General features: G+C 41.3%; 1 protein-coding gene across 2 annotated transcripts; it reads right to left on the bottom strand.

Moving 5' to 3' along the window:
• Nucleotides 1–55,167: 55,167 nt before the first annotated feature.
• SLITRK4 (SLIT and NTRK like family member 4) lies at nt 55,168–67,858 on the bottom strand. 2 transcript variants are annotated; one of them, XM_074882802.1, is made up of 2 exons: nt 67,765–67,858; nt 55,168–65,377 (listed from the first exon to the last, which is right to left on the bottom strand). In XM_074882802.1, exon 2 carries the CDS (start codon nt 65,325–65,327, stop codon nt 62,814–62,816), a length of 2,514 nt encoding a protein of 837 aa, XP_074738903.1. In that variant the 5' UTR covers nt 65,328–65,377; nt 67,765–67,858; the 3' UTR covers nt 55,168–62,813. The 2 variants fall into 2 exon arrangements, with proteins under 2 accessions (XP_074738903.1, XP_074738902.1); XM_074882801.1 differs by lacking the exon at nt 67,765–67,858 and adding an exon at nt 65,713–65,730.
• Nucleotides 67,859–72,089: the final 4,231 nt, after the last annotated feature.

Below are 72,089 nucleotides of genomic sequence, written 5' to 3'. Positions count from 1 at the left end.
GGCAACTGTCTCTTGACCAAAGCTTTTTCCCTCTCTCAATAAAATCCAGACATTATATTCAAGGATTTTTCTGTATTATTGACTCAGTGTCTGGTGATAAAGTTCCAGCAGGCTGTGTTAAAATCAGTGTAATTTGGCTCAGAGTTCAGCTCAATACATGCAATGTATAACAAGTAGTCTGTGTTTTAGAGTTGTTAAAAAAATCTGAAGAAGGACACAGAACCATAAGAATAGGAATGATGTGACCTCAGGAGGTCACCGATTTCCTTTACTAATCTCAGACAGATTCAGCTTTATCTAAATATTGTTTGACAGCCATTTGTCTAACCTGTTTTTAAAATAGCCCGGTGATGCAGAATCCCCAGCTTCTCTCGACAGTTGTGTTTTAGCACTTAACTCTCTTGCCATTCAGCATGTACTTAATGTGTAGGTTAAATCTCCCTTGTGGCGACTTAAATCCATTACTTATTGTCCTGGAGAATACATTAGTGCTTTCCTCTCTTTGCCAACCTTTTGATGACATCAGCTGTCATCCGAAGTCCATACTCGTTTCTCCCTTTGGTCTTCTCACAGCTAAATAAAGCCAGTACTTTCCAGCTTTCTTCACAGGTTTTGTTGGAAAGGTCTCAGTGTTTCTTGCTCTTTTCTGGACTTTCTTCAGTTGATCCAGCTATAATGTTGTGCCCAAATCTGATGTAGTACTCCAACTGAGTCACACCAATGTTACAGAGTCTTCAGGTATCTTACGTACAGCATGCCTACACATACCTCCCAGTATATTGTGGCCCTGTGGACATGTGTTCTGTTTTTTGTCCATTAATTCTCCAATCATCATCTGTAGAACCATTTATTTCTCTGTCCTGTAGCTGTGTGTCACTTTGTATTTAATGCCCATGAATTACTTATTATTTTGCTGATTTCATCACATCACTTCAAATTTTGTTCCTGTCCTGTAAAGTGCTTGCCCTCTCTCCCAGCTTGTTATCATCTTCAAATTAAAAGTGCTTTGCATTCTGTCATCTAAATCATCAATAATGAATCTAACAGCTAGACTGCAGGATGGATTGAGGATGGCAGAGTTCCGTTAATGGCAAACTTGAACAAGTTCTTCATGGGATTCAGTTTGCCTCTAAAATGATTCACCTGTTCCACTTTTACTTTATTATTTATTTGTGGAGTAGCAGCGTTCAGTGTTCTGAGAACTGGCGTGTCCTGAGAAGTCTTGTGTCACACTGCAGACAAGAAGAAGGAAACATTTTGAGCTGACTAGTCTGTAAAGATTGTTATTCCTAATGAATGTGGAACAGACCTCAGAGATCTGGCAGGGTCAATACCGAGTGAAGAAACAGGTGGTACTGAACATGAGTGATTGGGTTTCTCAGATCTGTTAATAAGATAAAAACATATGAATCATGTGTGAACCAATTCTGTTGTGGTTTAACCAATCCACAGTTCCACTGCCTACTTACACGTGCTACTCAGACATTATTATGTCTTCTCAAAACCTTTAAAATGTATTTGTAATTCTTTCACATTTTCTCTTAAGCAATTTGGTACTGCAACCATAAGCACAGATGTAACCCTACATGATTTCTTGGATAACTGAAAGGATTTCTTTGTCTAGTAAATAATGTACATAATTTCACCAAAATGCAGTTTAAGAAAAGTTCGTAACACTTTGTGCTGAATAATATGAAGGAGGGGCAGGGGGTTTATGTGTGTGCATGGAATTTTAAACAGTTCTTTTCATGTTGACCAAATCTTTGTCCTAAAAGAATTTCATTTTCAGTTTGCCAAAAATTTAAAAATATACATTTTGGGAGATTTGAATATTTCTGGCCAAATCAAATTTCTCACGTTTTCCTCTTATTAAAATGTTCCTGTAAGTGTATAACAAAAATGAAAAAAATTTAATCAGATTTTATTTGCTATAAGGAAAGATAATACTTGGTTTTTTTACTATTTTATTAGTCTTTGTACCAAAATATTGAAATACTACAAGTATTTTATATTCTTATGGAAATTATCCAAACCAGGACATTTACATCCTTCTGAATAATCTAGACCATCATAATATCAATGAAGAACACTGAAAATATTTATGAATATGTGTTTCTGGAAAGTTGTACAACTGTAATGTTTCAGATAAAGCTTTATTCAAACTGAAAAAAAGCCATTTAATCATTTCCTCATAAATGTTCAGTACTGAGTACTACTGAAGCTGTATCAGCGATTTGTTGCAAAACAGCATTAAATGTCAAAGCAAACCAATATGAATCTAAGAAATCCTCTTAGGGAGATTTCTGTTTGGGTGGCAAAAAAGATTTTGATAAATTTACTTTATCATTCCAAACAAATTACCTAGTTTTACGTCATTTGCAGTCCAACATAATTAGATGTTGAGTAATGTGTAACTGATTCTATCTGAAGAGCTAACAAAACCCAGCTGTGACTCTGTAGATCAGAATATTGATGATTTCAGGTGGAAAAATAGATTAGAGACACAGATGGCTTAAGCGACCATGCTGACACTACACCTTTCTGAAACTGCAGCATGCTAGGAGTATAACCCTGTGCTTTTGTAACTGCTGAAAGGTGACCAGTGTGTGACACCAGGTTTCTCTTAATTATGGGCAGCTACAAAGGCATCCATAAACCAGACAGCCCGTAGCCTATGTAGATACCTAAAAAAGTCAGAGAAAAGGGTCAGCTCTTTTGTTCCCTGATGTCAGCATTGTGCTCACTCTTTGCTGAGGACGGCACTGTGCAAAATGCTACTATTTATTCCATAGCAACTCTGAGACGTTGAATCCTTAATCTCTGGGTTGAAGATTTTTGTCATAAACTCTCAAAACCCAGAATAAATGTCAGAATAGTTTTATATTTGCATTCTTGTGAAAATGTTTTCTCTGCATACTCATCTTAGATTTTGACATTAAATGTGCCTTGCGCATTCAGAGACACATCCAGACTGAATTCACTTGACAGCTGGATCATAAAAGGAGAAGAATCTTGATGTTTTCCTACATAAACATGCTGATGGACTTTTGCTGATCACTATCAGGTTAATTCAGTGTACCAACCCACCTTTGTGTACTGTGCTGTGCAAGTCCTTTATAAGAAAATGTAACAGGGAAAAGGAAGGATTCTTTTAGACAGCATTTACAGGTTCATGGTCAAATTTTACTGAATGAAGTGCAACCAATCAATAACATGAATATATTAAAGAAAATCTGTGATCATATTTGCTTAAGTATGTATCACTCACTGGTATGATGCATTGTGAATTTGTAAGGCTGTTAAGGAAGAGGTTAAAGATGCGATGGGTTTTTACTTCAGGAAGAGATAAAGGAAACAAATACAGTGGAAATTTAATTAAGCAAACAGGATGATGCATTTTAAAAATGGTTTTGGCAAAGTGCAGAGGAATGGGAAATGAACTGACTTATGTAAGCACAAAATTGATGGACCTACTCTGAGATTATATTAAGAAAGTGTCCTTTGGAGGCATGTTTAGTTCTTCAGGGAATGAAAAAGACAATTAGAAAACATTTGAAGATGTAGAGTGGGGTAGCCCTGGTGATCATTTGGACTCATTGAGAAATCTCAAGAATGAGCTTTGTGTAAAGTACAAAAGATTAGTCATCATCAATAGTTATTTAACTGTAAGATTGGAAGGCTTTAGAAGAGATGAAATGCTTCAAAGAACTAAGTGAAATGTGAGTTGGTTTGGTACAGGCAGCTTTATAGTAAATGTTTAATGAATCCATCATATTAAATGATTAATATTTTCACAAACAGATGATTCTTTAATCTATTTGATGAAATCATAGAGGAATCTAATGTCTGGGACTTGAAGCTAGCAAAATTGAAATAAATTCAAATAAAGAGAACATATCTAAGTGGATATAATTAATTATTGGAATTATTTGCATTTGCATTATTAGCTGACTCATTCACATACTGCCTTCCATCAGCTCTACCTATCATTCTAGAGGGAAGCTACCATTAATAAACTAATCTGAGTGTCCAAAGCTTCTTCATACAACAGGAAAAAATGAAGATGTGCTGGTGTTTATTCTTGGTCCTCCTGTCTTAGAAAGCTAGGACCTACAACATATATTCTGAAAGATCATCTGTGCTTGCACAATAAATCTGACACAATAAACACCTTGAATTGCACACATTTCTCTCGGCTATTCAAATATCTGGTATTGGGTGTTCAGAGCTGCCAGATTCTGGAAATTCTGAACACAAATAAAAAAAAAATTCCCTTCAGAATAACTATCTTTAGTTTTAAGGTAAGTTTCTAGAAAGCAGTTTCTAGAAAGATCCTTTATTTTAATTTCATTATTTTTTTATGTAAACCCGACTCATTGATCTCAGGAACTATGGAGTGCAGAGGATGCTGCCAGCATCATAACAAGGCCCAGTTCACTCAACTGATACTCGCTCTTTCATGTGTTGAGCTGACCGAGAACTTACTAAGTGATGCATTGTTTTGTTGGGATTTTCACCTGGTTTTGTTGTTGTTCAGAATTCAACTTGTTCTGATAACTCTATGGAAATGGGTTTTTTTACTGGGAATGTGAAATCAAACCATCCCAGTGTTGTGTTTCAGCAGTGGACCCTCCCAACTTCTGTAATAATGGATACTGCTTGGAGATCATTTCAAACGGAGCTGAATCAGTCTTGTATTCTGCTGCTCGACTCATCTGTTACAGTCCAAACAAGTCCTTAATTCCTTGTAATTTTCTGTCAGCTTGGTGATACCTGCCCTCTGGGTTAGAACTGCAGGAAATCTATGTTTTCAGGTCAGTTTAAGGTCACCTGTACTGCTGCAGCATCACAAGAGGCTTGAGGATCTGTCACAACCATTGCTCTTCCATTAGAGCAGGCTGTTGAAAAGGATTTAGTGATTACTTGTTTTCTTCAGTGTTCTTTTCCCTTTCCTCTTCCTGACAGATTTCTTGTCCTAGCACTTAATACAATACTCAGTCTTACTTAATGCTGTCCAGTTGAAATGTTCAAAACTCCCAGATTACACAGACTTAGGTATAAAAGTATTTTATACATCTTTGCTATATGAACGAATTGCAAATATGTCCTCTCATAAAGAGGCTTCTGTCAACAGGATGTTCCCAAGGAATGGCACTAGACTTTAGTTTCACTTTTAAGTAAAGGATTTTGTTGAAAGTGTTTAAGTAACCACAATGAACTTTCTCATCTTTTAACTGGTTGTGAATTCAAGCTTTATACATGCGTACTGGTTTTGGCTGGCATAGAGTTCATTTTCTTCATAGTAGCTTGTATGGTGCTATGTTTCAGTGTTGTGACTAAAACAGCCTTGATAACACATCCGTATTTTAGCTGTTACTGAGCAGTGCTTACACGGCATGAAAGACTTTTCTTCTTCTCATACTGTCCTGCCAGAGAGGATGCTGGGGGTGTGCAAGAGGTTGGGAGGGGACAGAGCTGGGACAGCTGACCCCAACTGACCCAAGGGATATCCCAGGCCATAGGACATCATGCTTAGCACATAAAGTTGGGAGAAGGAGGAGGAAGGAGGCATGTTTGGAGTTATGGCATTTGTCTTCCTGAGTAATCATTACACGTGATGGAGCCCTGCTTTCCTGGAGTTGTCTGAACACTTGCCTGCTGATGGGAAGTAATGAATTAGTTCCTTATTTTGCCTTGCATGCACATCCAGCTTTTGCTTTACTGTCTTTATCTCAATGTCTTCTCTCAACCTACGAGTTTTCTCACCTTTGCACTTCCTATTCGCTTCCCCATCCCACTGTGGGGGAGTCAGTGAGCGGCTGTGTGGGCTTAGCTGCCTACTGGGATTAGCCAACAATACCATGTCCTTTGGGGCGCTCTAAAAACCAGTTATTTTCTTTATTTGCTTCTGTTAAAAAGACTGACGAGAGCCAGTAATCTAACCATTTATCTTTCTGTTGTCTGTAGAGTTAGAACACTATAGATGGCATAATACAGTGTCAAAAAAAATCTATAAGCATTTGACCTTACATTATACCATATTAAAAAAAAAATATGAAACATACTTAATTGAATAGTATTTCATTTTCTTGCCTTTCCAACCAATACTCATTAAAAAGCTGGCTCATGAATACAGATTCTTAAAGGTGCATTTCTAGTCTTCAGGGCATTTTAGAACGACAGTGTATCTACTACTGGACCAAAATTATTCTCTGGTGGAGCTCCAGAGATGAATCTTTCCCATTTGTGAGGAACTGTAAAATCATATTCAATATGAAAGTTGAATTTATTTTTCTTTTATCTTTCATTTTGAAGTTGACCAAAATGTCAGATCAACATTCAGAAAAAAAAATCTTGATGTAGGCCTAGTACAAAATCCTTACTCACAAACCTTCTCTTTGAAGACATGCTTTAGAGTTTAGATATGAAGGCTTATCTGCAGGTCAAGTCCAAAGAGCACACAATTTCAACTGAAAATGTGGAATCAAAAATGCTGCTCGGCCTCACTATAAGTAGTTGCATGCCAAGTATTTTACAGCAGTCTGTGTGATGATCAAATTACTTTCAGCTGCTGTTTTTCTTGTGAAAGTGAGTGAAGAGAAGCATCTCCTTTTCATAGTGGTGGGTGATACAGGGGACAATATGCAAATACACCTCACCTAAGACTTGTTTAAAGAGGTTTTTGGTTCTCTTCATACCAGCAGGATGGGGTCATGTGTACACTAATACTTGCTGTGAAGGTGGGTGCGAGGGCAAAACATGTGACAATTCTTGAGAGTAAAACAAGACGCAATATGAATGCAAATGAAGGAAATTATAAAACTTGATCTAATTTGCCTGGTGGCCTTTCATTTTTGAATATGTCATGAGACTATGGAATATGCCCAGCTATTGATCTGTTCATTAGCTGGCCTTAAGCAAGTTGTACATAACATTATTTATTAATGTCCACTTTCTTTTATGTTTTTAGCAATACGGATCTTTGGAAGAAAAACTTGCCCTCAATCTTCATAGCAAAATGATAAATAATCAACAGTATTTTGGGGAATGGAATTATTTTGGGGCAACACGTAATTTAAGCCAATTGCACCTTAAATCTTTAATTTCTTTCTTCCTACAAGGAAGAAAACTTCTGAAATAAACAAGTAGAGAGGCTGTCCAGGAAAAGTGAGAAAGAGTTTGCAAAGAATAACTAGACCCAAATGAAGCCATTGTGCCCTGCTGTGTCATAAACCATAGGAGAAGCACAAAGGATAAAAGAAAAAAAAAAATCTGCTTTATTTAAGCAGAGTTCTTCTGTGAATACTTGAAGGAGTGCAAAAGATTTGATGAGTACTGAAAGATAAAATATCACCTTCAAATCCCAGGAAGAAACAATACCTTTGTTTTCATATAAACCCAAATGTAAACTTGGTTGGTTATGTTTATCTCCACTCTGTCTTAGCATGAAAGCCTAACCTATAGCCACAGTAACCCTGTTGCTTGTCACCAAGTCTGGCTTGTAAAATACACAAAAAGTTGCTTCTACGATACACATGAGGAAACCAGGGTAATTCACATGCAGCTACCTCTAATTTCTTTCCTTCTCTACTATGGAAATGCAGCCATGTAGCTGTGAAATTTAGTAAATTCAGTTTCCTCAGGCAATGATGCTAATGTCAGAAATGCTATCAGGAAGAACTGTCCTTGCCTATCTGCAGAATACATTTCTTAAGTGTACCTACACCAGTTCGTCACTGGTTCTCAGCATCACCATGTCTCCTCTGAATCTCATTATGCTGTTCAGATCAGGTTTTCCCAACTGAAAAATGCTTTGGAATCAAAGGCAATATTGTTCACAGCAACTTTCCATGTTAGCTGAGATTTGGGGTCTTGATTAGAATATTGGTTTGTTGGCTGGTTTGATAGGTTTGTAATTTTTTTTTCTTCCTGCTAAACCAAAGTTGTTCCATTTTAAGCTCCCTCTTTCACCTCTCTAAGTTTTTCTTTTGAAAGACTTTTCAGGTTTGAAACTGATACCAAGTATTTTGCTTCTGTTTTTTTCCTGAAAGGAAATAAAAGCCCAATGAAATAAAACTTGTGTTTGTTTTTTTCTTTACTTAAATACTTCCTTTTAACAAGATACTTGTACTTTTTGAACAGGTCTAAAGCCCACATGTCTATGCTCCTGTTCATGTTAGACTGGAGGATCTAGTGGTCCTGTCTGTCCTTAGTCTTCGTCAATGCAGGAAAAACAACACTCTCTCTCTTTTGCACTGCTGGGAGAGAAGGGTGGGTTTCTTTACCTTGAGGGCTGGCTGCTGGAAAATTAAAAGGCTGTTGTAGCCTAACCTAAATAAAGAGACACAACCATGGGATATTTATTCTCTGGTTTTATTTTCTTGGCATTTCAGTCTTGTCTAGACAGGTAATCTGTAGGAGAAAATAATGGTAGTAGTAAGTATTATTATTAGTTGCATATTATGCTAATATGTATGTTAACAGCAGAGCTGCTAGCACAACAGTGACTTCCACTCAGCACACCCACAGTTAGGTTTGTGTACACATCATGTTCAAACATGTTTCCGAGAGAAGTTTTGAAGGAAAGCAGTTCATCTGTTGTACAGATATTTGCAAGGTCTTTCTCCCAAGCACGGAGGGAAACACAGGAACAAGCATTAAAAAGTTGAGCTGCTTCTTTGGCAATGTTATAATGGGCAATGGATGATAATGCTGGGATGAAAGGAGGAAAGAGGCAGTAGGTGTTATACCAGAAATAACTCAGCCAGAGAAAGCAACCTTCTTGCTTTTGTTTTGGAGGAACCACCACACCAGCTGCTCAAAGTGTCCAGATCGTCTCTGAAGGTCCTTCTCATCAGCCCTTCCTGCATTGCATTCTTCTAGTTTTTGGGATGAAGCCTGCTGTATCAAGGCAGGTATTGCCTGACAACCTCAAGGCTTCCGGCAAGGCTCTGCCTGCGATTCTTCATGTTTCCAAACATTCATACTACAGGTGAAGAGAGGAAAGCTGCAGATGACACTGTTTTGCAGACAAAAATTTGCAGTTAGTAACATGAGTTGGTTTGCAAAGCTGCAAAAGGGTCATACAGCAACATATCAGAGATGTCCACACAGGCTGCTGCACGTCCAACTACCAGCATCACAGCACTGAAAGATGTTTTATTCAAAGTGATCTATTAGAAACTTGGAGCCAGCTATATGGTGAGAACCATGGCTACAGTTATTATATGCAAGTTTACAATCCAATCTCTTCAAAGAGTTTCACTTTAAAATACTTCATCTTGCTTACAAAAACTTTTTATTCTTTAGGCTAGTCTATTTCCACAGTGAGTAAGATAAAATAAACCAAAGACAGTCCTAAACTGCAGGAAGACTATTCGCACAGGAAGGTATTTCCTGGTGCAGGAAATTTCTGTGTTCCATAATTTTGGTAATGTTCTTATGCAAACTGTTTTTCACCTGCTCTTGGTCAGTGCTGTAATTCCTTGGAGCTTTTCCAACTGTGGATGTTGCACAGAACTTCTAAAATTAAGACATCCACAAAGTAAATTGTTGGAAGCCAGTTCACAGAGCAGCATATAGGGTGACATTCCCTGTGTTACGTCTCATTTAATGAATGCCTGCAAATGCAGTCAGAAGGACCTTTTAAATTAAATTTCATAACTGGTCCTAGAACCTGAAATCAACTTACCTCCAGAGAAATCAACAATTCTGTAACCACAGTAGTACAGAGCCTGGGAGTGGGTGAAAATGTGTAGGCGGAAAAAGAACATAATTTTATTCTGCTTTCTTGGTGCTGGTAATGTCATAAACATCCTGCCATTCTGATATTATTGTGTTAATGTTAAAATATTTGGTTGATGCAAATAGGAGTCGAGATGTAATATTCTTTATATGGCATTGCCCAGAGCAAAGTAAGAACACCATGACAACAAGTAGCCTGCAAGCTGTCATGTTATTTGTGTTCCGCTTGGAGAACAGTTTATAAAAAGCTATCAGCTGACAGGCATCCTGAACATCAATAGTAATTGAGAGAGAAAGAATAGAAGAATAGCAAATAGTGAACATGAAAAACAAAAAGTACAATAATACACCCTAGGAACAATAAAAAGTACAATAATACACCCTAGGAACAATACTTTTCCATACACTTTGAGTTTTCTTAAATGACAGTCATTTATTAAAAAAAACAACTTCTCAAATAAAACCCTTGAATGTAGCCACTTTAGCCTTCAGACATCACCATCCCCCCCTCTAAAGAACTTTACTAATCAAAGGTGACAGCACACAAGAAACCCTTCTAACATTCTACTGAACAAAACCATCAAGCAATTATAAAATCAACAAAGATGACTACAGGGATATGAAGAAATTTCTTTTAAAAGTACATATCTGATATAGCAAAATATATCCAAAGAACAACAAAGTATGTGAACAGTAACACAGTATTTAATAATATTGCCCATGGTGCAGCCAGTATCTTTATAGATATACCTATTAAGATTAAGCATCACAGCAGTTATTCATCTATATTTTTTATTCTAAAATCATCTTTCATTGTTTAGGATTTTGGACTAGCTTATTATTGTTCTGCCACATACAGCAGTAGTAAATGACTATGAAGCAATGCACCTTTTAGTAATGGTGAACTTGATCACAGAGGTCACTGCCCTGGGGAAATAGAGTTCTAGGAAACAAACAACAAGCAAGAGAACACGTATTACACAGCTGGCTTAGTTTCAGTAGGACTATTTGTGAGAGTAAAGTGAGTGGGAGTTGATCCTTTAACTCTTATTGTTTCATTTGGAATGTCAAGTATGTGAAATTATAGCCAGGTGTTTTAAAATCTGAATTTTTACACGCAGCACTCCACCAGCTCACTACAATTTCATGTTGTTCCCCAACGAATAGACTTTTCTAGATGTAACAAAAATAATAAAGGTGATACAAAGCTAGCAAGACCTAATGATTGGCATTTCTAGCTGTCCCAGGTTTTTCTGAACCCCTTGACACCTAACATTGGCATATGTCAGGAAATACAGAAATACACTACTTTTTCTGGAGATGCAGAGCAGTATTTTAGCACTTAATCACCTGTGGAAAATAAAATTTGTCAGAAACAACACAGGGCACCATTAACATATGTTGGAGGAGAGGGCTGCTTTTTTTCCATGTCACAGATTCAGCATAACCGGTTTCCTTGAATGACACGTGAGATCTAATAACATTTACAGTATACTGCACCACTTTTTTAATACGAGGGAGCTGAAAACGTAAGCTCCTATTTGGCTTCATTAATGATGTACCTTACTAAAAGTATGAACAGTTCTGCTGACAGGCCATCTGTTTGCTGTCAGCTAAGAATCAATAGCGTGGCCCTCAACTGCATCAACTGCATAGGAACTTCTTGAAGAATTCAGTGAGCAGTCCCTGGAAAGTAAACTGCTTAATTGTGCTTGTCTTAGCTGCCACTGTAAGAAATTAACATCTCCATTTTTCTCTAGGTGTTAAGAGAACAAAAAAAAGCCAACAGAAAAAAGCAACAAAAAAAGCGTTGATACATTATTCATGCCACGGAAAGAGAGAGGCAGTGATGGAAAAAGTAAATAAACAGACCATCAAGTGTAAGTTTCCTGGTTTGGGGCCTAATAATTATACTTCTGAAGTTCATAGCGCTGCTTCTCAGTAGCTTTCCAAAACACAAATTGTAGATCATTTTGGGAAACATTGCTTTGAATGCATGGGGCCATTGTTGTAATTACAATTCACCGAGGAAAAGCAAACTTTTATTACGTTGGTCCATAGTTTTTGTCGTGTGTGAGTTTAGATGAGGGTTAACAGAAGTTAATGACCCAATTTGCTTTGATATCAAGAGATTTCAAAAAATCAAGGTTGAGTATGTTCGAACAGAGGAAGAAACTGAATCTACATTGCATGGTTTTGGGTAAGTGCTCTAAACTTAAGGTTAGCACATAAGAGGATCATGCTCCTGACATGAGGTTTGTACCTCATTTTAGAAAGAAAACAAGGCCTCTTGTTCCAGGATAATGTTCCAGCTGTGGAATCCTGCAGGTGATGATTTCCTGAGACTCACACCAGACAAGAGTAGCAACACTTCCTTGTTATCTAGGTAAGCCAATCTACTGCCTTTAAATGGCTTTGAGGGGAACACGTCTTCATTGTACAGATACTCCCTCCACTTAACACTGGGAATTAGATTCCACTGCAAGACTCAGATAGCTCAAGTCAGGTATGAGAGCAACCACGTCCCAGTTTGGATTCAGCACTGATGAGCTGCACAGTGCCTATAACAGAACAGGGGCCAGAAATGGGGATTTCATCATCCTGGGCGAGAATGCTAAACACCGAGTCATACAGTGCTGAACTTCTTGTCCATGCCACAGCCATGAACTGAAACTGCCACTGTCTGTCTGGCTAACACACAACATGACAGAGGAGAATCCATCTGGGCCAGCAGCATTGGGATCTCTAACATCTGCAAAGGACAGGCTGGCCTTTCTTCCTCCCGTCTCCCAAAAATCTCACCTGAATAAAATCAGTTTCATAGAATTTAATTTACGTGCTACAGAACTATCAACAGCTGAGTCAAACCTGCTGGCATTTGCAATATGAATGTTGATCCAATTATTGAAATTATCAGCTGTTAGCACCGTGCTGTAATAATAAAATAATGATTTACCCACGGCTTTTTGAGAGCACCTTTCATTCCAGGCCATCCTCAAGTGTGCTGTGAACCCATGCACAAGCTATATATAGGAAGCACTTCACCCACCCGTGACAGGCAGCCACCTACAGGATGAATCACTGAGCCTCCTCACAGCTCCCATCATCGGGACCCAGCAGATCAGAACACGGAACAAACAAGGATGGCACAGTGCTGATCCTCAGCTCTCTCATGCTTGTTTTTCTGCACAATTATTCAGGCCCTACTCTACAGAAAAGCAGTTTGTAATTTTTTTTTTTCATTATGTAATTCCCAGTCTAATATTTATTCTTGCAAAAATAACCCCCACAAAATGTCTCCTAATCACACTTCGTCAGCTTCATAAGTCATAAAGCTTCATCAACACAGCTGTAAGACTATGACCTCATCATTAATATATCTCATAGCTATTAATTTTTATATTAGTTTGATAAGAAATGTTTTCTATCACAGACAGAAAAAAAAAAAAAAAAGGAAGGCACCTGTCTGTTACTATTTCCAGAACTGTTCCTTCAACTTCTCCCATCTCACTCCACTTAGCCTTCGAAACGTTAACACTGTTGTGCTGTGCGACTTGTCAGCCCGGAGAAGGTACTTTTCCACCGCAATTACATTTGTGTCTCAAAGAAATAATGTAAACATCCAAGCCATCGTCAGCTGTAAGAGTGAAGAAAAGCCCTGCTTGCGCTGTGCTGACACTAGCTGGGTACTGGAGTGATATTACTAAGTCTGCTGAGCCCCTGCATATCCTAAATACCTCCTGAGTGTTTTCACTCAGCGGGGGCCAGAGACACACAACTTGCCATCCTGCAATAACCATGAAGGAGTCCTTGAAAGCCAGAGGCATCACTGTCAAGAGATTTATAATTTTTAAAACCTGAAACAAGATTATATATTCCATGAGGGAGCTGCGTAAAACCTTGTGGAAGCAGCATAGCCTTAACTATCAAAATCAAATGCTTTACTAAAGAGATCTTTTAAAACTTGCAGAATAAGATTTTTACAAGTTACGGCATTTTTTTCAGCTTTTTAGCACAGAAAGCCTCTCTTACATTTTTAATAGAAAAGGAAACTGAGAACAGGTTGAAAGTATATGCTGAGCTCTGGAAACGTCTGCAATTCAACCCTTCTCTCGGCATATGCTAACTCAAAGAAAGCTCATAATTTTCAAAGTGTTTTCTCAGAGGAAACAGTGTTGCTGTTTGATTCAAAAGACAGTGTTATTCAAAACTTACTTGTTTGGGGATCTTTCCCTCGTTCTGAAATTCAGCCTAATTTTCTCTCACTGAAAATGCTACATTTAGATAAAGAAAAGGAGATGCAGATCAGCTGTTGAACATATTCTACTCTTTTCATCTCGCACTGTCTCATCTCGCAAACTACTCTTATGTCATTATTTGCCTTCAATTAGTAGTTGGAGTGAGTCAAGGAACACACTGAATGCAGTGTCTGCTGGATTAGCAACACTCATTTTTAATGTGGTTTAGAGTTTTAGACTCGGGTTTTATTTGGGCACCTCTCCCAGTTCACAGTACTGAAATTTTTAATGTCAAAACTCTGTCACATTGCTGAACCTCCAGTAAGAGCTTTGTGAATGTTCACATAGAGAATCTGATAGATCTCCTGGTTACAAGATGTAGGATGTAGATGTTTCCTGCCCATCAGTTAAAATTCAGGAACACAAAATTTGCATGTATCCTTCCATGCCTCCATAATGAACTTCAGTCATGAATCTACTTTAACTGGTGATTTTCCTATATGGATTGTTATTTTGAGGAAATGGCACAAGTTAATTCTAACTGAGATTCCTGAACCTGAGGACATGTGTCCTGATAGACTGTTTACCTATGTAATGAGTCCCATGCTCACAGTAACATCTACAAGACAGCTGAGGCACTCAAAAAAAATGACAGATGATGTTCTGTAGGATGCCTCAGCTGGAAAGCATGTCAAAATTGCAGATTTAACATGGTAAGATGTAAGATCACAGGCCATGACTTTATGTCTCACTGTTCTTCTAGCTTTTTTTGTTCTAATTTAATTTCTTCCATGGCTTGCAGTAAAATATTGTAGTTTATTTTAGGTACAATCATTCCTAAGTTGGCAATCACTGCTGTGATCACATAAGACAGCATAAATTCTTATAACAATAGCCATAATGATTTGGAATAAAGTAGAGGTTTTTTACATCTTCATGATTACTAAACATTTTTATGATGCTGTACGGTAATTTAATTTCTTTTTATTTCTATTCTCTTTTGGCAAAATTAAAGACTATGCTTTTTCAAAGTGCTATTAATACACAATGAAATAGGAGATTCCTATTGAGTTTAATGTCCTATCAATAGCCATATTAGGATTTAGTCAAGATTTGTGACTTATACTTATTGTTTCTTCACCGCCTGTATTTTAATAGCTCCTTTGGGGTCCTACTAGAGAAACAGAGAAACCAATGTGTATTCCATATTATAGTATAAATAGAGTATAAATTTTTCATAGTTATATAATGCTAGAATAAGTCATAATTATTTCCTTACAAAAATATATTTCACACTAAACTCCACCTTTAAGTTTTAAAGATCTCAACTGTTATTGTCATAGCAATTATTATTTAATTACAGAGTTTTTCAAATATATGTTGCAGTTTTATGTTCTAAACCAAGGAAAACTAGTAGAGAGGATGCCTTTTGACAATAAACAGCATTTTGACAAAAAATTCAGCATTGACAGCACAAGAATTTTTTCCAAGACAGTAAAGCTACTGGCTCAACTACAGCTTTTCTTTTGAACTTCTGGACATGTAAATACATGGTCTTGGACCCACAAAAGACCCTAGAGTAGCTAAAACTAAAATATTGACCTTCAAACTTGCCACTCGTCATCTCACTCTGGAGTATTATTATTTCTCCAGGCACGAGAGAGTCCCAAAGGTATATCTAACCCACTTGGTTCTAAAGTCATTCTCTCTCAGGTCCTATGATCAAATAATTATTTTGGTATAGAGAGTGGAACAGTTTTGGAAATGATTATCCTGCCTTGATGTACTGGCACACTCAGTCAGGACTACTTTCCTGAATTTTCTATTAGAAGACACAAAGGTAACTGAGTTTCCTGACCTGACAAGAAAAACATTTACTGTGGTTCCTGACTGGATGGATGCATCATCCTCCAGTCCAAATTGCAGGCCCATCCAACATATTTCTTCTCAACTAGATTGGCTTTACTTCCTGGTTGCTCTTAGTCCATGACTTTCCAAGGTTAAGTTATGCAAAGATGAGCTTACATCTTGGCAATGTCTTCCATCTCTCTTTGTCCCCATTTTCAAAATGAGGAGACTCTTTCTTCATTTTATAGGGCATATTGAATGCCAGATAAACATGGTACTGGGATGAGAGGCTCAGGGGTCTCAGAACATCTAGGATCCTCCTCATGAAGCAATGCTCCATGAAAGTTCTGGCAAACCTGGCTATGACTGAGTCTTCCACACCTCAACTCACTATTCCTAATTCATGGGAATGTCTTTGGTTTTTCTGACCCTCTGGAAGTTCTGGAACACTGGCACTCATGTAGTATTGATTCATTTACATCTTAGAAAAATCTGATCAAATTCTATACTGTTTCTCAAAAATTATTAATATCAGAATTATCATTTTTTAAATTATTTTATTCTATGGGAAATTTAGAAAACTCATCTCCATACTGATATAAAAACTTGTTCAAAATATCCTAAATTCCCATGAAACAAAATTGAATTTCAGCCAGCTTTGATCTAAACAGTAAAGTCTTTTCCAGCATCAGAGTCTAATTTCATCTTTTAAGGAGCTATTAAAAAACTGAAGCCTTGTTGTGATAAATCTCAGCCTGTAGAGGGAATTTTAGTGGCAAAATTTTAATCTATCTCATGAAAATGCTCTCAAGGTCATAATAATAGCACTATAAATAGAAACATGTGCGGTTTACCTCAGTTTTTACTTAACCTCAAGGTCCTTATGGGTTCTTGTGCCAAACAGCCTCACAGCAACTAACACTTGATTTTGTGAAATTGCTTTAAACTCAAGACACAATGAAGTAACCTCAAACAACCATGAACTGATGTAAAGCCCAGTATATCTCCACATTCTGCAGTCATCGTCTTCCTAATTACAGTGTCTTGTTTAGTTTTTAATAAAAAAGAATATTGAAGGTGAATTAATAAAAATACATATTTCTGTTTACAGCCTTGATCATTGAGGTTGACTTGGCCAATCATAATAATTCCTTTTTTCCTCCCTACTTAGCCATTTGATCCCATTAGAGTTACTCTGATTATCTATTAATTTAGGATAAAATCCAGAATAGGACTGAGGCACCTAGATTGTGGTGTATGCAGGGAGCATGAGTTAAATGAGACAAAAAATTCTGCTTAGACTGAAAAGGTGAAAACTTCCATAGTGTTATGCTGCTGTGAATATCTAGAAGTGCTGCCTCAGTATTCGCCTTCCATACAAAGCTCCTCAATATTTCTAGGTTGGGGCATGGACAAGAAAAAAAGAAAAAAAATCATTGTGTTTTTCATTTTCAAAACAACTGCCCTAAACTCAGTAGGGAATTCTTTTTTTTTTCTTTTTTTTTTTTTTTTTTGGGGGGGGGAGGGGGGGGGGGTGGCAGTAGGGGGATTCAGGACACCATTTTTACTGTTGGGAAAGTGTAGACCATGGGCTGAAATTGCCCACTGATCATGATTCACTTTAACTGTGCTCCAGCAGGGAATACTCATCTTTCAGAGACCCCTTAGGGAAATAATTACCAACATGTACAAGTTCCAGAAGAAAATGGCATAACATTAGTGTACTTTTGTGTTCCTATCCCTCATGTATCCTTAGGTTGCACTCTATTCCTCTCTCCTAACACTAGGAACTGAGTCAAAAATCAAAACCAAATTATATCAGGCTGATGTAATGATGGAAAGTGCTTGGGAAGTTTCTCAGCCAAAGGAAGTCCAACACCTTCCTCTTGATATGTGTGAAGCGCTCCATGCAAGAATATCACTTTCGCTTGCAGTATTTCCTTTGTGCAGGATATCCATGTGGTTGTTCAGAACAGAATGAAAGAATCAGTGTGAAAGAGATATGGATGAGCAATTGCAACCCAAGGAAAGATCAAAAGTATTTTTAATACAGTATGCATGGGGAGAGGGTTCCATTTGTTTGCTTCTCATGGAGAAGGACATTATATTTACTACATTTTTTACTTTAAGAAGTACAGAAGTGGGCATAGATCCTCCATGGGGCAGATATGTTAAGAATCATTGTGATATTGGGAGCTATAAACTTCTAAGGCTCCAGATGAACAAGGCTTTTCTTAGATGGTGGGTGCTTTCTCAAGCCCTTATTCGTAATGAATTGTTTGGGTGTGTATATTGGCAGTATAAGAATAGGACTGAACTGATATCTTTGGGAAGAGGTATATTTGCATGGACATACTACAGAGAACCTCGGTAAGATATTCTTCCTTTCCCACTTGGAGAATGGATGGACTTTGAAACTTAACAGGTCATTGCATAAACTTGCCTGGTAGCTCTAAGCTATTGCTAATATTTAAAATAATGCCTTGGAAGAATGAGCAGAAAAGTTTTTTTTGTTGTGTGTGCACACCTGTACATTTGTGTATACACATTGTTTCTAGTACTAGGGTGTATTGCAGACTTCACACAGTCTGATATTCAGTATGTCATAATTGCTCTATGTAGATTCAATGCCTATTGTCACTGTTCCGTGATGGCATAAATGCATATATTCAAGTATGTTTAACTTCTGAATTTTATTGCATTAATTTATTTTTATTTATTTACATTGGATCTGAATGTGTATATAAATAATTATCCTCTTAATTATGGCAGCTTTGTAAGGCACCACATATTAAACAGTTGTTCACTCAAAAGGCAAGGGAGAGTCTGGGTTTACATAGTATGTAGAGCGTCCTGGCCCCAAGTATTAAATTCCAGTATAATGAGGACCTTGTGCTAGTTGTATACTAGACAGGGATTCAGCTTATACGGCCAAAGATCTGGCAGCGATGAAATACTGAGCAGCAACTGCCAAAAATTACTTGATATTGTGTAAGTCCTTGTGTTTTAGTCTGATAGTTGATAGGGTTCATGTGCAGGAGCAGAATCTGCAAATGAAATGTATACAGTAAAGCAACATTTGTAATAACCATCTGTTATGTATCCTCTCCTTTCCCTTTATGCATGCACACACATTCAAACAAACTGCATAGCTATAAACCACAATGAGTCCATATTAGTGCTTTGGGATTAATGATATGGTGAAAAACATTTTATATTTTATTATATATTTATATATTTTTTATATTCAGTATACAATATTTTTGTCTGTGGAGAGGAATAAAGTTATTTGAGCCCCAAGGAAGCAGAAACTGAGGTAAGGCACTGCAAAAGTTGGAGATTTCCAGTGGACGTCCTTAATTTTTAAAAAAAAAAAGGCAAAATGGATCTTAAAGTGCGGAGACTGAAAGCAGGTTGGGGGGGAAGGAGTGGTTTAAATTTTAGAACAGATTTCAGTTTTATTTAGAATAACAGTAATGAAAGAACTTTGCAAAATTACACCAAAGATAATCCAAATATTTTTGAACTGGAGAAAAACTTCCATTTATTTTTGAGCCTTTTCCTATGTAACTCCTGCTATCTTTGAAGTGGTTCTAACTGGCTGCTCTTAGAGAAGTACTTGACAAAATGGACGTTTATGTACCCTGCTCATTTATCTAACCTTTCTCCAGAAATGAAGACACAGGTCATTTTAACATAGTTTTATAATATTATGGTTTATAGTCTCTTTGCAGTGTATGCTATGAGTTCCTGAAATTTTGTGAACACTGAAAGCACAAGTTTGATTAATTCTGTATTTACTCTTCAAGATGGTTAGCCTGATTACAAGACATTCTAAGAAACCAAGATGAATTTGTAAAATGAAATTTAAATATTTCTTGTGCCCTGACAATTCTTTTCTCCTTGAAGCATCCCAAAGAGGATAAGATAGAGAGTGACAGTACTGAAGGAAATTAAACAGATGAAGACTATTTGTAGACAAATTGCAGACATAATAATCTTGTTAATTTACATTAAAACCTAACACTTATCCAGACCTCTGTCATGTCAAAAAAGGCAACAGAAGAGAGGCATTTCTAATTTCTCAAGTGCACTTCAGATTAAATTATGTTCTGCTACATCCACTGAGGAATCCTTAGGTCAAATTCAGCTCTTTTTTTCCTGGTGATATTAGATCATTTTTTTAATTTGCTTGTACTTCTTCCCATCCTCTGCCAATTACCTTCTTTCTCCCAAATGTTACCAGTACCATAATCATCATCATTATACAAATTATGCAGAATCCTGTGCTTGTATAGTCTTATTCTTACCATATTCCGCTACACTAGAAAGAAACACTTTCGCTCGTTGTTTTCTGACAAGTACACATGATCTAAACTAGTCCTTGTAAGACATGCTGGCAACAAGAGTTTGTATGTAATTTGTACAGAATATACCTCACCTAACATTAGCCATACAGAATTAATTATCTTGTTGCTGTTAATCAGCTGGACACCCTTTAAAGTCGACAGACAGTCTAGCACCTCCAGAATGTGATTCTTCTCAGTGATTTTAGACATCTGTCTTAGGCTGAGATGTACCAACCACACCATTTCAAAGTTAGGTATCTAGACAGATAGGAAAGATGAAACCTCACCACCCTTAGGATTACAGTTGGAGATGGTGGTGCAAAGACATGTCTCTGTGCCTAATATCCTTCCTACTTGGAGTCACAACGGTGCATAGTTCTGTGCCATTTTAAAGGTCTAATGCAAGATCCTGCTGTCACGTGTGTATGAATAAATGAATGGGCATTTCTCAAATGTCACAGAAAACTGTTTGGGGTCTGCCAGCCTACTCACACCAACAGGGATTCATTCTGTTGGGATCCAAACCCAGCATCTGGGTGAGCTTTCGAATTCCCAGGGGAACATTCACCAGGACTGTGACATATGTCGCTCTATTTTAAAATTATTGGTGTGCAAACTGTGCAGCACAGATTTGTACAAAGAAAAGTTACACGTCCTGACTGAGTGACTACTTGTGTTTCATGGGACTCTGTTTACTGAGGACAACAGATGGATATTTTAAGCCTTTAGTAAAAGTAGAAAAATTATATACTAACTGATCCATTAACAGAGTTTCTCCAGTACAAAACAAAATTCAAGCTAAGATAAATGTTTCCCACTTGTTTAAGTAGGTAATACACAGCTGCAGTAAAGTCTTTCGGCATTTGTAATTCCGAGACACTCATCATCATATACTGAGGAAAAAATATTTGCCATTTTCTTTTAATGAGCACTCAGAATTTTTGCTAGCTGCCAATAGGATTGTTTTAACAGTCTGTTGGAAGTGAGGGGGAAAATGGACTGCACTTGTGTAGGAAGTCATTAATTGTTCAGACCACATCTTTCTGTGGATTCCCATATGTAACATGAAACTAGTTTTGAGCAGTGACTTAGAATAATTACCACTGTGAAGAAAATAATTATTTTGCACAATTTCCTACTTCATCTGAAGCACAGATTTAATATTGTAGAAGAATGACAAATGAATAAACATATATTTGGAGGACTATGAATTGGTGAAGTAGATTAGCATTAAATAAATCTGAAATCAAGACTAACAAATATAAACCTCCTTAGAGCCAGAACAGAAATGTAATGTAGCCATTCTCAAATAAGGCTGAGGATTAAATGATGAAATATTTGACAGAAGCTAATGAGCCATCATCATAAGCAATAGGGTGTTAAAATGGAAAAAGGGAATTGCTATGAAACACATTTTTTCTGATTAATTTTTAGATTTTTCTGAGTACATATTTTCCCACATGCATATGAATTCTGAACTGCTTCTTTCTTGCCAATTTGGAGCTGAAACTAATGGCTTGTGACCTTATAATGAGTTGTAATATTTAACTTGGATTCTGTGATCCCAAATGTACTTGAAAGTTTCGATATTTTTGTTCTACACGTGGCAGCGCAGGGAAAATGTCCTCCTAGTCATATGGAGTTACAAAAATATTCATTATTGTGAGATACAAAATTTATACCTTCACCCTTTCTCTTGTCCTATGCTATAGATAGGAAAACAGAGATTGCATTCATAGACTTCCCATAAGCACCATGCATTCAGTTCTCAGCAGGTGAATGAAGCATCTTAAAGCTTTCCTACAAAGGCAGTACGGTGTGGTGCTTGGAAGAGGTGACCCAACTGACCTGCCTGTATCTAACGTCTTTCTACACCAAGTTGGCTGAAGTCACTTAGGAAAATCTTTTTCAAAGCCATCATCATTGATTTCTCTCTCCTGCTGCTGAGGTCAATGAGAGAGTTAGTGTTATCGTGATTCTTACCTATAAATATCAATGTGAAAACTCTCACTGATTTCAGCATAAGTGAGGACAGGGCAATACTAGACACTCTTGGAAATTCCTTCTGCTGCATTGCAGTTTACTGCTCTGTAAAAACCAGGCAATGACTATACTGCATGATGTATTATGAAGGTTGAACTACTGGTACTCGAAAGAGTGTTTAGTTCAGATAGGTCATAGGTGATAAGTACCAACTGCTATTAAGATTTTATCCCCTAGAAATACTGATGCCAATTTTTCCCCAACTGACAGCTGGAAAGCATGCTTGCAGTGACCTTGTTTGGATATTTTATTTTTTTCATTTGAAATCAGAATACAATTAGTATAATTTGAACCACATACTTCCTTGTAAGTAATCTGTCACCCCCTTATTTTGAAATAAATTTCTGTTAACAAGCTATAACATCTAAAAATAATTATCATCAGAAAACCAGATTTCACATTGCTACAGTGCAAAAGATTAAAGTTTCTACTACATGGGGTTTTTTTTTCCTATGGTTGGAAACTTTTTTCAATGGTATCCTTGATTCAGGACACAACTAGGAGGAATCATTATTGTTATTCCAGTGTGAAAAGGCAGACTATATCTTTTTCTGATCTGTTCTCAGTTCAAGACAGTTTTTCTTGACTTTGTTAGTTCTTAAAGCCTGGCAGTCTCACCCTTATAACCCTGCATTCTCTAAAGAAGTAATTCTTCTCTCAGGCTAAGACAACTTGCACCTCTTACTTCCACAAGCATGTCATCATGGTTCTACCAAAAAGTGCTTAAAATTCTGAGATCTGCCTTTCCACACCTAATAGAAGTTCATTCTCTCTAGGCCTCTAGGATTGGTTAGGGTGCTAGATAGATGGTTTGCACTCCTAAATCATTAGTTTGCATGTAGCCTAAAAACTGAAAATACTCAGACACTGGGATATGGGTTTATGGCCTCAGTGTAAAATTGCTGCTCATAGATAGCTGGTTGTGTTTACAGTCTCAACAGACATATCAGTGCTTGGATGACTATAAAGACTAAGATGTTCCCTTTAAGATGTAGCCAAAAATCAGTGCTAGACAGGTCTGTGATATAATCTGGGAAAGTTTCAACTAACACTGTTTTTTGTACTACATGTGTTGAACAGAAGATATCTGCCCGTGTCTGTCAATCCAACAAAACTGAGAGCTGCATTCATTTTTAAAAGGTAGAAACAATTAATGACAAATTGAAGAATATATCTATAAATTATTCATGGAAGTAAATCCCAATAATTGAAGTATGTCACATGATGCAGAACATTAAAAATTTGCATTGCTTGTCATATCCAGATCAATATTACAGAGATTGTTAAATTGAGATCAGGGGAAAACAGCAAACATGGAAAAAAATCAAAAGTGAACCACAAACTAAAATCCATAATGATGAATTATCACTGGACTTCTCTCACTGGTGGGGAGTTTATGGGGTTCTACATCCCAAAAGAATGACACCTGATTGCTCCTGAATGTTAACATCATATCTTCAAGCATTGATATTCTGGATATACAGTGGCAATAACAGGATCAGATTCCTCCAGAAAGGCATGAAAAATGCAACCATAGTTGTGGCATAGGCAGATCTCTCATGTCATAGCCTCTCACACTGCATCCTGCAGAGGCTGTGGTGCTATGCTGTGGCTGACAAATGCGCCAGGTAGTGCCAAGGGTCTTGCTGCACCTCTCTAGATGATCCCAAATGCTCAGAGAGCCAAGACATTGCATAATACAAATGTCGGAGAAGTCTGTTGAAGTGCTAGCAATATTCCTAATTAACTATTTTGACTTAAATATTGGCACATGCAATTTATTACTACAAAAGAAAAAGGTGATAATTCTTTTGCAGACTAAGAATTCTGCTTATGAAATTACTCCAGCATTGGAGCCAAGGTAAATTTGTAAATATATTGTACATTGAATTCAAATTATGGAACTGATAACGTTTCCTAACATGGCAAGTAACGAGAATTCACATTGAAATTTCTGCAACCACCATTTGAACTGAAGGACAGAGACACCCACTTCCTTCTGAAATTAATGGGAATGTGGTCTGCAGTGCCCAGAGGCAGATTTTGAGAATCTTATCCTTGATCTTCTTTGATTCGGTGGGTCACGTTCTAGTTAAGGGCACTGGAAGCCGAATGTAAAGTTGTGTTTCCCTTGATTTCTGAACAACCATTCTTAAACTTCTCCCAGGAGAGGCCATGGGCCATGATGGGACCAGCCCTTGCCCAAGACAGCTCTGGGAGCAGGCTTGATGAGAAAAAGCCCCCTACTCAGATAAGACCCCCTCTCTTTGACTTTGTGCAGAATAATAAAAAGACACAGTGACTTTAAATCGAGACAAGGCATGTTGTTAACCAGTGAGGGACAAAGCGATAAAAACCACTAATGGTTTTTTGTGTAGTTGGAAGTGTATAAATATGCCACTTGCCTGCGTGTGGCAGGATAGCTTTGTGGAATTGCCACCTTGTACCAATCTCTGCACAGCTATGGATTAAACAAAATCTCTTGACTCTGGGTGGTTTTTAGCTCATTGCACACTGTCCCGATCCAATATCGGGGCGGGTTCTTAAACGATCCCAAGAGCGAGATTAAGACACAAACGAGGTCAGATGCTGTACAATCTTGTGAACTTTATTTTCTATAACAACTGATAACAGCGATAGGACAGAGAGGGAAGGAAAGAGAAAGTCAGAATCCCTAAGCCAGAAAAACGGTAGAGATGCAACTAGTTACCGCCACCACCAGGGATCCAGCGTTGTTCCGCAGGCTCAGCCGCGATGCAGGTGAAGGAGCTCCAACCTCCGCCGGGGTCTCAGGTCCAAGTAACAGGTGCCGAAGACCAGGGTTCTCTGGAGAGGAGTACGCAACCCTTTTATAGCCCCAGTTCTTGTTGTTTCCACGAAAGGTCCACCCGTTTCCACAGAACTCATTGTAATAAGTGCCACCCCGTGGTCTTGTCCAGGTGACCATGGTGGTCGTGCTGGGGAGGGGGGGGGGGTGTCGAGTCCTCCTCGTCTTGCACCCAGCTTGTGTGCAGGTACAGCGCGGCAGGCACGGCCAAGGCTGCTGTTGTTCTCGCTTTGGGCGGATGTCGTGCTTTTTGTCGGGGCTCTGTGTCTCCTCCGAAGCGTACTCCTCTAGAACCACAGGATACCAAGGCGGGAAGTGGTGGTCTCGGAGCAGCAATGTAGAGACAAACAATGTCTAACACAGTTCCTTACACACACCAGGTAAAAGAACCCAGATTTTGGGACAGCCCTGGCACACCTCAAGGAGCCAAACAGCACCCTGACACCCAGGACCGGACCAAACATTCCCCAGCACCTTCTCAGTGGTGTCAGCACCCTGTTCCAAGGTCTGGGCTGTGGCTGTGATCCCTCGCCCGCTCCACCTCTGGAGGAAAGGCCCTGAAGAAGAGCAGCCTGTGAGGGACACCCCAGAGCCGGCTGGGGAGAGGGCTGGTCCCCTCGTGGCCCACAGAGCGGCTCCCGGGAGGCCTGCGGGCCTCCCCTGTGCTTCTCTGCGCGGGCCCCGCAGCATGGCCAGGCCTGGGGGCCCTGTGTGGGAGCAAAGCCTGGGGACAAGGCCCAGGGTGGTGGTGCCCAGAGCTGCTGAATGCACACAGGACCGAGCTCTGCAGAGCCCCCTGGCACCGGGGCCATGGGGGAGGCGTTGGCCCGGGCCGGCCAGGGCCTCACTGAGGGGAGAGCACAGTCACAGGCGTGGGCGTCTCCATGGCCACCACCAGGGCTTTGTGATGTGGGGGCCTCATGGTGCCCGGAGACCATTGTGACACGGGCCCCGTGCGGTACCATTGTGACACGGGTCCCGTGCGGTGACCGTGGGGGTATTTAAGGAGCGAGAGCCCTGGGGTGCCCACTCCCAGGAGAGCAAACGCTTCCTCAGGAGGCAGCATCTCCCCTTGGTGAGACCCATCGCAGATCTGTGGCAGGAGGACGCCAAAGATGCCCATGCATGAGGGGAAGAACGGCCACTCCCAGCCCCCCAAGGGGCTGACGAGACAAAAGAAGAGGCAGCAGGTGAGGGACAGGGTGGGAAGGAGAGGCTGGTGGTGGGATGGGATGGCACGGAGCTGCCTCAGTGCCTGGGAGGGGGCGGCAGCCGCCTGCGGGGCTGAGCACCGCCCAGGGGCTGGCAGGACAGCCTGGACAGAGGAGCTCTTCCAGCTGGGACACGGGGATGCAGGGCCAAGGGCCGCAGTCACTCAGCCTCTCTCCTTGGTTTCTCTTGCAGCCAGGCAGACGGGCACTCGGGGTGACAGTGCCCCACACCAGAGTGATGCCGGAGGGGACTGACCATCAGGAAATCCTGCTGCCTCTCCCCAGGAAGGCAGCGGCACCCGGCCATGCACCTGCAGCTCAGCCAGCAGGAGCTGCCACCACCTGCCCCAAGCTGCCGCCTCTGCCAGCAGCACCCTCTGCACCTTCTGCCACGGGCAGGCAGAGCTGGGGCATACGCTGTGACCGGGACATCGCCACGAGCATGGAGATCTGGACGCCCTCCCCGCCCAGCCGCGCAGCCCGTGCCGCAGCTGTGAAAGAGACAGCCCGCTGTTTCGTGCGTGAGGTCCTGGAAGACGTTTTCACTGGGAGTCAGGGACCCCGCCGGCAGCCGGCAGCACAGCTGCACCACACACGCAGGACAGGTCAGGCACTGGGAAAAAGAACAGCCGAGGTGCAGGCTCCCACAGCTCAGCCCCTGCCTGGTCCCCATCCATGTGGAGGCACCGGTGCTGCCAGGGGGGCCCCTGCAGCAGCTTCCCTGGGCAGGAAAGCGGGGCCAGGGCAGCTCAAGCAGCAGGAGGGAGAGCAGCAGTGTGTCGTCTCCCAGAGGCAGTCTCGACGGCCCAGTCTCAGACTCAGGCAGGTGAGTGCCAAGGACTATGCCGCGGCTCTTCAGGACCCAGCACCTCGTAAGTGAGTTCCTGGGCCAATGTTGCAGCTGCAAAGCACGGACCCAGCCAGCAGCTGGCAGCTTCACCCACCCAGCCCCTCGGCTCCAGCTCTGATTCTCCCACAGGCATCACCACCCTCCCACATGCCCCACCAGGCCAGCAACCGCCCTCCCTCTTCAGGAGGGCAGGGGGGGCTCGGCACAAGGTTTTTGCCCTGGCCCAGAGCGAGCTCCCACAGAAGCTTGACAGTGTGTGGCTTTATGGGGCTGGCCCCAGGCTTCCTCCCTCCATCCATCCCCCTGCTGCCAAGCTAACAAACTCCCACCAGCAAAGCAGGGAGCAGTCCTGCTCCCGGGAGTCTCCCAGAGGGCTGTGGGGGGTCCAGCGCTCTCCTCAACCGACTCTGGGAGGGGGCAGCAGCTGCCTGCGGGGCTGAGCACTGCCCATGGGCTGGCAGGGCAGCCTGGACAGAGGAGCTCTTCCAGCCGGGACGCAGGGGTGCGGGGGGCAAGGGCCGCAGTCACTCAGACTTTCTTCTCGGTTTCTCCTGCAGCCTGGCAGACGGGCACTCAGGGGGACAGTGCCCCACACCAGAGTGATGCCGGAGGGGACTGACCATCAGGAAATCCTGCTGCTTCTCCCCAGGAAGGCAGCGGCACCCGGCCATGCACCTGCAGCTCAGCCAGCAGGAGCTGCCACCACCTGCCCCAAGCTGCCGCCTCTGCCAGCAGCACCCTCTGCACCTTCTGCCAGGGGCAGGCAGAGCTGGGGCATACACTGTGACCAAGACATCGCCACGAGCGTGGAGATCTGGACGCCCTCCCCGCCCAGCCGCGCAGTCCGTGCCGCAGCTGTGAAAGAGACAGCCCGCTGTTTCGTGCGTGAGGTCCTGGAAGACGTTTTCACTGGGAGTCAGGGACCCCGCCGGCAGCCGGCAGCACAGCTGCACCACACACACAGGACAGGTCAGGCACTGGGAAAAAGAACAGCTGAGGTGCAGGCAGATGACAGCAGCAAGGCTCCCACAGCTCAGCCCCTGCCTGGTCCCCATCCATGTGGGGGCACCGGTGCTGCCGGCAAGGGGGAAGGCAGGTTGTCGCCACTGCACCACCAGGCTGTTGGAGAACATCTAGACGCCCTGTCCATTGAGGCAGACCCTCTGCAGGATCTGGAGAGGAGCTGCCTGACCTGCATTGGGCTCAGCCTGGCTCAGCACAGGGAAGCCACCCTGCAGCAGGCGGGGACAGCAGGGGTGCAAGCAGCAGAGGATGAGTCAGGGGCCTCGGCCAAGGAGCAGGAGGAGAAAAATGAGATACTCAGAGGGCCATCCCAAGCGAGATATGTCACCATCCTCAACACCCGGGTCAATGCTGAGCCTTCCCAAGGGAGACATGTCACAATCCACATCATCTGGGTCAACCCCTTTGTCCTGGAGCTCTTTCCGGACCCCCATGTTGGTGGTCCCCAGGACGGGCCCAGCAGACCCAGCAGCACAGGAATAGAGGCAGCAGGAGAGGCAGCTGGCGACCTGCAGAGCTCATCTCCAGCCCCAGCGGGTCCCAGGGATGCTGAGCCAGCAGCTTTGGCACGAGAGGAGGCACCACCTTCTCCTGTCCTTAGTGAGCGGGCCACAGCAGCAGAGGCAGTGAGCCAGGCGCCTGCCCCGCACAGCCCCGCAGCCTATGACACGGCTCTGCAGGACACAATCCAGTGCCTCCTGAGTGAGTTCCTGGCCAAGGTTCTGGCTGCGGTGCAGGGACCCGGCCAGCAGCCGGTGGAACAGCGGACCCTGGCACAAAGCGTGGATGATGTGACAGCAAGAACACCTGTGGCACCTCAGGTCACCGAGTCTCCTTCGGCTGCAGAGCCTCTGCAAGAGGCCAGCACAGCTCCTCTCAAACCACCAGCATGCGAGGATGGAGAAAACGTGGCTTCTCCCATGTCTGGAGCCCATCAAGGAGAGGCCAGCACAGACATTGTCCCCCCGGCAGCGCATGAGGATGAAGTGGCTTCTCCATCGCCTCAAAACCCTCCGGCAGAAGAGGCTGGCACACCCCACCTTGCCCCGACAGTGCACAACAAAGGAGATGCAGCGGCTTCTCCCTTGGTTTACAACCCAGGCCGGAGGCACGGTGAGTACAGGGACTGGCCGTGTCCCGGGCAGCCCTCCCTGGGGGAAGCCCTGGGTGTCGGGGGGCAGGCAGGAGCTTTCCTGTTGCCCGCCCAGCCCCTGGCTGACATCTCTCCTTTGCCCGCAGGCATCACCACCCTCTCGCATGCCCTGGCTCGAAGGCGACGGCCCTACCCCTTCAGGAGGACGCTCAAGGCTCTGCGCAGGGCTTTCTGCTCGACAGGACGGCAAGAGGAAGAGCTCCCCGTTGCCAGCGCCAGGCAGTCCCCCGGAGATGGCAGCGGGCCCTGAGCCAACGTGGCGTCCAGAGGGAGCAGCACGCGAGGGATGGCTGCATGGACGTGCGTGCATCTCGGGCACTCGGCTGCCCTGAGGACACGGTGCTGTCAGCCGCCACTGGGCAGCCATGGACATTTTCTGAGACCAATAAAAGATGACAGTTCCCCCCCAGCGCTCGTCTGTGCCTGGTCCATCTGGGGAGAAAGATGGGTGCAGGCAAGGCCCGTGCGGGCAGGCAGAGCTGGAGAGCCCCCGTGCTCCCTCCAGGCCGGGCAGAGCCCATGCCCTCGGTCTCTGCCTGTGCCTGCGGCGCTCCAGCTCCCGACCGGCTGAGGCATCCGCTGGCCTTGCTCCACAGTGCCTGTGTTCGGAGCCAACCTCTGTCCTCAGGGTGTCCCGGCATTGGTTGGTGTGTTGGGTTTGTGTGTGTGGGTTTTGGTAGCAGGGGAGGGGCTACAGCGGTGGGTGGCCCCTGTGAGAAGCTTCTCAAAGCTCCCCCAGCTTCAAGTCAGACCCACCTCTGGCCAAGGCCGAGCCAATTAGTGACGGTGGCCTTGCCTCTGTGATAAGGTATTTAAGAAGGGGAGCCTGGGAGGAGCAGTTGGGTTTGTGAGGAGGAGTTGTGAGGGAGACACCTCTGCAGACACTGAGGTCAGAGGAAGAAAGGATTTTTATTACTGTCAATTAAATTGCTTGATAGGATTTCCTAAAAATTCTAGTTTTAAGATATTCTTTACAAATACTTAATGGCATAAAAGCTTACAGTGCACTTTTTTAAAAAAATCAAGATGTACAAGGGTTACATAATGGAGGAAAACAATGAATATCTGTGGCATCATGGTGCTTTTTATACATAAAAAGATTGTTTGGGGGATTTGCTGCATACAGACACCTGCTAAGCAATGATGCCAAAGCCCACCTGCTTCCTTAGCTTTGACAGATGACCAATACCACCTAATAGCCTTGATTCTGACAGACAGCTCATTTATTTAATCACATAAAATCTGTCTGACTATTTGATAAACAGAGATATATATATAAAATAAAAATTGAAACAGGATTTTGAAAACTGAAATTTTAATCCATCTAGTTGTTGAATTTAGCACAGAATAATGATCAAAATTTGGATTTTCACAAAGTAAGTCCCTTGTTTTACTTTCCTGGTTTTTGGCCATCATCAGACAATCTTTTACATATATAGTTAGAATGACTGAAGTAATTACTATCTAGGCGTTTGTTATTACCTCAGTGCTGAAAAAAAAAAAAAAAAGAAATCTCTGTTTATTTGAGTCCTGTTATCTCTGACTACTCTGGGGGTAATTTTTGTCTAATTCATCTGTCTTAGTAGAGAAAGCAATGAGCACCCCAGACAAACTCCTATCAGGTATTTCAAGGGTGGGACCATAATAGCTGGCTGAAGTAAGAACAGGTGGAGGTGATTTCCAATGCTTTTACAGCTGGGTCCAGAGGAGAATGTCTGACCATGCCCTTAATCACATAATGGTGGTATCCAAAAGGAACCCAAATATGTATGCATCTTTGTGCATAACCTGTTTGGAGTTGCCTAATTTTGTCTGTCAATGGCTTTTTAGCTTCTGTCTTACAAATATGAAACAGATATTTCAAGAAGTAACTATGTTTAATTTGATTTCTCTTTACATTAGAAGGTCATACTTAAAATATATTATTGAAGAACATTTATAAATGTTTCTGCTACCTGTGAATAATATGCAATTTCCCAACAATAAAAATATAATGGAACTATGCATTACAATTAATTGTGGTTAGACTGCTTTTTTATTTCTCAGAAATACCTTTTGAAAACACTTCTGCAGTAGCCTCCATGTTTTATTCAGAATTGTGAATTCTGTTTTGTTGATGCATTTCCATATTTTGCTTCATATTTAATGATTTAATATTGGGGGTTTTTTCACTTTAAGTGAGTAACTGAAGCTTGTTTAATGTTTACAATACACTGCTGTAGAACTCAAATATTTTGCTGGTATTCAATTTAAAGTTGTAATGTTATGATTCTTCACTTTCATGAATATTAATAGAAATGTAAAATGCATCAAATGATTTTAAAAATAAAATATTTTGGAGAAAAAAACCCTCCTAATGAAGATTGCACCTGTCTTGGAATGCTCACTTTTGGGAATTAAATGATATTACAAAAGTCGATGTCAAGTTTGAAACTACAGTTTTAATTATACCCATCAATTAAAGTCCACATCAAGTTCTAAAGCTAATTTTTGATATCACTTTTTTAACTTTATATTCAATTTGCAATGTCTGTTTCTCCACTGCCAAAGAGTAACCATGCAAGCCCATAACCTCACCTGGGGTAAATCAGCACAGGTTTACTGAAATCTGTAAATCTTACAGTTTTCACCAGCTAACGACCAACACCAGTTTTGCAGAGGATGTGGTGTATCAACAATACTTTATCTACACAGCCCTGGGCATTAACTTCTTACAGAAATCCAAGAAATCTATGACTTCTATGCACTACTGAAACTTTCCGACAATCCTCTTGTAGTTACAGGCACTAAATGTTCCTGCCAAACTGATGAACTCCACCAGCATTGTTGAAGAAGAGTGAGAAGTTGACTTTCCCAACTCCCAGGTTTTGCTTTGAAGTTGGCCTAAGCTGGCCCAAAAGTTGTGGTCATTTGAAAGCTGAAAAGAGGTGCTAGCTGCAAATCAGACATTATGGTAGCTTCTCACCATGTCCCATGGCTTTTATGTAGCTGCCTTCCTAATAATCATCTAAAAAAACCCCACCCCATTCTGCAGTTGTGTACACAGTTTTGAGCTGAGCACTGAAAGTTTAGAGGATGGACGTGTCTAGAGGACTAGCAGTCTTCCCATTCCCAAAACAATCTTTCTACAAACCAAGGGTACAGAAAACCTCTTTAGATACATGGTAAACAAAGAATCAGCCCCCTAAATTTCAGTGCATCTATTTTCATGTGTAAAGGCAGGCAGACACTCCAGGTTTCGCCACAGTAGGAACCCAACAGGGATAGAGAGTGCTCCTGACATGGTGATACCAGTACTGCTGCTAATGTAGCACTTTTCCAGTGAATAAATTGAAGATTCTCCTCTTAGGAAAGGTTAATCTAGCAGCTTTCACGCACACGGTACTCATTAATATGTATCTTGCATTTCTAAAACCTGGGCTTCAGCTAAAAAAAACCCTCTTACGCATAGTTATTCATATTGCCTTCTCATAACTTCCTGGGGTCTTAACCATGAAGAAAATTACTGCATTGCATTAGTACATCCATAAATGGCAATACGCCTTTTTAAATGTAAACACCCCTGTGGATTTGCATGTCTTTTGAGAGTAAATACGATGGGATAACATTGGAACCCAGCATATTTTTCATTAGTTTGTATAAACATATAATTTAGTTTTAATATTCTGTTCTTGTCATTATGAAAATTTGGATCCAGTCCAACAAGGTGCCAATCTCAAATCTGCGTCTAATCCTGTTGGCTTCCCTGGGATTTAGCATGAACCCAGGCAGTGCACAGAATGGGACTCTATGGGATAAGGGAAATTTAAGAACTGCATAGAAAGAGCTTGTGGTGGTACCTGTCTTAAGCCTGCTACCTGAAGGTCAGCATAAATCAGCGTACTACGGAAACTGATTTTCGAGAGAAAGGAAACAAAATTGCACTGAGTACTGTGGATATGTTAAAGTAGTCTCTTAGGATGTAAGTTTGCCTGTTGGTGTTGCTGTTATTGTGGATTTTATAGCTGAAACCTACTTTCAGCATGTGAAGGTTTCGGCACTAGTATGACCATTCTTGATCCCAGGTAGAGGAGCAAGAAAGGGAGGGAAACATCCCACCTTCTTGTTGTTAACATTCCTGACAAGTGTGCTAAAGACACTGGAAAAGCACCATACTGCTAATGCTGCCATCCGAGCAATAAAACATGCCAAATTCTAAAAAACACTTCCCTCAGGGGAGCAACTGAAAGCTGTTTATAATAGACCAGAAACTCCTGTCTGAGATTTATCAGCAACTGTCACAGGTGAGAAGTGTTTACTAACAAAGCCAGAACAAGTGACAGAGAAGGTGATGACTCCTTCAGGATGCTCAGCCTTTGGAATAATTCATCTTCTAGCAAGCAGCCACAGCAAGCCCCAAACTGGAGCTTTCAGCAGGCCAGCTTGTGCACAGCAAAAGCACGCCCTTCCCTGGGCAGATCTAATCTAGCCTGATTGTATCTGCAGCTACGCCGAGGCAGGAGAGGAAATGGAAAATGAATCAAAGTGGATCCGATTCTGACTTCCACGAGAGCACTGAGAGTTTCATTTCCCTGTATTTGATTTGTTTGAAATCTTGGCTGATTGTCAGGCCTTCAGATAGATAATCATCTTAGCCACGGAGGACTGTACACACATTCTTGTTTCTTCCACACAGTCTCACGATTTCTTTAGCAATATGAATTACATGTATCTGGAGAGAAAGAGGCTGCGCTCAGTAGTTTCAAAAGTAGGGGTTACTGACCTAAGATATTCCTCTAATGCACACAGGCCCCTCAGAGTCACTCACAATCTTGGACAACGTAGCAAGGACTCGTTCAGAAGGTTGGTATGCTTCATCAGCACGGTGATGGGCCAGAAAAGATTCCCCCTCAACAGAATAAGGTTAAGTGTGGACAGGGAAAAGAGGTAGAAGCAAGCATCAAGTAATTTATCCCATCCATGAGAAGTAGCTCTTAGGCTAGCAGAGCATTAGGAAAACTCTTGGAAACCACTTTATTTAATTGCATGAGGAAACCAGAAGCTTTTCCTACCTGAGGACTGATCTTGCAGTGTGTCAGTTGTATCACAGAACCAACAAAAACATTATTGTCCTATTCTGCTCTCGGAATTCACAAATTGAACTCTAGGAACTGAGTGGAAGTTGCAGTTGGCAACTAAAGAAGGACACTGAGAAGTTCCTGAAAGAAGCCAGGAATTTTTTGTTAGATATCTCATTATTTTATATTTTGACTGCTCAAGAAGTTGCTCTATTTTAAAATAAAGCCTTCATTCCAGGTTTGCTACAGTACATCACAATTTTTGAGATTCCAGGCAGTGTTTCTTTCAACTTTTGAAAGCATCTTTCAGGCCCTGACAAGTATCTTCCAGGAAAATTGACTCCAAGTGCACTTGTTTTCTTAAACAAAACACCCACTGCCACTTACAAGCAGACTTCTTTAGACTCAACAAAAGCATGAAGCAAGTATGAATTGCCATGCAGACCTCAGCCCCTCCTTTCCTTAGGACTCCAGCAGCAATATGTCGCATTCTTATAGGTCTTATCACTTATCTTATAGGTCTTATCATTTGCATACAATACAATCTTGTTTCCTCACCACGCCAACACATACTGCTCATTAAAACTATTAACAGGTCTATGAACAGGAGGGGAAGATCATTATCAAGTTTGATGGATCTCTAGTTTTTTTGTTCTGCGTCTCTCTTGTTAGCTGATACTTTGTGCCAGGAACTGTACATCACAAAGATGCACATCTTTTCTGTTCTGTGGCCCCATATTAATTTTCCTACTGAAAATCTGTTACACATATTCATCAAAAGTAGGCAAAAGGAAGATAGTATAAGGAAGACAGTATGTGACTAATACAAAAGGTGTTTCCAAAGAAACTGGTTTCTTATTTATCTTTTTCAATTCTTGACATCATCATTAAACTTCTGCTTCTGTTGGAGCTTTTCTTGTGGCCTAGATCACAAGGCCTTAGCAAATGCAAATCATAACCCTTCTTTTCTCACATACTGAATCCCCTTTGCTGACTGCAAGCTCTTTGGGAAATAGATGACCTTTATTGCATAGCTTTAGAAAGAACCAAAATTGCACTCTAATCTCGGTTGCTGTTTATGTGCTCTAGCTTAAGTAGTTCTAGATAAAAAAAATTACCTGTATTTTTACAACTATATCTTTACAGTAGAGTCATTAAGAACTTCCCCAGCAACATGTACATTTAAAGGCTTAAAACAAAGTTCCATTGAAACTCCTCTAGGTACCTTGAGGTTACAATACACTGTGATAACCAGCAGTGTGCAAATGGTAGCCTGCAGCCATAACAAAAAACTTGCTTGATTTCTCTATTCAAGAGCTGGAAGACTAAAGCAATAAATATGCATTGTGCTTTCCTCTGTGGAAAAAAAAAAAAACAAAAACAAAACCAAAAAACAAGCAAAACAACACAAACAGGAACAGACAACAACATTTGGAGAAAACGCGACTAAAATAGAGACAGGTTGCAGTCTGGGGGCACTAACCTGCCTCCCCTTAAGCTTCGACTGTGTAGAATCATTGCCTACAGGACCCCCATTTTGCTGAACTGTTTAGCATCCAGTGGTCATTAGATGGACCACATCAAACCAAATGATGACCAAATAAACTTTTATCCTTTCTTCCATCTTCTCTCTCCCTGCACCATAAATGAAAACAACTTCCATCATCCCTCCTTGATAAACTTATCACTTTCCCCTCCATGCTGTTTCTGTTGATCTATTGCTTCTAGGATTTTATTTTTCTTTTTTTAAAAGTTTTGGAGAGCTTTACAAAAGGAAGAGGCAGAGGAATAAAGACAGGCATCTGAGATAGCAATAAGAAAACGGGGTGGCAGCTGGAAAAAAATAATCACATGAATTAGGCAAGATTCATGGCTACTGAAAGAGAATATGACTCCACTGACACCAATAACCTAAGAAATGTGTAAGTATGCATGTTTCTCTTATATCGCCATACACAGCTAAAGGAATCCCCTGACTTTCCACTAACACAGTGCAGTCCTGTTTCTCTCATACTAGCAAATACATTTATATCTAAATCACAGAATTTATTACTTTATATTTCACTTTCTGACACATATTCATAGCCGGTTCCCAGAGTTACTTCTTCCCTCACCAAAACCCATATCAATACCTCTGCAAGTGAATATCTAGAGAATTTATTAAGAGGAAATGGTTAGACAAATACAAACCTCAGAGCAATTTAATATCTGTATCAAAATACTTGCCATTTCAAATAAATTGAAAATGGAAAGCGTGATACAGATCTGGATTTGGAGTAGAGCCAAAGAAAGTCAAAGTAGTTTTGCTCTCCCAAACTAAAGTACTTAATATTTCTTAATTCAAAGCTATAAACAATTCCTTCCTGTGGGCAGTGCAGAGAAGTAATATTTTTAAATAACACTGAACAGCCTGGACTTCTATCAAATCGGAGTCGGTTTTGGTCTTTTTGTTGTTAGGTTATTTTTTCCATATCAAATTAGAAACTCAATGCATTACAGGAAAGACAATATGTTGTAGCTTCAGTGAAGCAGCAGATAGACTCAAAAATCTTACTTCAGAAGTGGAATGGACTATTGATATCAGCAACCCCGAAGCAATATATCATTTACTCATTTTAGAAATGCTTGCAATTTCCAGTCTCCCACAGAATTTAAAGTTTAATCTGCTAGGACTGAGTTTAATACATAAATGAGGAAAAATACATTAATACAAGGTTTAAAACCTTAAACATTTGTAGTTGAAATAGTTTTACCTTTATCAAAAAGCCCCAAAGCACAATGCAGCTGAATGACTGTACATTGCAACTTTCTGAGAGACTTCCTCTGCTCCACTAAGAGCAGCTTAAATTATTATTTTTTTTTTCCCCCCAATGAGTCAGAAATTGTCCTTTCTATAGCCTGAGGCAGCCTTTACTGTTTTCCTGGGTGGTACAGCATTGTTATCAGTCTAGATATTACAGTGCCCAAATGCCACCTCATCTAATAGGGGAGATGTTGGAACTGTGAAGCTTGGGTTTATTTTTACTGTAACAAATTAGTCTGTTTCACACGAACGCAAATCCAAAGCAGGGAGTCTTACAGCATGCAGGTAATTCAGTCTCACAGAAACCCCAGGTCAGCACAAAAGACTGGTATCAGTGGAGCCAGTCCCGCCTCACGCCTATGCTTTAATCAGTGACTAAGAGAGAAGATGACTTCTCCTGCTGTTTGCACAGCTTCACCCCCACTGCTGTGTCTCGGAACCTGAACCATCAAAATAACTCAATATCGCAGAAGTGGCACGCAGCTCCCAGGGACGGGGGTCCTGTGCTGCTCAGCTGCCCGTGGCGGCTGCGACGTGAGGCAGGCTGCAGCGGTGGGTGACGTTGCACGGGCACTGCACATCTACAAAGGCTTACTACACAGACCTGCCCATTTAAGAGAAAACTGATATCCATGTGACTTCTGACTGTTATAAAACAGTAGATTAATGTTAACTATAATAATTAGGTAATATAGCCCTATTTTCAAAGGTGTGCTAGCCACTATTTTTAGAGCTAGGTGCTTGATGCTTGCAAGTACTTAAAGCACTTTGAGGATTTGAGTCTTGGTGCAGATCCACACAGCTCTTTTGAAAAGCGGTCAAACTGATGCTGAGCTCCCTGAATTGCCAGTGAGACCCAAGTTCTTTTAACAATTTGATCCCAGATGAAAAACTGGTTTTCCCTACGAGAAAACTCTATTGGCAAGCAAATGAAAAAAAAATGTACAGAGTACATGCATAGTACAAGAACATCTTCCTGTCTGCCTCCCCAGTCGCTTTAGGAAAGCCTGAGCAATTTGGGACAACTTGATTTCTGAGGCAGCACACCCTCATCCTAATCAAGGAGTCTGAATACAACAGCAATGGGTGTACATCCAGATATACATTCCAGACCTCTATCAGTTCAGTTCTTTGTGTTTCTTAGTGACGAAACTATTCAACCATAAACTCAAAGCAGCAGATAACAACTTCTGGTTTTGCTATGATCTGTATTCTGTTACTCTTACATTGATTCTTTAGGTGTTACATCCTTACATAGCTGATACACCGTACAGGTAAAAGTGGATTTACTGATGACAACAGTATACCATATTCGAGTTATACTGAAGCATTTCTATGATGAAGAGTTCCCCATTCAATTAACACAACAGATTTCATAGTGCTGCTGAACCTGTGTAAAGTTGGCAGAATCCAGCTGTGGTATTGCCTCTGCCCAGGACACTACGGAGAGTTGGGAAGGGCTGTTGCTGATGGCATAGCAGTTTATGCTAAGGGCTGAATACTGGATAATTTATGCTGCTACTTAAACGCAAGATGCTAGCGAGCTCTCATTCCCATGAAATCGTATGGTAGCCTGAGCATTTGAACCAGTCTCAGGCACAACTTCAAAACTCCAGCTGTTTTATTCTCTAGTATTTTTAATGTTTCCACATCTGCATATGCTTATGTGTCAAGCACACACATTAGTCTTATTAAAAAGGTGCTATATAAACCAGTTTCACTATTGCTACTGTTAAAAAGTATGAGTTGTAATTTCTTTCCTGAGGGGAATTTAACGCACAAGAAAAGTACCATTTCCCTCCATGTGGCTTGAAAATTTATAAGGACTGACAAGCTTTTGTCCGTGTATCCTTACATTTACAACAATGTGATCCGTTGCTCAGTACGATTAGCACGTACCAGATCTACAGCCCTGACAGGGCTTCTTTGTTCATTTCTTAGAGGACATAAACCATCACTAACATGTGACTTATCATTCTTTATCTGAGTCCATTTCTGTGAAGTCACATTAACAGCCACCCTGTATAAAATGCACCTAGCTACACAGATATAGGGGATTTTTAGAGTCCCCTATGGTGCTGCATCTGACAGTCTAGAGGATGAGGAAAAATAAAAAACAAAATACAAAATATTGATCTATTTCTGTTCTTACAGTGTGTGTGTGTGTGTGTGTATTTCTTGGTGTATATGGATTTTTAAACCAGAATAATTACCTTTGTATGCAAAGGAGTTAGTACTCTGAATTCAAATGAGAAAGCAAAATCCACTCCCATTTAATTTACTAGGTGATGAAATTATATTGAATTATGTCAATTCCTCTTCTCCCTCTTCATTTCAAATAACATGTTCTGTTTTAATAGGGTCAAAAATGGTCAAACAGCCACAACTGGTACCCACTGCTAGGCAAATGGAGAGCAACAACGTGAGTGAGCTTGAGAGGTTAACTCTGGTTAACTCTCTGGAGTAGAGCAGGGTAGTGATTCGTGGAAAAAAGACTCTACAACTTGAATAGAGTTATAAAGCAGGTATGTTTACTGCGGCGCCGGGGTGCAAGGGGATTTCTCCACAAAGCTTGCACACCAACAGCACCTTTTACCAAAACCTTAAAGAGTGTGGATATACATATTCATTGGATTACATAACACAAACATACATATGCATGAGTAAGGCTGGGTTAGCTCTAGAGGCTGGGGTCAGCAGTTTATGTTCTCTTTGCACCTGCACATTCCCTCCTGGGGGGGGTCTTTGGGAGGAGGCTCGTAGTCTTTCTCACCTTGTTTTTTCCCCAGAGCATGCGCAGATTCTCTTAGCCAATTTCTTGAACAACAAAAAATATTTTTCAGCCGGTTTACTCATCCTATCTTATTTAATGGAACCAATGAAACTTCTACAATCCGTCTATAGCTATCTTTACTCATTACTGAGCCCCAACTAGTTAGAGTACACCTGTTCTTCAAGGACAAAAACATGATATTTTGCTGAACACTGCAGTTCTTGGTAGAGTTTCACAGTAAACTGCTTTGTTTTGATGGACACAGCAGTCCTTGGTAAAATTCCACAGAACAGTCTGGGCAAGCAGGATTCTTAGCAATATTCAAAAATACTATAAGTAATACTATAACTTGCTATAAGTAAGGAAATAAGTTGCTAAGGAGTTTTCTATAAGTAAATAAGTCTTAAAACAGTAGAGGTGTCAGTATCTGTCCTACATCTTAGCAATCACATAAACAGGATTTTGTCCAAACTGAAGATGGCTCTTCTTTGTGTGAATATAAACTTGCCACAGAAAATATAAATATGGAAATGGGAACATGCAAATTTCCCAGTTATGCATGGAACAAGAAAACTTTTTTTGCGCACCTAAAAAGTGTGCAGTCTAGTAACTGACTTATAAAAAATGGTCCTACTTATCTAGTTTAGGTGCAGAAACAATACCACCTGATTACAAAGCACAGAGGATTAACACTTATTGGCAATCAGCTGGAAGGATAGAATTCATTCTCACACTTTCTCAGTTAACAGCAGTGAATAAGAAATACATCTGCAGAAAATCAAAGCCTGCATTGATAGGGTTCAGAAAAAAAAGCTAATTTTATCAAGACAAATAATTATAAGTATCTGTTATTTTCAGCAATCTACAAAACAACCAATACATTTTTAAAGTATATTATTCAGCATATCTCCTAACCCTTTCAGTAAAAATCTCGCCTCAATCTGTAAGAACCTTTTGCTCATTGGCAGCATCTTTAAATGACTAGCAATCAAGAAGGTTGAGCTACATTACAAATCTAGCCTTCTGGTTATGGATTTTTAATTACTCTCAATTACTCTTTCTCTTTTTTGATCCCTTATTACTTGTTTTTGCCAAACAGGATCCCAATCCAACAACCATTCAAGTCAGCAGGAGTCATTCCATTAATGAAGTTCTGATCTGTAGCAGCTTCTTTCATTTGCCCTACAGACTATCAGGATCAAATCATAGCCAAATGATGTGGTAAAACAAATTGTCTCATCAACAGCAGAAATTATAAAGTCTGGTTTCCAGATAATTCCTGTCCTACTACCACCCCCACCACATCTCCCCCAATAACTCCCATTTCCCCACAGCTCTATCACAGTGGCTCTGCCCTGCACATTCCCAGCTCCACTGGTATTATTCTCCTCTCCAACAGCAGCTCGCTTTTGTCCCCAGGCCCTTCCTCTACTATATTCTACGTCAAACCAGTCATCCTGCCATGCTGATAGCTCTGCCTTGTGCTATGCAAGCGAGGAGTTGCCTGAAGGGTTAGTGGTTATACAGCTGCTATAAACCCAGCTGAGAGCAATGGAGTACTCCCTGTTTTTCTCTCACTAAGGGCTCTTTTCCATTTATCCAGCTTCCAATTTTAACAGAATATGTAGGAACTTAACATCTTCCAGATCTCTCTGTGCTATCAGATTAGTTGGTATTTGCAAATTCGGTTGGAGTTTGCCAAAAAAATCAAAAGCCGCTAGCAAATAACTGACACAGAGACGTGGACAATGTCATCATGAGTAGTGTTTCCTTAAAAAGCTAGACTAAATGTTCCCAGACGAAGGTTACAGTCTTATAAAATCACAGACCAGGTATGAATTACAGTGCACTGGCAGCCAAATCACTTATTTTCAAGAATAGGGTCATAAAAGAAGAGTTCATTTGCTCACGAGAAGTAATTCTGATGTACATTTGCAGGAGAGTGCGTAAAGCTCTCAAGGTTACTGAATCTGCAGTGGGGGGAGACTTGTATCCAGCTCCCAGACAGCAGGTCACTGCAATCCCGAGCAAGTAATCACAGTTAAATAGCTAATCCTGTTTATTCTAGAGTTTAGCTTGAAACAGAACAGAAAATCTCAACTCCCTTGAATTTTGTACCTGGAAACTGAGCTGAACATTACCATGTAGGCATATGTCTTGCAAGACTGAATTGCATTCTGAAACCTGAAATGCTCTGTTTTAGGGGGAATAAGTTTCATTTTATCTCCAAAGTTTACTTCCCCCTTCTGCTTTTGTAACAGGAAAAGAAAGTGAGCTTTGCTCACCAAGAGACCTCATGCAGAAAGTCAAACCATTGTCCTCTAGCTACACATTCAACAGATGTTTACATCTGCAAGTTCCACTGGAGAAATAAAGACACTGAGCACAATGTTGCCATCAGTTAAAATACCATGCTGTCTCTTCACAAGACAGACCGTGCATGGCTAAGCATCAAAATATGTTCCCGGTACTCTTATTATTACGATATGACCAAATAGTCTTCACATTTTAATGATGTTATCTTCTAGAGCGATGATAATAATTTAATCTGCTTCAGTGGAGACAATAAAAAGTCTTGTACTTTTACACATCTCCCTGCTGTCAATATTGGAATTTTTCCACATTTTTCTTTATGTAGAATGAGGAATCATTTACCAAACACAAATAGCAACTAGCAAGATGAGATAACCCCCAACTAAAAAGGATTATTTTAAGATCCTTGCCTTTTCCTCCATGTCCTTCAAACAAAAACTCTTAAAAGTTAACAAACTGAATTCTCTTTCTGACAGAAACACCAAACAATGCCTGAAACACTGCCCACATCTGTGAAACTATATCTAATCAAATTCACGCCTGCGTTGGTTGCCTGGGTAACAATCAGACAGTCACTCATACGAACAAACTGCAAACAGCAGAAGGAAATGTGCTTTAAGTGGAAGCATCTACTTCTCAGAGCTTGAGCCTTGTTAATTTATGAAATAATCATATAATATGATCTTATTCACAAGGTAGTGGATGAATGAAGGGGGAATATTATGTACTGATTGGCTCGCTCATGAGGATAAGGAAGACGTGAAAGGTTGTGAGCAATTGAATTTAAAAGCACAGTTCCATTTTTATCATTCTTTCCTTTTCTTCTCTCTAAGAAGCACAGCATGGCATTTGGATGTAACTATATGCCGCTGCATAAAAGGGTGATTCATTACTTGTTTTTCAGCACATGGTTTAAGTTATTGTCTACCTCTTCCCCTCATAGCACAGCTCTTAATTGATCTGCTTCGTTTTAGACTCCTCCTAATGATATACAGAAGAGATGGCTCTTCTGAATGTATATAGATGCAATAGCCATTGCAAAGGCCGTCGTTTCCACAGCAACAGGGACCATGTGGGAGCTCTGAGCCAAACTTCATCTTCACCCCATCCCTCCCCCCTTACATCTGACCACACAGGTTTCCTTCTTCACACTTACCACAGCCGCTTCCGGGAGAATCCAGCTACATTTGGGTGGGTGAATGTCCCTCATACAGTTAAATGGAGGAGTTGTATAGACAAGTATTGGCTTCAGGGCTTATATGATTTTCAAAGAATTCTAGTTTGTTGACTTCAAGCATTCAAAAATTAGGTTTTAAAAAGTAAGATTTACTTAAATAAAATCTTGAGCCTTGAATAATGAATAACTTTGCATGCAGTTTAATTTGACTTCTGGGTTATAAAACTTAAGCCTCTTTTCATACTGAGGTTGGCTTCAAAGTTAGAGGGGCATTTATTGGTGTTGTTGCTTTAAATTAATAAAATGTAAGCTTCTTACAGAATAACACACCCATGACAAAGAGGATCTCATATAAACAATCATTATTATAATATTCATACTAGCATGCTATAAATTAAGCATATTACAGTTCTGCTGTAACACTGTTTTTTTTTTAAAAAAAAAAGCATGTTCAAAGTGATGCTCCTTATCAAAACCTGCATCACTTGCCTGCTAAAAGTAAATACTGCAGAGAAACATATTTTTACTGCAGATTCCCCACACTGCTATGTACAGCATAAAGCCCCTAAATAGTGTCTTACATCATGGGTTTCAAGTTGGTAGGTGTAACTGTAAAACTGAAATCATCAGTAAAAATCAAATATAAATATGTTACATGGAAGCTAAGCTGACATCCTGGTCACAGTAGCAGAGCTAACAGAAACAAAACTAGTGTGGGATGGTTACTCACTCAGCCAGTGAATAAGCCTGTTGCAGTAGCAAGGATCAAATGCTGGCTTTTCTTCACGGTCAATTTTCCCACCAAGTTCACAGCTCTGTTTATTCTGGGGAGTTTGCTTTGCCCTTAAGCAAGCAGTAGCCATGCACTACATAATGCTGCACTGTTTATATGGCACAGATTAACAAAAACCAGCTGTGAAGTAAATGCTTTCTTCCCAAATCTTTACACTTGTCACGTTTGTATGGTAGAGAGTAGATTTTTGAAAAAAAAAAAAAAAAGGCTTCACCTCTGTGCATGGGTCTGCAGGCATGTGTGCACACGTGCGCCTCCTTCTCGGTACAATCAGCTGGCAGGGAGATCCCAAATTGCTTAGACCCTGGTGTAATTCTAAGTCAAAGAGAGCTGCTGATCGTATGGTGTTGAAATTTAACCAGAGGGACTTTCTAAAAGGCCAATAAAGCTAAGGGGAAGCTTTCTGCTCCATCAAGAGCTCTGAATCGGGTCCATGGCTGGGCGCTAGAGGAGAAGGGGAATTTCTGTCTCCTGGTGCTTCAGTTTAAAATTACTTTTTTTTTAAGATAATGTCATGCTTTTAATCAAGAGCAACTGTCTGACAGTCCCTCATCTTTTGCCTCCTTTTCAGACCACAGTCTACTTATGTGTACATTAAGCAGATTGCAAAATATCACGCCCGGGGTCGGAACAGCAGCAAGAAATGTCTCCTGCAGCTACCGCAAGCACTGGCCTCCGGCTACTGCAGTTCCAGCTTTGATCAAATGTCTTGGAACAGTTGACTTCTGTGGCTGATAGCTCATATGCTTTTCCATATCAAATTAAATACTGAGGAAAGCATACAATATAAAGTTTGAGCATGAACAAGCAAATAAGGAACACGCCATAAATTCAAGAGTAGCCCACAAATCCTCAGTGTTGGAGCTCCACCACATATGCCTCTGCTGACCTTACCTAGAGGATTTTGCTAGGTAAGATGAGGAAACTGCCATCTGTGCGCACTGAAATCTGTAACATACTGAAGTGTTACAATTTTTCAGGACTGCTTTGTTTGGTTTTTCTTCAAACTCTGGAAAAATGCGGAAAATCTTCAATTTCATAAAAAATTTCCCTATGGGCTTTTGCACATATGTCAACCTGAAACAGATTACTTGGTTTTCAGCAATGAAAAATGAGATTTTTTCCCAGTGGTTTAGCAATACACTTAAACATTATTTAAAGCTTATTGCAAAGCAAAACATTTTAATGTTTAGTGTAGTTTGTGGAACATTTTTTTCCTGAGATACATATTTTTTATCCCTTCCCTGCCCCCATACCATGGTTTTCCAGCTCGAGGAAAAAAAAAAAAAAAAACAGGTCATGATGATACTGGTAACTCTCTGGGAAAGCATCAGGAAAATGAAAGGATCTGTTGCTTTGTGTGACTTTTTCCTAAAAGGTCTGGGGTTTTTTGTTCGTGCATCTTTACTTATTGCTGAGGCACTTTATAGCCTTAGCTGGGCATCCTTTCTCAACTAGTTTGAAACCAAATGGTTAAAATGAATGAATGAGTGAACGAATGAAGAAGACATTAACCTGGGAAGTCGAAACTGAGGCAACCGTATGTTGTACTCTGAAGGAGTACAGGAAGAAACAGATGGCAATTGTTGATCCTAGAACCAGTCATTTTGTCTGAGGAGAAGAAAAAAAAAATCTCAACATACTAGTTCTAAATGAAAGATACCTTTAGCAAACAGCTATGTAGGGAATTGTTTTAAAATACAACAGGCATAAAGAGATAAAATACAATACACATAATTGATAGCATGCTATGTATGCATTTATTTTTGCTTTAAAAATAATATTTTTGTGGTTGAGTGTATTATTTGCACTTACAATAAATAACCCTGGGGCATTTAGTGCCTATATTACATTTTTTTTTAACCAGCGAACTCATTACCTGATGTAACAGCCTCTACAAAGACAAAGTTCTATGTCAGCAATTTGTTGCCCACTCCACCTGACATTAAATACAAAATTCAGCCATCAAAATCTACCACAGCCACCAAAGCCACAAACCCACAGCCATAAATGTCTACTATAGTCACAACAGCTGAAAGTAGAACATCCTACAGAACGCTTTCATAAAAGTAGAAAAGCATTATTTTTACTTTTCATCTCCTGCACATATGTCCTAGGGAGAACTCACAATCTGTGCTTCCCATTTCTGGAAACAATGCACTAAACTTTGTAAACACTGGTCTTATGCATCATTTAGGTATCCGTGGTTACACGGATGTAAAGAGCTCTTGAATTACATCCTGCCTGTTTGCTAATTTCTATGCCAGTGAGAGTTGCTGCAGCAGCAAATACCGTGGGTCTGAACCAGAGTCTACCATAGTTGACAAGAAGATGTCATTAAATTACAAATCTGAATATCTAAATAAATTAGGCAGCTGGTACAACCCTGGTTGGTCTCTGTTTATATGCAGAGTAAGCAAGAAGAAGGGAGAAGAACAGGCTTTAACTAGTATAAGGCATTTTATAATTTCAAATCATGGTATCCACTGGAAAAAATGACACTTCTTCTACCACATTGCAGTTCCATGAACACCAGTGACACTGTGGAGCCTAGCTCCATTGGTAAAAGTCATCCTAAGGCTACTCAGGTCAGTGGAGCTCTGCTGACTCCATTAGATGCAGGAGATGGTACCAGAGGGTTACTCCACGCTCCCTGCTAGTGAGGGCTGAGATGACCTTCTCCACCCACACAGTGAAGGCAAGGCTGAGAACATCCTCAGCTCTTTGTCAGGGAGCAGTTGGCTCCCTGTTGACAGAGCTGCCCAGAGGCTGAGTATCCTGCAAGTCATAAGATACAAGCAGACTTACTACTGATGTCAGCGAAGAGCAGGCATGTTTGCCTTGATGATTTTTATTTGGCAATGGTTGGTCTACGTGCCCTCAAAACAAATGGTCTCTCTGTTCCTGCCCCTCAGTTGTACTCTCTGCAGAATGGCAGTTTTCTCACACCACTTCCAGCTAATAGTGCAGGATCTGCTTGAAAGTCAGAGCTAATGCTAGCACTAGCACATAGCACACAGAAACACAAAGCACACGAAAGAAACAGGACAGAGCCCCCAGCACCTGGTTCTGCAAGATAACACAGATGTCAATCTTCTTCCCTTCCATTGAACTGTTTGTATGAACTCAGTGCAACAAGCTCTTTCCTGGACACATTCTGTGCCTTCTGCTAGACATTTCAGATCAGGCGTTCCTGAGAAGTCATCATAGAATGGTTTGGGTTGTAAGGAACCTTAAAGATCATCCAGTTCCACCCCCCTGCCATGGGCAGGGACACCTTCCACTAGACCAGGTTGCTCAAAGCCCCGTCCAACCTGGCCTTGAACCCTTCCAGGGAGGGGGCAGCTACAGCTTCTCTGGGCAACCTGTGCCAGTGTCTCACCACCCTCACAGGGAAGAATTTCTTCCTTACATCTAATCTAAATCTCCCCTCTTTCAGTTTAAAACTGTTACCCCTCATCCTATCCCTACACTCCCTGATCAAGAGTCCCTCCCCATCTTTCCTGTAGCTCCCTTTAAGTACCAGAAGGCTGCTATAAGGTCTCCCCAGAGCCTTCTCTTCTCCAGCTGAACACCCCCAACTCTCTCAGCCTGTCCTCACAGGAGAGGTGCTCCAGCCCCCCGAGCATCTTCGTGGCCTCCTCTGGACCCACTCCAACAGGTCCATGTCCTTCTTGTAATGGGGTCCCCAGAGATGGACCCAGCACTGCAGGGGTGTCTCATGAGAGTGGAGTAGAGGGGGAGAATCCCCTCCCTCGACCTGCTGGCCACACTGCTCTTGGTGCAGCCCAGGACACGTTTGGGTTTCTGGGCTGCAAGCGCACATTGCCAGGTCACGTTCAGCTTCTCATCAACCAACATTGCCTAAACTCTGCAAACTGACAAAAAGTGATTTTTTTTTTTTTTTCCCCCTGTTGCACCCCTTCCCTTCCCCAGTACACATCCAGTGACAATTGGAAAGATGTCCACTGCTGTCCTCTAAGTGGTTACAAAAAATGGAGGATGAGACTAGCATTCCATATACACCCTTTGCTGCTCACTGCATTAAACCAAGGGACTTCACCATTCGCATACCAGAGTAAATTACCTAAAGAGAATAAAGTGCTGTGAAGGGGCTGACATTCACTGTTGTTACAGCGTCAGACATGGAGCGGCTCATTTCAGGCTACGGTGTGCTAAAAATGAAGGTGATCTGTGTTCTGCCATCCCATTCTGCAAATTGCTGTTTAGTCTTGGATCAGAGAAGAGCTTGACTACACCTTGCTGTAAAAAATCAAATGATAGATTTGGGTCTGCATTTCACAGTCCCACACACTGATCTTTGATATTTCTTAGGCAAACTTTCTGTTTGAGGTTTGGAGATGTTTTTATTGTTTTTCCTTTCCTAGCAAAGATTTGTTGCTTGTATCCAACCCCTGAAATCTCTTGCACACTCCCTGTCATACTTTTTTAAAAACATCACTTGATCTTGCAGAATAAATAGTATAAATAATTCATGAGAAAGGCATTTTAAAGTCCAAATTCCAACCTTCCTTTCTTCCACGTACATTTTCATTTGGCATTAAAACTATCATAAACAGGTATATTTTGGTAACAAGCTAGCCTCCCTGTGGATAGCAGGAGTATCATCAGTTACAGAAACCGAACCATGAACACAAAAACCCTTAAATAAAACATTGGAACAATAAATATTGCCAATGCAGTATTGATTCAGCCTATTCTTGAATTATACTAAAGCTTTTAATTCCATGCTCACTTGCTGTTTTTCCTTAAGACCATGTTACATTTAGTCATATACCTTTTTTAAGACCTTATACTACAGTCAGGGCATTTGAACATGAATGTCAGCATTAGCAGCGTTTTCAGGTTTGTGAATAACATTTACTTTAAAAACACAGGTCCACAAATCTGCATTCCGAGGCTAATAATTTGTTTCATCAATATGTTGCATAAGCCATTATTTAATACTTTTTAAAAGTATGGGACATACTGCAAAGCCTTAAACTTATCATATTGTTTCTTGAGTGATGGACAGTGGTAAAACATTTTATACCAAATTCTAAGGTATTAACATCTGTCTCCAAAATCTTTCAATCCCACAGCATGGCAAATTATACTGGCTGTTCTTTAGTAAAAGGGAACAGCTTTAAGGATCCATCAGCAGTTTTTGTCCCCTCTGGCTCATTAGGAATGCCATCAGAAGAGGAGTACACTTCTGTTTCAAACATCCCACAGCAGAGACTGGATAATACGGCAGAAAAAAGAGCCCTGCTCCCTGCATACAACCCAGCTACAGCTGTTTCTTGGTGACAAATAGGGGACGACTGCTGTTCCTTAGCTCCCTTCCTTGTAGGTACTTGAGACAACACTAGGAATGACTAGGTGGGGTGACACTCCTTACTGAGAGGGTGATGCTCTTCCCTGGAAGAGGGAGAGGAGGGCAAGCACAATCCCCAAATCTACAGCTTCCCAGGGAACTCAGAGCTATCTTGTGGCCTGGAACTGCTTAGATCTGCCCCTGGCTTGCTTTAGAGTACACCTTTTGTGTAGACTGCTGCTCTTACAGCTCTCCTGAAGGCTCACAGAAGAACATCAGGGTAAACGAGCCCATCTGTTTTCATTTGGCAGGGATTCAGCAAAACACAGTTTAGCAAAGTGCTTAAACAAATGCTTAACCTTAAGCTTGCTGTTAAGGACCTAAGAAAATGCTTTACTGGTTTAAGAGCAAAAACTACTGGAAGAAGAAGAGGGTGTTCGTGATCTTGTTGCACAGTCGGAGGCCTGAGAACGGAGAGGGAGACTGCTTTCAAGATATGCCAGGATTTCACAGAATCACAGAATCACAGAATCACAGAATCAACTAGGTTGGAAAGAACCTTGAAGATCATCTAGTCCAACCATTAACCTAGCACCGCCAGTTCCCATCTACACCATATCTCTCAGCGCTATATCGACCCTACTCTTAAACACCTCCAGGGATGGGGATTCCACCACCTCCCTGGGCAGCCCATTCCAACGCCTAACAACCCGTTCTGTAAAGAAATACTTCCTGACATCTAGTCTAAACCTTCCCTGGCGCAACTTGAGGCCATGCCCTCTTGTCCTATCACTTGTTACTTGGTTAAAGAAATTTGTGCATGTGGTATGGGACATAGAGGGTGAATATAGTGGCCATGCGTGACCACAAAACAGAAGAGGAACTGTGGCATGGAGCTTTCACACGCCATTTTCCTGAAAAAAATAAAAGGGAAAGATTGCACAACACTACTTTTTGACAGTGTTTCAGCTCTAGTGGCTTGCGCCTTGGGCTGCTTCACCCTCTAGATGTTAGTGGCACAAATCCCAGGGATTCACAGAGGCAAAGGCCTTAATTCCCAAGAGTGCAGAGACTTAACTGCACTGCCCATCAGTGAGGGGGAGCACAAGCACAAGGATGCTGCGTAGCCCCTGTGTCTCCCTTGCACTAGGGCCTGTGCTAATATCTCAGCTCCTCCCATAACCACTGCTCCGTCAGCCATGGAGGTAGAAGCAAACAGTTCAACTTTTCTGTGATGATCCAGATGGCAGTTTCACTACAGGATCATAACAACTCTCCCTTTGCAATAAAAATACTGCCTGCTGGTGTTTATTCCTGCCTTTTTCTAAACTGAGACAACACATTTGCACATGACTATTCTCTTCACAATGCATTTTACCTCCTGCAAACTGGATATAAATATAATCATTTTTCAAAAGACGGAGACATCTGCCAGATCTTTATATACAGGTTCTTGTAGACAACAAAATCCATCACCTTTCCATTAAAGAACTATACAAAATTAAATATTTAATAAGTGATAAATTAAATATTAATGGCCAATGCATCACAGAGATCTCTAAAAGTTTACATGAGTATGTAAGTTAGAGTGCTTATTTTTGTAGCATCTCAGCCTGTTCCCACCTAACTCATTAATTTGCTTGCTACGTGCTTCACGGGCCTCTAAGCAATCCCATGGCCCCAAAATTGCCTCTAAGCAAAAATACCAGCTATAGACCTCTAAATCCAAGTTGTTTCAGTTCTTCCTTCAGCGTCTCTCAAATATTGCCTTACCTAACCATGAGCTTCTCGGCTTATTTGTGTCTGTCTCCACACTCACATTCAGTTTTACTGTAGTTGAAGGTTGTGGTGGCACAAATAGAAATAATTAACCCCTGGTTTCATTCACACCAGAACAAAACCAGCATCCTCCTCTGCAGAGGGAACTGCAGAGCTTTTCTAGGAAGTTTTGAGCTGGCAGAGGAGGAGAGGCTGAGGAAGATGCAGAACTCAGGCAGCTGGAAAGTGCTGTGTGCAGGGAGAAGCACCCTGCAGGGGTAATTAAAGAACTACTACTGGATTTATTCCAAGATCAAGGCCCTAAACATATTTACTTATTTAACTCCCATATCTTTGAAGAGCTGCACACAAAGGACTTCTGAAATGCCTGTTCCGGGGGGGTTGCGGGGGGAAGAAGACCCCAAGCCCTAGCCCCAAAAGTACTTGTTATGAGTCCCAGCAGCTCTTAGGCCCTGCACCTACAGTGATGCTGCAGAGCTGGGGTTTAGCAGCTCAGCTTTTGGCCAGTGCCTGAGGATGGTCCACACACTGGCTTCCACTCTGTAGCGCCAACGTGCGATGCAGCCAGCTCCAGTTTCCCAAACAAGCATTTCTGTGTCTATTTCTTTGTGTCCCCGCTACAAGCCTCTCATGTAACATCTCTCCCTATGCCCCGCGTGGCTGTCATCCTTCCCACTGAGCAACACGAGCAAAGACAGCCTGAGGAGGTTAACACCGCTCATTAATCGATCAGCGGAGCCAGCGCCAAGCGAAGCGAAATGCTGTTTTCCCTCCCGCCCACCACGCCGGGCTGAGGCTGCTGCTTCTGAAAAAATCCCTACTGGGAGAAGGAACAGGGACGCCGATGGATCGAAGAGCCCACAGAAAGGGATGCTCAGCGGCTATGGGGTCGGGCCCTTAAACTGAAAGCGACACCTGGGCCTTTTGCAGAGGTTTTTCTAAAGCTCCGCAATACGTGTCTGGCTTTGCATCACCCCTGACAGACAGAAAAGCCGAGCCTCTTTCAAACAGCCTGAGCATTCCTCTTTCTGCAGCCCTGGCATATTAAGTACATATTCTGGGAGTTTTGAAAAAGTCAGGCACCCCCACCCCGATTTGGCTTGCTGACAGAGAGTATTTGGTCCTTTGGGGCAGCTGCTGTCTCTCGTGGAAATCAGTGGGGTTTTAAATCCTGCATTTTTTTCTCAACACCTGAAAAAAAGCCCCATGGTGGCAGTTCACACAAATAGTTCCACTGAGTTCTCAAGAGCAAGGCAAATCCTAAAAAGAATGTCAGGTTTCCATTTTTAATCCTCTGCAGAATAGCTTAGGTATGTATGATGGAAGTAGCTGTGAGAAGTAATTGCTGCACAGGGGCCCAATTACTCACATATTGCAAAACAAACCAAAACTCCCACCTGGTATGAGTGAAGGGCTTGAAAAGACTGGATTAAGAAATGGGTAAAAACATCATTTCAGACCTATATAACTGTCAGTATAAATTTTTCTTTACTTTCTTTACTTTTCATTACTTTACTTTCTTACTAAAAATTACCATTAACCTAACTATGACTTTACCTGTCACTGGTATTCTTTGTATGTGTGTGTTTGTTCATTGGGTTGGATTTTTTGTAACTTGAAGCTCCTGTTTCACATGAATAAAAGCCTCCAAACTCTACAGGAAACTGAGTTTTGGAAGGTTTGTATAATGCAACTAATACCATAAAGCCCTGCCCTGGGGTCCAGTAGGTGTTTAGAGACCTGCTGCAGTGTTAACGTGCCTTAATATGGCCTGTAAAGGTTACAGACAAGGAGAAGGGATATCCTTAACAGAAAGGATTTTGTTACCTTCCTTGGGGTTTTTTTAACAAAAACACTTTCTGCAAAGATCAGTTATAAACTATTCCATGCAGTTCGGGTTGAGTTGGAATCTCCTTGCAGATGAGTCTAAGCGACAGAAACACTTCTCCAGCCTTAATTACAGTAGCAGTGTCGGGTGCTGCTGCATTAAACTGACCTTTGGCTTTATGTTAGCAGAGCTAAATAAATAAAAAAATCATAAATTCCCAGCAACAAACACAAGCATATCTTATCATTCACAGTGTGAAGTTGTTACTACAGTGCCATCTTCAGTGCATTACATAAAGTGGAGTTTTCCTGTAGCGGATTTTTCATTGTTTTTTATGGGTTGGAAATGGATTAAAGGAGTTTCTACTGCACAGAAGAATGGGGGGAAAAAGGTGAAAACTTTCTTTGTTAATGAGAAACAGAGCGATGTGATTCAGAAAAGAAATAAATTATTATATCAGAAGCATGTGTAATTATCAAGGAAAACAATCTGAGTCTGGCCACCACAACAGGATTTGAGGTAAAAAGTGGTTGTCCCCACCTCCTGCCAGTGACTCTTAACAATACTGCATGGAGATGAGTGCTGCATGTAAACATGCATTATGGGTAGTACATTGCAGAATCATTAAAAGTTGTTAAAGCAAGCTTGACTGTACACTACTTACAGACAGGGAAAAAACCTCTCCACAAATCTGCCAGAGGATCTGATCTAGTTGTACTGTGAAGGACAACAGATTTGGTCAAACAAGCTCTTCCAGTCTCATCCCAAACTTCAGAGTTTAGACTCTAGGCAGAATTGAAGATGGCTTTTCCTGTTGCAAAACAGACTAGCCCATCTATTGAAGTAAAAGTCAAAGAGAGAGAGTCTTGCATTCTTCATTACAAAGCTACTATGCTGTTCTGGTACTGTTACTTTGCTTCCCTGCAATGTCAAAACAAGGATGTTACTGAGCCCTGCCTTGTTCCTTGGCCCTATCCATGGATGTTCTGGGCCACGACACAGAGGTCTGCTCCAGAGGGTATAAGAGAAGACATTTTAGCAAAGGTCATTGCCATGCTTCTGTTGTCCCTGGGGACATCTTGTTTGTGAGGCTGGTGGCAAACGCCTGTATAATGTATGTCCACAACATGTATAAATACATGTTGTTGCTTCAACGCCATATGGCACTAAGAGACACTAGGCAAACTGACCTCATGCACGTGTCATGTCAAAAGGGGTATTTGTGTGCAGAAAGGAAACAGGAACCAACTCCAATTCTGCATCTCAGTCCCACAGTTTGCCAGCATAAGCAAAAACTGCCAGAGGTCGCAATGTTATTGAAAAATAGTGATTTTATTATTATAATGCAGATGTTCTCTTCGGAGGGAACATATTTGCTTGTCTTTCTCAGGCTTATATATTTTCAAGCATATGGCTCAGAGCTGTATTGTTCTGTATAGAGGAAACAAGTCTAGTTAATGGTTGAAGGAGAAAAATTTACAGAAAGGAAAACCCAGCTTATTCACTTTCAGTGATATTTCTCAATCTGAACAATAGAGTACAATGGTATTCCCCTTTTGAAATGAATTGTATGCTGATAATACTCATCATTTGCATACTGCTTTCATTTTGAAAGCACATTACAAATGTAAGGGAATCCTTACCAACGCACTTTACAATATGTAATCCTTACTATCTTTGTTGTCATATGCTGAAGTGGTATAAATTAGTTGACAAAGCTACACAGAGAATGCGTCACACTTGTTCTTGTTGACTGTTACTTCTGCTAGTTACTAACTGTGTATGCAACTACTGCAACAAAATCATAAAATCATGTTCGTGGCATTGCTCCAACTGCTAAAGTGAAACTCCAAATTCTCAGGGAAGCTACTTAAAAGATAAAACCTCTTAGTGCTTCCATAGCTTATATTCTTGAGAAAGGATTACAGAATAAGGACCTTATTTGTTGGCAGTATCCCAATTCTCTCAAAGTACTTTCTGAGTATTTCACTCAGTTCAGGCAAAAGTAATTTTCACTGAACAAAAAGAAATCTTAAATATAGGTTATTCATGATGTTGTTGTTCTTTATTTACATCTTAGAAAACCAAGAGAATTAAAAGCAAAGTTTTTTGCTGTACATTTGGATACAATCTCCTGATCACATTTGTAAAACTACCAATTTATTGAACTGATCCCAAAAGTAACAATCTTCATGAGGATAAAACAGTGCAACCACATGGCAATATTTAAGAAAGAAACTGTAAGAACCCCAATTATTTCAAAGTGTTAATCCCATCCAAAGACATCACCCCTTGTATGACATTAGTACTCGTGTTGCTAACTTCATCAACTTGTAGACACACCTCAACAGGAGCTTAAAGACTGGTCCTGAAGAACACTAACTGATGGAACTTCCATTAAAGCAAACTGAGAGGGAATGTTCAAAATCTTGCATTTAATTTCTACCACACAAAAGGCAGCAAGACATTTAGGATGTATCTTTGCAGCTAAACTGTGGCCTGAGCTGCACATGTGAGTCCCTTGGCTCCCAGGGCATATACTAACCCAAGAATGGAACAAGTTGAAAAGCTGTATGCTAAAAATATAACCCCAACTGCTTTCTTTCTCTCTCTCTTAGTAAAATACTTCCTAAATTCAGACTTTCTAAATACAGATATTGCCCAACAATGTGACCATTCTTTAAAATATCTGTATTTTTCTTTTTCAATCCTGAAAAATTCAGATTTGGGCCATTTTGCTTTTCAGAAAAAAATGAAAGTTCTTCTCCCACCCTTCTCCACAAAATTAATTTTGGGTATAAGCAAACACAGACTGTACATATACCAGACTGGTGACCTGGAGTCTTATTTGTGGCGTGGAGATAAGAAGAATACTCTGCTGAGAAGGACTCACAGTGTCTATGAGATCCTCCCAGGGAGCAAGGAAATCTGCTGTATGGTTCATCATTTCCTGTAGTTTCTTGCAGTGAAGAGCTCAAAATCTGTCAAAACACTCCGCCCTTTGTGACTTGGCTCACTGAGATGTAATGACTGTGCAGCATCTCAGCTGTGAGCACTAATGTATCTCACAAAGAGAGACTCTACCAAAGAAAGTGCTCAACAAACATTACGTATGGACTAACCTCCATACCCAAATAGCATCCAGTGTACACACAAGTGTATCCACACCTCAGTAAAAAAACTCGTTAAGAAATATGTAAAACATCTGGTTTAACCTAAATAATTTGTGCAAGACTCTTCAGTGAATAGCGACACCAAAACCTAGCTTGGCTAAGTGGGTGCAGATATTTACAGGATTTAGCCCACAGCCTGACTGTCAGGACTGAATTAACAGAATCCCATATACTTCACACTGTACACCTTACAGTCGGGGAAAGCCACGATTGCCCAGCTTCAAAAGCCCAGCATGAATCTTCCGAACGGAAGCTTAAAATATTTCCTACTCCTCTTTGTTTTGGATTGTACATCATCTGACATGACTCAGAAACCATCCGGGACAGTCTCCTACAGTTTGCATTTTTCAGCTGGTTTTTGTAAATTGACAAATCCTACTCCTTTGCCTCTTTGGAAACTACTATTAATCAGTGTCTAGACAAACATTCAGCTGTAAGCGACTGGGCACGTTGAAGGTCAAGTGAGAGCATGAAATGGAAGGATGCCCTGGAAGGTCATTTCTAGGAAATTACATGAAATTAAATCAAGAAATTAAATGCTTGTGGATGAGGGAAACTGAGGAAGACTGCTTTGCTATTGTACATATGCAAGATGACTACTAAGCCATATAGAGATCCTTTTGTTTTCTGGTTAAGCAAAGACCAAAGGGACAATCAGAGTTGATTTACAGTATTTTAAGCCTTCACGTACACACATACAAAAAATCAGACTTCGTATCAGCTAGGTCTCTTTTTCTTACCTGATTATTATGTGTGCTTTTAAGAAATTATTTAGTGTTAAGTGACTACAAGAATTCCCAGCAAGAGAATGAAAAATCAATATAATACAGCATCAGTCTGTTACTCATAACTGGCATTTCAAGAATATGACTGCTCAAAAGGTACTGTTTTCAGACATATAAATATCTCAATATCTAATGAATATGAATAAAATTAAAAGTAAAATAAAGATACTTCAATAAAGTCCCTACTTAATGAGAAAGAGGAGCAGGGTAAGTTTGTTCCATTATAGGGAGAAAATAAATTGTATTGTTAAGATAGATTTTTTATTTTATGTGATGTATATCCCAAGTCTATGTATGAAACCAGAAATACAGATAGTTTTGTATCCATAGTACATCTACAGGATGCCCACAGCTGTTGAATCACTGTAGAGTTCCACTGCCATCAGACAGACACAGGACTGCACCTACTCTATGTTCTGCCCTATAGTTATTTGAAACTAGTAACAGCTTTACCACACAAATCAATAGAGCATAAAGCAAGATTATATTTTATTTCAAGTAAAAAATTACTTATTTTTTATTTCAATAGCAGATAGATCAGCTCACCTAATATGGTAAATTTCTGCTTTTGTGTTCACTAGGGTAAGGCTGATCTGATTCCATTGAAGTCTGTTAAGTCTGGATTTACATTGGTAAATTTCTGAGATTAGTTTGTCCCTGAGCATTAACATTCCTATCTTTATTTTTCAACACAGCATCAATCAGAATACAGAAGGATGAATGTGCAATTAGAAATAAAGATTAAATAATGGAAAAACATACTAACAGAAAGCAGTCAAGTTCCTCTACATCCAGGAAATCGGTGCACACATATTATTTTCAAAACATGAATACTTAGTCTTCATTCTCAAGTTTTTCTTTAGAAAGAAATTCTATGGAATATATACATAGGCCTTTTCGAATTAATGCTGTGCGTTTGCTCCTAACGTTACACTGCAACTGGCAGTGAAAAAAAAATATCTGTATCAAGTCCTGATTTTCTAGTCCATATCACATTCTTATTCTCATTCACCACCATTATAATGCATGTTAAATCCTACACAACGGGGAATGTTTAATCAAGATGTAATTCTGTTCCTGCTCTTCTCACCTCCCATGAAGACTTTTATGAGGCTTTGTAAAACATTTTTACTACCAAATCTAAATTTGGGAGTTAAATTATCTAAAGACATCTTTTCAACTTTCATTTATAAAACTAACCTAACCAATTGAAATGCTATATGGATTGATATTTTTCTTTTTGCTAAGGATAAACAACTTTTCTTTCCTCTGAAAAACTGTCTTATCCAAAATGATTGAGAAGGGAACAAAATCAAAACAAATGCCCCTAGCATTATGTGATTGTTGCTCTAAGCACTTCTGTGCTGAAGATCTCCGAATCCAACTAAAAACTAAATTCTGCTTGTGTTAGTAATGCAAAAAAATGTCACGGACTTTGGAGGGACTACTTGTATAACATAGGCAAGGAGGATTTTGGTAGACAACAGAAGATGGGAAAAACTGCCACAAAAAATAATAACAAATTGTCAGGGTGATTAGAAAGCATTACTGTTTAACTACTTTATAGATTCTCTTTCATACACATACAAATGATCCAAAAGAGAATATTACAGGCACTTTAGAAAGTCTAATTTCAGAAATACAATAGTACCAAACGATTTTATTAATATTTCATACAAATTTTTAAGCCAACGTTGGCTAATATTTTGATGTTGCTGAAGGCAAACAAAATTCATAAACAATAACTTTCTGTGTTTTACATTAAACTGGATGTTATAAGTAACTTAATTATAAACTAACCTAGAATAGTAATGATCGAAGCAGGGTAAAACCAATACATTTTGTTTTCTTTACTTTATTTCAAAATAGAGTGATTATAAATACATTCTTGTTATATTTCCTTCCTAACTCTTTGGATGCAACCAAAAAAAAAAAATCTCACTGTGCTCATTTCATACAATATCAATGTACAAACCATGCAAGAGATATTATAGATAATATACCACCATCAAGTTCTGGATGTGTTTTGTTGATTCTGAAACATTTGTTAACATTATTCACAAGGCCATGCCTTTTATAATTTAAATTGTCATTATGGCTTTAAAAAAAAAAAATTAAAAAATATTTTTGTACTAGATTTCTATATTATTGTCAATCTTGAACACTAAATGCAAAACGTAAATCATCTAATGGTCTTGCGTTCTTGCACCATGGTAGTTGCTTTCTGATAAAATTGCACAATTTTTTTCTTTTTCAAGGAAACGATTACACTTTATTGATTTTATTTAAAAATGGAAACTTCTTTAGAATACAATGAAGACAACAGATTATGTTAACACCGTCACTAATGTAATGTATGTCTATGGGTCTTAACAGCCATTTTACAAGCATGGCCACTCAAACCAGTATCATGAACAGACGGATCTGTTAAGTCACATCCGAAGAGTCACCTTCCCAGACAGACTGACTATAGATTTGAATGGACATTACACTAAAACTGCTGTGCAGACACATACTCTGTTTCAAAACACAGAGGAAATAAAATGGCTTTCATTCAAAGTAACAATGTCACAGAAATTGAGTGTTTTGCCAACTTCTGCGTTCTTCACTCACACTATTATGCCTACGTATTGCACCATATATGTAAAACACTTGGGAACAATTTCTACAGGAAAGTCCAGATTGTGCAACCTTTACTGATGCTGGTGAACCTACACTCAACAGCATAATCCCAAAAGAGTCACTGGACTCTATGTGTTATATACAATGTTTTTGAGCTGGGCTTTTTTGAATTCAATGACAAAACTCTAAGCCCCACTCTTGGGCAGGTCTTTAATTATTAGCTCATGAACAGTACCTCTGCACATGATTTAGGTTGAACTTAAATGCTTTACTGGATTGGGACTTCAATGAGCAGGAAAATCTGACCCAGTGTAATGGCACAACATAACGGTTCAGTTCTTCCTCTTTTGATCAGTGAACAGAAGACCTCACCACCAAAAAAAAAAAACCCAACAACCCAACCAAACCATGACAGAAAACAAAACCAAACCCCTCAATTTGTTAGCTGAGGAAGGTATGATCATTTAGCATTGCTCTTTGAACTCAGGGCAACACGCGTCACAAGCACATCAGTTTTAACATCACTTACAAGTATTAGTTCATTTGCTATTTTCACTGTTTTTAACACATGCCTCTCAAGAGTGGGGTATGGGACTTGATAGTCTCTGACAATGTACTGAAGCATCAGTAGCTTTATGCTTTGCCAAATCTCAGTGAACCTTTACACATCCTCAAAGCCATGCAGCACTGTTTAGCGCCCCCATTATTCTTAGCCTACTGCTGGAGCCGCTGTAAGTCTATCATGTCAGCGCACACTCTTTAATCCACAGACTCTTGACACAATAAGCTCAAACGTTCTTATTCAAATCTTGGCCATGTATTGCATCATTGGTCAACCAAAAACTTTTTATGCTAGAAACATGTATGGATGTAGAATCCATGTCCTGAAAATCCCTATGACATCCTGAATGAAGCCAATTATTGTGCATGGCCAGCAGCAGCTTTTTGAAAGAAACTCAGCCATTAATTTATCTATTATAATTTTATTATCTGAAATCATGTATATACTTTGTAGTATGGAGAAAAATAATAAAACAACCCTATTTTTAAGTTACAAGTGCATAAACAAATTCTGAAAGTAGAAAAATGTTGGTTTGCTTTCTCTTAAATATAGCAGTGCTTTTTTTTTTTTTTTTGTAAACTTTGCTAAAAAATATACTGCAGGCTGTTTGCCAAATATAATTCTAGAAAAAAAAAAAATTCACAGCAATGTCATAAACCCCTGAAATTAGAGGTTTATAATGGAAATAGCTGACACAGCCTTCTCCACAGTATTATTATTGGGTCTTGCTGTAATATTTGCTAGTTTCAAATTCATTAGAAACGTTCATGTTTATACCCTACTAATCTTAACTGATTTATGTATTCATTGTAAAAGGTACGTGTGTGTGGGAAGGTTCTGGAAGCAAAGGAGATAGAGGGTCTTATACAAAACTCCTTGAAATGAATGAAAAATTTCCTTTTCAAGTCAAAAGAACTTTTGTTAATCTCACAGTATAGATTTGCTGTATGGTGCTTTACCAATATATCTCCATTCTAATCTCAAGGTACCATCTATCACTGAGATACAAGTGTGGATTTTCCATTCTCCTACTTTTTTTTTCCCCAGCTATTCAGATTCAGCTTTCACAAAGGCAAGTTTTACTCTGTAGATATGAGCTACACAATATTCTGAACTGAGACCACTATATTCATTTTACACTGTGATTTTAAACAGACAGGATTTGCCATATTGTTCACTGTTCTGATCAGTTTTTTCTGACTGACAGCAGCCAGACAGATAATAAGAACAGAAAACTTATGCATATACAATTAAAATATTACCCTTACCATGAATTCCTGTAAATACTTGAAGTGAAAACTATTTAGATTAAGCTGTAGAACCCGGAAAAGCAAGACAACTGATGGCAAATAATTGCCTGAGACACAATACTAAAAAACTAATGAAATCTATTTTAAAATGCACCATTGGTAACAAATCTGAAATAAGATAATATGCTAATTTCACAAGAATAGTACAGAACAATTTTATTATATCTGATCACTTAATTCTGGATAATTCTATACATTACAGCCCCAGTTTCTGTTTGGTATATTGTTCTGGTTTTATTTATACTGAATGACTAATGCATTGTGATCAGGAAAACAAGTCAGGCATATTAAATACGTATTAAGGAGTACATATTTTTCCTATTTAGTATACAAAGTATTTCATAAATATGAATTATATTACAAAAATAATTTCTGCTACGCTCACACAGTAAGCACTTTGACAATTTTGGACAACCTGTTGGGGTTGCAAGTGTTTCACATAACTGAGAAGGAACTCTAGTTTTAGTTGGAGATAAGTCTTACAGCAGATTCTGCATAAACATCAAATATTTTCTTCAGATGCCACAAATACTGCAGAAGTCAGGTTGAACTACTTTCTTTCTTTTTTCTTTAATTTTATGTATAGACATGTATGCTTCAAGTGGTCAAATTTATTTCATAGGTATGTAATGCATGATATATTTTAAACAATATTTGCACAATTTAACATTATAATTCCAGTGGTTTCAAGATGCAGGCCATAAATGTAACCAATTTACACATACTATCGAATGTTCTCTCTTTGCATGCTTGTTACTTTCCAGATAATCTTTAAACAGTGCCATTACAACACCACAAATCAAAGGATTACTCCAGTTCCACCAACTTAAATCCACGTGCAGGATGAAGGACCCAGCTGAGGTACAAATACCAGTACCAGGTTTCTTGTGTTTGTTCTAACAAATCACAAGGAGACGATGGTTTTGCATTTAAGGTACAAAACATATATGCCTCTTGAGGTTAAATTCAGTGTAACGTGTATAAAGCATCCCTTTGGCAATAGAGTTTGCAGTATCCCTACAGGATTCCACAGGGCATGAGCTTTATGTAGAAATATCTATTAAGGAAATTCTCCTCTACTTGAGAAATCATATGCAGCTACAGTTAATCAGACACCCTTGGATACACCTGCCTCTATGCCTATCAATATAATATAGTATTTGGAAGTTAAAAGTCAACAAAAGGCACTTTCATCATTAAATAAATGTCCTCTGTAGGCAATAAGATTGTATGACCTATATTTTATTCAAAGCTGTTTGTTCTTCAAGGACTTGTAGGTAGTCTGGTGAACCTTGAAGTTTAGCTTTTAGTTCAAAATATTCACTTTTTCTTTGTTCTACTACAATTTTACTATGATTACCACCTATTAGAGACTTCTTGTTTTTTTTGTCTTGTAGTTTCTCTGGATAACGTATTTCAAAGCCACTGACCCCTATGCTGTTGTATTCTTTTTTACTTTCAAGAAAATTTTGAATAAATACATTGGAATCCCTCCCAGGGAATAACTCATCCAGTTCATCGATTGTGCTAAGTCTTTTTCTGGTATCCACATGCAATAAATCTTTCTCCTTGTCATTAATATTTCTCAGAATGACTTTCTGCCCTGGTGGGTCAGCAAACGTGAAGCCCGTTTCAGACTCCTTTAAGCCACAGGTATGACTTTTGCTCATCTGCTCAATGGTTTGCGGAATGAAGGCCTCTGCACCTAGTCCATCTTTTTTGTTTGACTTGTGATCGTGCTTTCTTAGCTGCAGTTGCATAGAACTGCATTCTTGATTTCCAATCCCTTCATGCTTTACAGTTGGTTTTTTGTTGCGCCGAAGCACAAAAACAAGAAGACAAAAAGCAACAAACACTGTTAAAATAAGCACAACTAATATGCTTAAGATTAGGATGGACAATGGAACTGGGCCACCAGGAGGACTCCGAACTGGTCCCAGTGGTGTTGTAAAAGTAATAGGGGGCATAGGACTGGTGAACAGAGCAGATGGCTTGTTTAGAAGTTTAGGACAGAGGATCTCATTTTTCAGAGACTTAAGTTCAATGTTAGCAAACTGTACAGGCGTTTCACATTTCAATTCCTTCACTACAATACCTTCATTTAGCTTTTCAAGCCACAGTTTTAAAGCAACTAAATCACAAGTGCAGTCCCATGGATTACCTTCCAAATCAATTTGCGTAAGAGATTTTAGCTGATCGAGAACGCCACTTACAGGTAAATACATGAAATGATTGTTCCTCAGATTCAGCCTAGCAAGTGGTGCACCAGCAAAAATGTACGCTGGCAAGCTTCGGAGAAGGTTGTTGTTCAGGTAGAGCAACTGCAAATTTGGCATTAAGTCAAAGGTGCCTGCTAGGATTTCTTTGATAACATTGTATTCCAAATACAGATATTGCAAGTTGTGGAGGCCAGCAAACATTTCTGGGCTCAGACGCTCTATCTGATTGCCATTGAGATACAATCTCCGTAAATTTGTAAGGTTGCGGAAAACGTCTCCTTTTATCACCGAAATCCGATTGCTGCCTAAATGTAGCAAATCCAGCCCCTCAAACTCAATGAAATCTGTCGTGTCCACGTCCTTAATATAATTGCCATTTACGTGCAGTTTCTTGGCATTTAAAGGTTTTGGTATGAGTTCGGCCATTGACTCTATATTTCTTTCTTGGCAATTTACACTTAATCCCAAGTCTGAAGGATGCGTTTTGCAAACACAGGGGACTGGACAAGGAGTTAAAGGAGGCACCCTGGTCTGGTAAGAGACAATTTGACTGAGATTGCGATTAGATAGCGCTTTGCCTGCTACTATCCCCGAGATCTTCGAAGGATTTGTAGTCTTTGGCGGCTTTGTGACTAATCTGTGCACTGATGTTTGAGTGGTGTGGCCGTTCGGTGTGCTGTAACCGGGCTCCAGCTGCGAGGGAGGCAGAATGCGCACATCAAAATCACTCCCTGTCCCCATGGAGCACAGCTCTTGCTTGTTGGTTTCTTTCAGCAGCCTTCCGTACAAGTCACTGGGTGTCTCACAGATCGCTTCTCCAATGTAGATGTTATAGGGCATGTTCTCCAGCCACGCTTTCAAAGGCAACAAATCACAAGTACAATTCCAGGGGTTGTCTTCCAGCTGCAATTCGACGATGCGACCAATGTGTTCCAGAACTCCAATGTATGGAAGCTTCTGTATTCGATTCCCTCGTATATCCAGATGGGTTAGAGAAGCAAATCGAAAAATATTATCGGGAAGGAATGAAATCAGATTGTCATTAAGGATCAGGACTTTCAGCTTGTGAAGCTTATTGAAGGCTCCCCGTTCAATAAACTTGATTAAATTGTAGTCAGCTTGGAGATACTCCAAGTTCTCTATGCCAAGGAAAGTGTCAGCTCGGAGAATCTTTAATTCATTGTTGTTCAAGTGCAACTGTTTTAATGCACTGAGACCCATAAAGGCCCCTCCCTCAATGTTCTGTAACTTATTATTACCCAGTTGCAAGGACACTGCATGTGTAAAATTAAGAAAGGAATTTGGATATAGAATAATTAGCAGGTTGTTTTGAAAGTTGAGGTGGTAAAAATTAGACCATGGTGGTTTAAGCTGATTTGGTCTGTAGACTGCAACCTTCTCACAGTTGACATAGAGTACATTCTCAACTGACACACAGGAGCAAACATTGCAAATTTCCACAGATATATCAGCATCTGCAGTTGTAGAAGAAACTGGAGATGACAGAACCAGAAAGAGCCACAGAAACATCTTCTTGTGATCAGCAAGCAACCTTAGGCTCCTGAACAAAGATAAAGAATCTAAAGAAGAAAGAAGGAAAGAAAAAAAGAAAACGTTTTTCAGTTGTCATTGTTCCAAAACATCATTTGGGTTAAAAATTGTATTCCACTGAGCTACTGTACCTGCCAAGGATTATAGATAAACTACAAGCACTGAATTTAAAATAACATGAAAGATTTTAACGACCAAATACACAGGAGCTAGAGTGATTTCAAATACGGAATGTAAATTTCTGTAGACAAACACAAATAACTCTGAGGTCTGTCAAATACATTTCTCTCTCTCCTACATGCCAAACATGCATAACTAACAAAGTAAAATAACCAAAGGAGATTCCAATTTTATGCATATTTACTCTCCTCAGTCCTGCACTGCTCCTATGTTGCCGTGCATTTCAGGGGTATTAAACACAAATGCTGATGTTATGCATGCCCAAATGTTTGGGCTGGGATAGCACGATACAGAAAGGATGAAGATGGAGACAGAAAAAGCAATGTCAGTACTCAATGTATGTATCTACAGCACCAACACACAGAGATTATCACTATGATAATAGTGAGATTCACTCGAGGAATACACAGGCTTGCACACACATTGTTTCTGTCACTTACTATAGCTAGTTTAAATAAATAGGTGGTAAACTGATTGCAGAAATACAATGAACTATCCACAAAACAAGAAGATCAGTTCTGGGTGACCAATGGAAGCACACCGATACAGAAGAAGCATGCACAGGCATACAGCCCCATCCCCAGTAATAACAACAACACTCTGACTTGCAGGGCAAAACAAAGCCACAATTCAGCTTGACGTTACTGAAACCTGAGAGGAACTTTTTTTTTCCCCAAAACATTATGTAATTTGCTCTTATCCCTGCACTGATATAGAGGTGGCTTTCAAGAACCCTTCATATATAGTCAGGCCAGCTGAGCTGCCATTTTTTACGCAGAACTGGAGCCACAGCATTTCCCCTGAGTTAGAAGGTAGCTTTTTTTTTAAAAAAAAAAAAAAACAAACAAAAAAACCAAACCAGTCAGTAATCAATACGTTGCTCCCCCCCACCTTCCCCATTCCCCCAATTTCCCAACTTGTCCCTTTCATTTCCTGCTGTGGGAAGCCACCGAGTTGGCAGGAGGGAGCCAGGATGGAAGTGGAGAAAGCAGGAGCCAGCTGGAGGGAGGAGAATCGGGCTGGAGGGAGCCGCAAGGAGGGGAGGATGCGCCGGGGGACCTGGGAGGGAGGGCAGAGGAGGGATGAGAGAGGAAGGAAGGGAGGACAGGAGGACAACAGCGAGAGCGAAAGCTGAGAGGAGGCAAGGAAGGAAGAGGGGAAGGGATGGCTGAAGGGGTCAAGGAGGCTGCGGAGGGGGGGGCACGGGGAGAAGAGGAGCGGAGCAGCCGCTGCTGATCCCCGCAGGCTCCTGACCCTGGCCGCGGCGAGCGAGCCCACAGGAGCAGCCCGGTGCCCCCGCGCCCCCACGGCTCCGTCTCCCACCCCCTCCCCGGCGCCGTCGCCCCGCATCCCTGCCTCGCCCCAGCTCGAGTCGCCTCTTCTTCCGCGGCCCCCCGGCCCCGGCCGCTGCCGAGCGCGGAGGCTGCGGGCGCTGCGCGGGGCTGGCGGCGGGTCGGCGAGCCCGGCCAGGAGCGCAGGCACTACCGCAATTTTTTGCCGCAGCCGGCTCGGCTGGTGCCGGCTCCCCTCTGTGGTGGGCGCCCCGTCGCCCTCTGCCTCCCGGCGGGGGAAAGCGGGAGGGACGCGGGCGCGCACACTCCGCACGCACATGCCGGTGGGAACGGGCACGGCGCGGCGGTGCAGCCCAGCATCCCGGCCACCCCCCCTCCGCAGCAAGGCACGACCGCGTTCCCAGCCGCCAGCTGCCTCCCCCCCACCCCCCCAGCCCCTCCACCGGCACCTTTGCAAAGTCCAGCCCGCAACACATTCACGCACCCCCAGCCCCACTGCGCAGATCCTGTCCCCCCCCGTCCCTCCCACACCTCCACCGGCTTATCCGGGCCGCCCAGCCCCGGTCCCGGTGTCCCCCCCCCGCTCGCCCGCTCCCCCGGAGAGGCTGGGGGCGGGCAGCGCTGCGCCGGGTGCCGCTGGCCCGGGGCTCCGGGAGGCGACCGGCTGGTGGGGAGAGGCGAGCGCGATGGCAGAGAGGCTCCGGCAGGAAGCCACCGTCGCCTCGTCTCCCCCCCCTCCCCCGTCACCCCCCCTCCCCTTTTAAAATAACAGCAGTAATTATTATCGCAATGAAGAAACCCCACCTCCAGAGTAATTAAAAGAAATTAAACCGCCAACGTAACGGCAGCCCCCTCCCCGCCCGCACTCACGCCCGGCGGGGCGGCCGCGCGCCCCCGGCGCTGCTCCCGGCGCTGCTCCGCGGCGAGCCCGGCACCGTCCCTACCTCGGCGGCCGGGCTGGCCGCGGCCCCGCTCCGCCGCGCTCCGCCGCTCCCCCGCGAGGTCTCCGCGCCGGCAGCTCCGCGCCCGCACCGGGGGTCGGCCGCCCGGGCGAGCACCCCCGGCCGCGCTGAGCGCCGAGGCGCGGAGCCAGGCGCAGCCCGGCGCTGCGGCACCCCGGCGGGCTCCGCCGCAGGCAGCGACCGCCCCGCTGCGCCCTGCCCCGCGGTGCCCCGCACGCCGGCGGGGAGAGGATCCCTCTGCAGCCGGGCGCCCGCTCCCATCGCACTGCTCTCGCCCACCCCCCGCACGCAGGGAGAGCCCCCCCCGCGCCACGCGCACACCGCACACACATACGCGCACGCACCCAGCGCTGCTTGGGGGGGGGGGGGGGGGGGAAGGAGGCGCCGCTCCGGGGGAGCGATCCCCGCTCACCGCACCCGCGGAAGCCTCTCCCGCCCTCCCCGCGCCGCCCCGCCGTTACCTTTCCCGGGGAGATGCCGGGCTGCGCCCCCCGCGGAGCCTTACGCGGGTGCGGCGGGGCGGGAGGCGCCCCCCGGGGCGGTGAGAGCGGCGGGGCCCCGGTGCCGCGCCGGGGGCCGCGGAGCTGCCATGGGCGGCGGGCGCGCAGCAGCTACAAGTGCGGGATGGGGCCGGGGGGGGGTGTGTGTGTGTGTGTGTGTCCCCGCTCGCCCGGGTACGCGCCGCTCAGCACCGCGGCCGGGAAAAGCGGGGCGGGGGAAGGAAAGGGAAGAAAAGAAGAGACTCTTCCCCCCCCCCCGCCCTCCGCTTGAAACAAAAGTAGAGGTGGAAACTGAGTGGGCAGGATGGTAACATTTGCTGCATTTAATGCGAATTGCAATTATGGAACAAAATCGCTGCGAGGAGACATACCCGACCCTTTCTTAAGACAACACAGCTATTTGTGTATCTCATTCTTTGTGCTTAGGTGAAATTCCTCCTCTGCTTAGGTAACAGCTGCAGTCTGCTGAAAAAAAAAATTCTCTAATGTTATGCACTTGTGCAAAACAGATTCTCCTAATTAAGAACTCCTATTTACTCTTACCTTTCATAATATACTTTAAAATGGTAATGAATACCCCTAAACAAGGTGACATCTCTCTCCGAGGCAGAAGGGTCAGTTAACCAGATGAAATCTTCCAAGGGGAGTTCAGCTGCTTGTCCTTTGCCGTGAACGCTAACAAAATTCAGTTAGAAAACTGTTTATGTGTTGCACACAGACCAGTTGTGAGTGCTCGTTCTGGGCGGTAAACATCAGGGAATGGAAAACAGCAACTGCTTTCTTCATTTACAGAAATCAAATAAAAAACTTGCTCCGAAGGCTGACTGCATCTAATTGAAATAATTGCAGAATGTTATTTTGCATTATGCGGATAGACTGATACCTGAAAACAAATGCAACTGAGACATCAATAATTTGCATATTACAACAGAACTGAAAGTGATCTGTGATTAATATTCAACCAATTAAAAACTGAAGTCTTTAAAATGTAAACTCAATTATTGAATCATTAGCAAAGTACTGTTCACATAAAAGGGAATGCATGTATATAAAGACCCAGTTTAGAAGGACTTACATAGAGTTTAAGCTGAATTTTTAAAATTATATTTAAATAAACTTACAGAATAGAGAGTAAAGGTCCAGAATAAAATTAATTTAGGAAGATATCTGGTTTATAAGTCTATTTTAACAACAGGCATGGAAAGGCAGGTGTAAAGATCAAGGTGACAATTGTGTTTAACCAGCTATATTAAGCTGGATGTTAAACTAATTCCTTGCTTATTTAGTAGGTGAAAGATCAGATAGACAGTATCAAAGACAGATGACTACTCCCACCACCGTTCAAACAACTGCTTAGAGACCGAATCAAAAACCAAACAAGGAGCATAATAAAAGATCATATTTTAACCAAGTAAACTGTGAAATGAATAAGTATTTAGGAGAACTGAAATTGTACTGTAACTAAATAATTCTTGATGCTTCTATTGTAAGTGGCTATTAACAATGACGTATGTTTATGGTGTTGTAGAACTTATCTGAGAAGGAAACTTAGTTATGCAACACAATTTCATTATTAGGGTTTTAGTATGTTGTATTTTTATATTTATTTCTAATTTACAGTCACGAAAAATAACTCCTCCTCCAAATCTTATTTAAGTGGTGTCTAAGTTACTTGTCCTGATCTAAAACATGTCAAACTCACTAAGATTGAGGCTTATACGTCAGGACAGCAAACCAAACCAAACTGAGGATAATTTAAAAGTATAACATAAGCACAAGCTTAAGGTCAAGACTGTGATCCAAGACGATGACGTGCTTAAGGAATAAATCACTTTAAGGGGTTAAATCCTAGAATCACTTGGTTGTACCCCTTTCTTTGAGATCTGGCTAGAAGTTCTGTCACCATCAGTAGAAATTTTCCGTGTAGCCTGATGGTAGATAGTAATTGGGAGACAGCAGAGACAGAAAGGGTAAGTTGGATTATCTGGTCTGGTTCCCTGAAGTTTACAAGATTACTTCAGGCTACACACCATGCCCATTATTGTCATCTCTAACCTTTTCTTAAATTTCTTGCTGTGATGGAACCTCATTCGTCTCCTCTGATTTTTTTTTCTCTGTCTGTTGTTTGCCACAGGAGCATGTATTTTTCCTTCTTCAGTTGAGCAAAAGGAGAGCAAAAGCTAACAAGCAGATAGATTAGTAACATGATTTTCTGCAAAGAGAAGTATCTATCTGAAGAAAAAGTAGAAATGTGAGATATACTACTTCCCACCCAAGGAGACACACACGGGGTGGCATTCAGTGATGGTATGATCAGCTTTTCAATAATATCTTTACAAGTAAAAGTTCTTGGGAGAGAAAGGTAATTTTTACTCTTGGCTACTGAAATTCATCATGCAATCTGCTCAGAAATCACAGAAGCCTATTTATATTTTGTTTCCTTTCACATTTTTGTGAGAGCTTCTAAACAACAGTTTTCTTCTAAACACACAGAGATGCTTGGTCACGTACCTCTCCTCGTTTACTTCTGGGCTAATGCAGGAACTTGAGACTGAAACTGCGCTTTACGTGTGTTCAGAGTTTGCCAGGAGAAAAACCTTCCTGTAACAGAATCATCAAAATACAGAGGCCAGTTGAGATGGTGAACCTACTGCTCACAGCACGGAACCTTGGAGAGCATTTTCCTCAAGCTGTTCCACGCACATGCAAATAGGACTTCGGCTGAAGTCGAGGGGAGTTCTGCGCAATAAGTTGCTTTGTTTTTTCATCCATGGTAATTTTCTGGGTGAGAAATGAACTGACAGAAAATAGGAGCTAAACATCCTACTCGTTCCTGGGTATTTCCAAGTACAGTTTAAGATACAGTATCTGAACTCAGGCTGCATGCGGACACGTAAGTGGCAGGGACGAGGTGTTCTTCATACAATTGCCAACGTCCTACGTCTATGCTACCTCTGAATGCACGGGCATCCTACACACTCTTCCACAGGCACTGAGTTGCACTTGTCTGCTTTCTCTCCAGTTTGTCTGTTGTCATCCTGAAAATGAAATAAGGATTAGTCCCCGGTAGTTTGAACTACCCAGAGATACTGATGACCCACACACCCATGGCTCTTGAAATCAGATGACCAAGACAAGAAATTGCAATTGCTGTGACCAGCATGGGAGCGTGCTTTCCTTCTTCATCTGCCAACATCTGTACTGGCCAGCTGTGGGCAAGCCCTGTGTACCCAGCTGCCAAAAACACACCTGGCAGAGCAGCAGTGTGCACACAAATGGTTTTGGGTTGTTCTGTTTGAAGAGGTTCATGCTAGGAGTAGAAGAAAATCATGTAAAAAGTCTCCAGAAATTAATGGGAATCCCTATGGATCAGGATCTATTTTGTAATTATGTAAGCACTACATTACTCCTTCCTATTCCCAAAGAATGGTAAAAATAGCCCAAAAGTTAATGTTGTGGCCCTTCACACAGGGCCCAGGTAGAGAAGAAACTCTTCCTTGAACACATGGAAAGCTGGTTAACAATTCTTTGAATAGGAGAGCAAAGCTCCGTCTGTTTCTGGAGTTTCCATGGTTAAACAATTTTTGTTTAACAAGTCTACAACATGTTTCTGCTCCCAGATAGATCAGTAACAACTGCCATACTCAGTAAACAACATCCGACACAGCAGAATACAACAATAACTGTGCAGCACTGTCTTATAATAGGGCTTCAACTGACAGGACATAGCCTTTTGAGGAGACCAAAAAAGGCAGTAACTCCACCCCTTGTCCCTGTCTTCTATGTATTTTCCAGACTGTCAGTCAG

The sequence above is a fragment of the Strix uralensis genome, chromosome 13, assembly GCF_047716275.1.
Source record: "Strix uralensis isolate ZFMK-TIS-50842 chromosome 13, bStrUra1, whole genome shotgun sequence".
NCBI lineage: Eukaryota > Metazoa > Chordata > Aves > Strigiformes > Strigidae > Strix > Strix uralensis.
The sequence above is the reverse complement of the archived record's forward strand: the minus strand, read 5'-3'. Positions and strand labels throughout refer to the sequence as shown.

Excerpts from the sequence above, each read along its gene's own strand:
- SLITRK4 (XM_074882802.1), bottom strand. The coding sequence starts at position 65,327 with ATGTTTCTGTGGCTCTTTCTGGTTCTGTCATCTCCAGTTTCTTCTACA.